The following is a 72,089-nucleotide window of genomic DNA, read 5'->3' as shown; positions in this document are numbered from 1 at the left end:
TAATCTATCCAATGTACTTGAGCCCTCCAAGCTCCAGCTATCAACGGATTTCTCGGAGTCTTGTCTTCACTAGCTTATTAGATCCTGCAATACCGCCCGATTGCATCCGCCAAGCCTTACCAGCTTCTTTTGGCAAATATCAAATGTTTTCCAAGCTCCAAAACACTCTTTACACTCTGAAAATGTATGGATTGTGTTTGGGTATAAATTTCCTCTTAAGGTATAACAATGGGAGAGAGGAAAAAGAAGAGACTACAAAGAGATTCTCACTCAAGGATGAGTAGCTCTCTCTCTAAAAGGTGGGTGCATTGTGTTGTAGAAACCTATCTAAGGTTTTCTCTTTGAACATTCTCCTTTACTTTTGTGGGTAATGAGGATATATATAATATGGGTGAAGGGTAAGAAAATCACACTTAAAATTCTCTAGGCAGAGAGTTTCGCGGGTACCTTGCAAGATGGTTTGTCTCGCAAAGTACTAACGAAATGCAGCTTGACACTTGACTCTTCAGCTTCTAACATGTGCTTCTCACGTGACCTTTTCACAAGAACCTTTACTCACAAGCTTCTGACGAGCTAGTTGCAAAACTGTACCGATCTTCATTTCATGCTCGATTCTTCACCAACTTAATACTAAACCCAATACAATAAAATCTCACAAAATGCAAGAAACAATATTAAAGTAAGTACAACACTTTTTGTTATGGAATAAAGCCAACATAAAATATAGTTGTAAAATATAGTTGTGAGTAATGAGGATATATATAGTATGGGTGAAAGGTAAGAAAATTACACTTAAAATTTTCTAGGCAGAGAGTTTCGCGGGTACCTCGCGAGATAGTTTGTCTTGCAAAGTACTCGCAAAATGCAACTTGGCGCTTGACTCTTCAGCTTCTAGCATATGCTTCTCACTTGGCCTTTTCACATGAACCTTTACTCACGAGCTTCTGACGAGCTAGTTGCAAAATTACACCGATCTTCATTTCATGCTCGATTCTTCACTAGCTTAATACTAAACCTAATACAATAAAATCCCACAAAATACAAGGAACAAAATTAAAGTAATTACAACACTTTTTGTCATGAAATAAAACCAACATAAAATATAGTTGTAAATTACAACTTTACACATCTAAATTTCAATTGGTATGTAGATAAATAATTTTTTTTTTGGTCTAAACACCTCTTTCATTATGATTGTGTATTTTTTTCCCCCTTGTTTGCTTTATTCATATATAACATGTCATTTAATAATGGTATTAATTGTAACCGAAAAACATTAGACCCGAATAAATAAATATAAAAGTTTTCCTTTTGAATGGAACAAAAATTGACTACTTAAAGCCAAGAACCTTATAACTGAGTATCATTATATCATTTTCTTTTTTAATGAAGAGAATCAGAGTTCCAAACCCTCTTTTCCTTAAAAAAGAATAGGGTTCAAAACCCTCCTCCCTTATTATTGTAACCATTAAATTAAAAATAAATTATTATCACTTAGAAAACAAAACAACCTTTGCTGTAAAGCTTCTGAATGATAATACAAGACCCAATATTGGGTCATCACATTATAATGCACTTTAATAAGTTGTAACCACTTGTTTCTTTTTACAGAAATAATTTTTTATCCCAAATATCAATTAATGTAAATAATTAGTATAGTTAGTGGAGCCTCATTAATTAATTAATTAATCTCATTAATATTCTAAGATATTTCCTCATGATGATCAGTAGCTCACTTGTCGTCTTTTACTCTTTTATGATGAATTAATTGCCTCCTTTATCTTATTAAGGTTCTATCAAATTTTTATTGTATTTATTGTTTTCATAACGAGAGATGCTACGTCTACAAATTTTTACAATATTTTCATAACAAATCATAGGTAGTTAATTGGTTCAAATTTGAACCTAATACTAAGATTACTTTTTTACCCTAATAATAACAACCAGTAACAACTTGCCACTTAAGATTTGTTATAAAAATATTGTAAAAATGTTGTGGACATATCATTTCTCATTCATAATATACGCACAAAGACTGCGTTTTAATATTTGTTTACAATTTTTATTTTTTACTGCAATAGGTATATACCTATTTAATTTGTAAATTTTTTTATTTAATTTGCAATAGGTATATACAATTTTTTGTAATTTTTTTATTTACAATTTTTTGAGAAAACTATTAAGTATTTAACTTATGTCACTCAAAGTAGAAAGTTGTAATAACTTGATTATCCCAATTTAAGATAATTTATTTCACTAAGGCTCTCAAAACATATTTCTTCCTCTAAATCAATATTTTAAGAATAATGCTAGAGATATAAAATTTGTAAAAACTTTTTATAAACTACTGATGTAGTAAGTGATTATTGATAAATTAAAAAGTGATGTTAATGGTGGGCCAAGTTGAAAACCAATAAGAAGTTAGTCACATCAATAGTTTGTAAAAATGTTGTAAAATAGTTTATAACTATGACATTACTCATTTTTTAAACTTATCTGAGTGTAATGATTTTTACTTCTTTTTTTTATTTATTTTTTTGTCTATAAACAATTTGTTTGAACACTATAATGTTTTTTTTTTTTTTTTTTTTTATACAAGATAGAATTTCTACTCTAGCCTGATCTAAGTATATATGTGTGTGAAGCTCCCTCCTAGACCACACCAAGGGTGCGCGGTGGTAACACTATAGTGTTATTACAACTTTTATAAAGACTATGATTTTTGCTTGTTGCTGTTAAGCTTAAATAACATATACTTAAAACTAAATATTTGTACATCTAATATAATTGAGGGGCTCTCATAGAGTCATAGGTTGATTTTCCAAAGAACACCTTACTAAATAGTTTAAAACGGAAATAATTTAAAGTACAAAATATGATGCGATTAAAATCGTTAAAGTAATTTTACTTTTTTTGAAAAAAAAGTAAAAATATTTTTAAAAACCCTGAATTTAGGCAAATGGAAGAAAAAATATGGGTGATAAAGGGTTATTTATTTTTTTAAAGCAGATCATATGTAACTTATGTTGATATTTTTTGCTTTTTTGAAAACCAATGACCTCCAGCACTCTTATGACGGCAAAGGTTATCACAAGCCTTCCAAGCTAGATATTTACGTTTGGAATATTTTGTTCCACTAAAGTTTTCTATATAATGCATCCAAATTATTACATATTTTGATAGGACCTTAGGACTATTAAAAGTAGTGGCGGCACCACCTTATTACCAGAGTGGTCCCTGACCTGAAAAAACAAATTTATATATAATAATTTAGAATTTTATATTTATTTACCTTTAAAAAAAATTGGGGATCACCTTGAATTTTTTTATGCCAATAAAATTAAAATTTTGTCCATAATTTGAGCAACTTAACAATATATTGGGGTCTTTCAAGCAAAAAGGAAAAACTCAAAAAAAAAAAATTGAACTAAACTCTAAAAAAAAAATTATAATAAAACTACTACAAGCTGGGCAGTAGCTTGATTCCTTCAACTAAGTACATTGTCCAATATAACACAATTTTCAACCTTTTATTATTTTTTTATTATAGTATTATTTTGCCTCACCAGACATATATTACTTACTTTTCATTTTTAATTATTTTTTCTTGTTTATTCTTAACCACACACGTCTTCTGTCTCCTCGATTTTTATACTTCATATTTTAAAATTTTATCACATCTTCATCTACACTTTTACATCTACATTTTGCCTTCCTCCTTGTTCGTAACTTCTGTGTCTTTTACTAGTACCAGTGCGGCAATGCCTCTTCTCAAGTTTTGAGTCTCAAATTTCTCAATACATTTTTTTTTTTTAGCTATACAGGTACCTTTGTTCATTTCATTTCTTTTCATTTTTTTTCTTTTGAGGTTTTTTGGTTTACAGAATGCAATTTTTTTTTTTTTTAATCTTAAGAACAATTTTTTTTTTAGCACAAACTTCATGCCGACTGAATCTTGAATTTCAGTCGGTATTTACTGAAACACCATGAAACACCTGAAATAGACCGGAATAACTCGAAATTTTTTCCAAGTGGAATAGGGTGGGTTACTGTTTCGATTTTTTTACCGGCACGGTATTTTCTGGCCGGAACGGAATGAAATTAATAGCATTGAATCAAACCTAATTACCTAAAGGCTAAAAAGAAATAAAATTGTGTAATTTATGCTTCCCAAAAAACACTCTAAACAAAATTCCTGGAGCGGTCATTGATTAAAAGTGTCCATAGAGTAAGTTGGAATGGCTTGGACCATAGATCATATGATTATAATAATTAGACAAAATATAGTTTTATTTTTATTAAAAAAAACACACTAAACAATAATTAGACAAAATATAGTTTTTTTTTAATTTTTTTTTAAATACACTCTAAACATGCATATAAATACATGCAAACGAGCTATTAAAATTTATTAAGGTAATAGGTTATGACAGATGGAAAAAAATAAAAAATAAAGCCAAAACTTTAGCTTATTTAGTTTAAGTCTAACTCAAAACTCAAAACCCATAACTCAAAATTCATCACTCAAACTCATATCTCAAAACTCTATCTCTACTATAACTTGAAACTCTATCAATTTCTTGCTTGGTTCCAAAACTTTGCTATGTCTCTTACTCTTTAACTCAACTTTTTGACATATTGGTAGAACCCATAGGCTGCCATGTTCAAAACAATAACATGCCTCTCCCACGTGTGACATTCTCTCTCTTCTAACCATTTTTTATTTCTATGATATGGCTTATCTCACACAAAGTCCGAACCTTTAAATTGTTGAGTTGATTACTGACCTAGCAATTTTTTAATGAAATGGTGAATAAGTGACATTATCCGTTGGACCTTATAATTTCTCCATCTCCTCCCACTTTCACCCTCTCCCACCTTTACACACAAATCGAGTTAGCACAGGTTGCTCCTCCTTCCGCCTTGTGTACTGCACTTGAGTCTACGCGGATTGAACTAAACAGCCAAAGTTATCCCCAATCTCTATCTCTCTCACTTGCTCTATCTCTAAATGTTTTTATCTTCCATTATTAGGTGGCACCATGAATGAAAATCAATTCCAGATTTTTGGGACACTTTCTTTGTTCCATTTTTTTTATTAGGGTATTATTAAATTATGGATTTTTCACATAAAACAAAAAAAAAAAAAAAATCAAAGAAGAAATATGGGTTTTGATTACTATGGATTTTATGTTATCATGAGTTTTGGGTTAGAAGAAATTCGAATTGGTTATGTCTAGCATCTGTGGATAAGGGACATTTGACTGTAGCTGTTGAATACAATTTTTGAAGTTGGCATGCCGAAATTTATGGGTTTTTATTATAGATTATTTGGGCACAGATCTATCATTTGCTTCTCACCTAGGCAAAGTCTTTGGCAGAAAATTCAGGAGCTGAGCAAGGGAGAGATTCGAAGAGTGCCTCAGTTTCGGCTGGACTTCTCGGTGTTTGATGGGTTTCGACTAGGCTGGGGTTCCTCGAACAGGACACATTTTCTTCGGCTGTGAAGAAATGAAACTCCAAACGTACTACTTGAGAGATGATGAGGAAGAGAAAAAGTAAAACAAATTGAGCAAATTTATTTTAGGTTAAGAGAGGTGGGTAGAGGTGGCAATTTTTATCCATATCCATGAACCCGCCCATTATCCACCTTATTTGGATAAGTCTTAACCTAACCCATTTGAATATTTGGGTTAAATGGGTAAAGACCCATTTGGTTATTTAATTAGATGGGTCTAAATGGATAAATCCACTAATACCCATTAAACCCATCTAAAATTTAAAATTAAATAAACCCACAAATACCCACAAAACAATACCCACTAAACAGTATAATATTCAATATTCCGTTACCTTTCCTTTTCCTTAGGTTTCTGGGGAACCAAATATCAAAAAAATTAAACATAATAATATTCAAGATTCTATTTTTTTTTCTTAGTTTTCTTGGGAACCAAACATTGATTGGAAATCCAAAATCAAACAGATCAAACCAAATCCCTCTCTCACTACACATTCACATGCATAAGGAATAATAAAATAAAATAAAAATGTATGAACTTTGAAATTGAATTGCTCATACTATCTGATATATTAACGAGAAAAGCCAAAAGATTGTCAGCGGCGATCTTCGCGGCCGCATTAGAGACCGAAACCTTTGGCTTCTTTGGCTTCACTTTCTTGGCCTCCTCAGCCTTCCCATTCTCCACTACGCACTCGTTCTCCTCATCGCTGCTATCGTACTCGTTCTTCGATCTGGCTGGAGCGTCGAAATCGGCATCCACAACAACGGCGAATCTCTACGCCTCAAGAATTTGGAGGCGGTGGATTGCCGATTGCTGTTCTAGAGACCAAAAAATGTTGTCAGCACTAGGAACAGCTTCGTTGGAAACGATTCTGTTGGAGGCGAAATCAGAAGAATTTGGCTTGGCTTTCCTCTAATGCTTTGCATACGTGACCTTTTGCCAGCCATGGTCATTGCCCGTGGTAACTTCGTTGGTATTGGATTCAAAAGCTCCATGATTGTCTTCCATGGCCGAGAAAGCTTTGGTGACTGTTTGGTGGCTGAGAAAACAAAGTTTCAAATTTGACTCTTTTGTGGAATTAGCTAGCTTGAGTGAGGGAGTGAGGGTATTTTGGTAATTTTTGAAATCAACAGGGTATTTAGCTAGTTTTATAAGTATTTGGGTCACATTGGGTTACATGGGCGGGTTACGAATTAAATGAGTTGAATGGATAATGGATAATTAATTTATATATAAATGGGTCATAAATGGATAAATGGGTAATTACACACTTAACTCCTTTATGACTCAACCTATTTATGACCCAACCCGCCCATTTACTACCCCTAGAGATGGGTGAGAGGAGTAAAAGAGATTGTTGGAAAAATGGCTGAGAAGAGAGAAGAAGCACCGTTGTGAAGAGTTTGAAAGAAAGAAAGAAAGAAACTGTAGAAAGAAGTTGGCAGAAGTGGGGAAGAAAGAAAGCAAAGACAAAGAATGAAGGAGAAAAGGAAAGAGGCATTGATTGGTGTCAGCAGTTGAGTGTGACAATACAATGCAATGGGTCCCATGGGTTTCCTTTAATTACTAGATTTTCATTAAAGTCATAACTTAAGCATCTAAAACATCACAAATGTCTTCTCATTTCTCATTCCTCATTCTCAATATTTTGAGTAATGAGTGATTAGAATTATATTATGAGAATCAAGCCAAACAATATTTGCACGAATGGGGACCACAATTTTAGGGTGATGAGTGATGGAAATTAAGATATGAAAGATGAAAGCAACTAAACTAAATAGGCTATGGAAAAAGTTTGTGAAATAAATTGGTTGACATAGATTTACCAATTTTTTAATTAGGAGACAAAAAATCAATGGATAAATAATTATTTTTTTGGAAAATTTAATAAAAAAGAATAAAGAATTAAAAGGTAAGATACCCATCAACCAATGCAAACATGCAATAGATTACCTGTGTAGAGCTTATGGGAAAAAACCGATCATCCAGTTCTTTAAAAGAGTAAAGCCCAAGCTCACTTTGTGTCTTTAAAGTTAAGCCCAAACCTAACCCATTAGAATTCAGACTAGGCTCTAGATTTTTAAAGCCCAATTTTTGTCAGGATAAATCACTCAAAAGCCCAAAAAATTATTTTTGGTCCAGCCACGTTTCAAGTAAGTTTTTCCCTCTAATTTTCTTAGCAACCAAACAAACAAAATCTCCTCTCCTTCCGTTGACACGTCACACAATACCCAGCAAAGTTGCGACCTCCACGCGCTTTGCTCGGTTTCCCGCGAATATCGCAACGGCCATAATAACTAACTTTTCAACCGCCACCCCCACTCTCTCAAATCTCAAAAAAATTAAAATTAAAATTAAAATTAAAATAAAAAACACCTCCACCACCACCACTACCATCCCCTCCTCCCCCTTCTCTCTCTCTCTCTCTCTCTAGGCCGCGGAATCCGATAACCCCCGGACTCCGCCATGGAAGATGAATAAAATAATCTCCAATTCAACCTCAAAGTTCCGCCATTTCCGGCGCCACTCTGCCGCCGCCGCAGCCGCCACCGCCACAGACGAACCTTCAAACCACTACATCTTATGGCAATACCAAATCCTCGACCCAGACAGCGACATCGTCACCTACTGGAACCAAATCTTCCTCGTCACCTCCCTCATTGCTCTCTTCATCGACCCTCTCTACTTCTACCTCCCCTCCGTCAGCGGCCCCGCCTGCCTCTCCACCGACACCAGCTTGAGCATCGCCGTCACGCTCTTTCGCTCCATCACAGATCTCTTCTACCTCCTCCACATGATCATGAAGTTCAGGACCGCTTTTGTCGCCCCTAGTTCGAGGGTTTTCGGCCGCGGCGAGCTCGTCATGGACGCTCGAGAGATCGCCGTCCGGTACTTGAAGTCCGATTTCATCATCGATCTCGCTGCCACACTCCCTATACCACAGGCACGATATACGTGTGATATCCGAATTTGATTGATCGTGTGTTGTGTGAGTGTGTGTGTGTGATTATTAAGTGTTTACAAATGAGAAAATCAAAGTTTGTTAACTCGGTGAAACCTTATAAATGGATTTTTAGAATAACGAAAATAAATAACGGAGATGAACAGGAGATTCAAATTGAAATTGTTTCATAAGTTTAGGATTTTAAATGACAAAGTTAAAAATTTAAAACATAATCTGAAATATGGGTTAAACTTTTGGATTTATTTTTTTTGGTAATTTGCCCTAGAAAATATGTGACCGACACAGATTTAGTTTGTTAAGAATTTATAACCGATTCAAAAGTTTTGTGACGAATTCTTTGTTGTTGTTGTTGTTAGTGTAGTAGAACTAAGACATTAGTTATGTGCGGAATTTGTTACAGACATTAGACGAATTCATGAAGCTTTACATTCAGCAAATGGTGAAGTAAGGGCTACCATAGGCTGACTTTGTTGACAATTAGTACTATTTATGTGGTTGAAGGCCTTTAGATATGTGACTATTTGATGGTTTCATATGTGTTGTTCAATTAAACCAGACATCTTAGAGGTTCATCTCTTATTTAGGTTTTTAGACATGGCCACTTCACTTATTTCATGTATCGATGTAACAAATGAGCAATTCGAAAGAATCACAGAAACTTGTAATGAATTATGAAAGTATTATAATTGTTACTATTAATTTATTGGGAAATCGGGTGTCGACAACTGATTAGAACTAGGTATGGCTAAGTATAATTTCAGCTTGTCACAGTTTAGTGGAATGATCAAATCATCAATATAGATGTGGAAAGGTGGGATGAATAGCATGTAAATGATGTAAAATATCCATGATGGAGTTGTGCAAAAACATCACTGAAAATCATGTTGCTAATGTGAGAATCCATGATCCAGAACTAAGTAATCAGGGGATGCATACTAGTATGAATTTTTCTTGCATATGTATATAAATAAAAATCTAAATCTCTATCCACTCTTTTGTCATTTGAGCTTTGCTCAAACTGCATGTGATTTTCCTTGCCTAGTGTCCTAGAATATGAATCTTTCTATATCTCATGAGAAATACTATTCTTTTATGAATCTATGTAGATGTTTAATTTGGAGAGGATTTGGTTGCTGTGGCATGTCTTAGATATGATAGAGTTACTAGAGTCTTGTTTCCAATTACATAGTTGTTCCTCTTATCTTTTGCACTTGAGGATTTTCTAACCTTTTGCCTTGCAGATTATCATCTGGATAGTAATTCCAGGAACAAGACACTCCAGAGCTGATCATGCCAACAACACTCTCGCTCTTTTTGTTCTTATACAATATATTCCGAGACTATTTCTCATCTTCCCTTTGAATCGGCGTATTATAAAAACGACAGGGGTTGTTGCCAAGACTGCTTGGGCAGGAGCTGCATACAATCTTCTTCTTTACATGCTAGCCAGTCATGTAAGCAATCCAGGTTACCCATATACATATGTTTCCTATTTTCCTCCACCTTTTAGTCTCTAAAACTCAATGGTTATCATCATTTACTATTGGTGCAGGTATTGGGAGCTGTATGGTATCTATCATCTATAGGGAGGCAGTTCTCCTGCTGGAATGCCGAGTGTGCAAGGGAGTCACGAATTCTGAGTTGTCTCCCTAGTTATTTAGATTGTAATAGTTTGCAACAATCTGAACGACAATACTGGCTGAACATCACTCATGTTCTTTATAATTGTGATCCAAAGAATGAAGACATCAATTTTAAGTTTGGAATGTTTGCAGCTGCTTTTACTAATGATGTTGCTTCCTCACGTTTTATTGAGAAGTACTTATATTGTCTTTGGTGGGGTTTGAGAAATCTAAGGTATGATTTTTATGCGGGAGGTTTAGGTACACCCCTTCATAGGCCCAGTTCATGATATTGTACTACCTCTTTGGATTCTGGTTTTGGCTTCTTGTAGAGGAATTTATGTCACATCTAAATTCACTTGTGAGCATGTTGAAGCACTAAATTGACTTACTCTGTATTGTTAGAACTACCTTGGCTGGGGATTGATGGTAATAATATGCCCTTCAGGCTGTCCTTTCCTTTTTTGGCCAACCATTAGGTTGTCCACTGAGTTTGATAATTAATCAATAGGTGGATTTATGATACTCATTTGTGTTTATAAATATTGGCCAAATATTTTAATTTTTGAGTCTAAATTATTTAGGCGATCATAATTAGTTAATCATATCTCATAGTATATTAGCAGAACTGAGTGGACATTCCTGTGACACTGATAATGGCCGCAAAGCGTCTTTTAATTGTAGTAATAAAAACTCAAGTTCTGCTTTCCCCTTTTTGTGATAACATATTGCAACAATGACATTTTGCCCTTGGGGGAGCTCACTTTAATTATATTTTCAGAAGTACCATGAGATTCAAAAATTGATTTGAATTAAAAAGGGGACTTGAAATTTCTTTATATTTTCCCTCAAATGTAGAAGCTACTTGTTGTGTTGGAAGTTAATTTTAGTTATAGCATCTAGGAAAACAGGCTATGCAGATGATCTTACTGGCTTACTCCCATATACAATTTACACCTTCTGCAATTGTTTTCTTATCCTTGCATCTCATACAGTACAAGATAATAGATGATTTTGTTTAGCATATGTGTTGCAGTGTATGCTGATATCTTCCTCTATGCAGTTCATATGGACAAACTTTGGAGACGACCACATATCTTGGCGAGACACTATTTTGCATTGTTTTATGCATCTTTGGTTTAGTTCTGTTTGCATTTTTTATTGGCAACATGCAGGTATCATATGCAACCTCCTTTCTGCTCTTACTCAATTTTGTTGTGGTTGATGATCTAGAAGCCTCTTTCCTTACCCATATATAAAACATTGAATATTTGCCTACACAAGAGACCTGTATGAACTTATTCAGAAACTTGCATATGCAAAAACAAAAGATAGTCGTAATTTTTTTTTAATTCTAATGATTGCTTCGTGATCTTGTGATAGATTTAAATGTCCAAAAAATTAGTATGCAAAATTTTCAGTGGTAGCAGTTGTGCATACACTACTGCTAATTTAATAAGACTTTTCTTTTTTCTTGTTGAAGACTTATTTGCAATCGATGACAGTACGACTTGAAGAATGGAGGATTAAGAAAAAAGATACAGAGGAGTGGATGAGGCATCGCCAGTTACCTCCAGTTCTGCAAGAACGTGTTCTTCGGTTTGTTGAATACAAATGGTTTGCCACAAGAGGAGTTAATGAAGAATCCATACTGCGTTCATTACCCTTGGACCTCCGTCGTGAAATTCAACGACATTTATGTCTTGCACTCGTTCGTCGTGTATGTCTATCTCAGTATTTTATTCTATGTTCATATGTCATTGTGAATGTTGGTGCATTAAATTTCCAGTGGATGAGCGCATGAAATTGGTATGAATGTTAAAGAGATTTCTTTGGGCCTATAATGCTAAACCCTATCTATATATTAACAGGTCATGCTTTTTGTTCAGCTGGAGTAGCCTCTTAGTACAATAATGTGATGATTCACCCTCCTAAGTACATTATTTGTCCAAAATGTGTTTTTTCCCCCTTTCCAATCACTTCTGCATCCTATGGAGCAAGTGCCATGTTTCATGAATAGCAGTTACATAAGAATTGGCCAATTAGCTTTTCATCAATAGGACAATTCAGCATTCTTGGTTACCATCTTTATGCTAATTAATCGGATCTAGATCGTTGGCAAGCATTTAAATTCTTGCTGTTGGAATTGCTCCTTGGTTGTGAAAATGTCAATTTTCATTGTGCAGGTCCTATTCTTCTCACAAATGGATGACCAGCTTCTTGATGCCATATGTGAACGCCTTGTGTCATCACTAAACACCCAAGGCACCTACATTGTTCGAGAGGGTGATCCAGTAAATGAGATGCTGTTTATCATTAGGGGACAATTGGAGAGCTCCACAACTGATGGAGGAAGGTCCGGGTTCTTCAACTCTATCACCCTTAGACCTGGTGACTTCTGTGGTGAGGAATTACTGACATGGGCCTTAATGCCAAACTCTAGTCTAAACCTGCCTTCTTCAACCCGGACTGTTAGAGCCCTTACTGAAGTTGAAGCTTTTGCACTTCAAGCCGAGGACCTTAAGTTTGTTGCAAGTCAGTTCAAGCGCCTTCACAGCAAGAGAATTCAGCATGCATTCAGGTACTACTCCCACCAATGGAGGACATGGGGTGCTTGCTTAATACAAGCAGCTTGGAGAAGATATTGGAAGAAAAAGGAGGCAAAGGAATTGGCTAGACAGGAGAGCTTCTACTATATGTCAATTTATGACCAAGACGGTAACTACAATGATGAGCTAGCAGATGGGAATTATGAGGATGAGAGTGGACAGAGACCATCAGGGGACAATGCACGTAACGCTCAGCATCTTGGGGTCACACTCCTGGCCTCAAAGTTTGCTGCAAATACAAGAAGAGGGGCTAACCAGAAAGTTCTGGGGGGTGATCCTGCTTCTACTGGCTTAAAGATGCCCCAATTATTTAAGCCTGTTGAACCTGATTTCTCTGTAGATCGAGAGGATGTTTAGTTAGTACAAGAACCAATTAAAAATATTGGACACATGAACTAATGACAGAATAGTTAGGAATTTTTATGAAATTTGTGTGAATCATAGCTGTAGACTAGAGTGATCACATTCTTAAATTCTTCAATGTCACAAATGCACTTGCACATATTGAACACCCACTTTCAATTTTCTCTTTACAAGCATGATAGCTGGGGGAAGAAGCATTTCTGAAGTGCACAAACTTGACCAAGTCCTTAGAAGATTTGTTTGGCTATAATCCTCCCAATTAAATCAATCTACTTTTTATTTATTTTTAATTGAATTAAGATGAGATGTATTGAAATATAATCCGTGGATGTTATTTATGATATAGCAATAACTAAGCTTTTAAAAATATAAATTTTTCTTTAAAAAATTTATAGTATTTTGAAAAGTGCCAATTAACCGGTGAGTCTTTCAATTGAAACTCTTCATTATCTATAAATTAAGGGATGGAATAGATAAAATTCAATTTCATTTTTTTTTCTTTATTTAGTCAAATATGCAATTTTATAAAAGAACTCTAGAAACGAAACTTTAGAATTCTTGTCTACATTCTACTGAATAGACTCTAGCTCTATCGTTTAGGTGAGCAATTATTGTAACCTTAACAACAAAACATTTACAAGTGTGAGCAATTATTATCTTAAAGATAATGTTTTAGAGAGTAGATACATCTCAAAATCACATTAACGATAACGGTAATTCTACCGTACCCTCTTTTTTTGGAGGGTACGGTATCCACTAGTAATTAACTTGCTATATCAGGTTACCAAATCTTCACATTTGATGGTTTCATCCTTCTATTGTGCAGTTCTAACATCAGATGTGACAGTTTTTTTGTCACAATTGGTGGTTCTTTTTTTTTTTTTTCTCACATTTGACGGTTCTATCCTCACATTATGCAGTTCCAACATTACATTTGACAGTACTTTTGTCATATTTGGTATTTCTTTTTTTTTTTTCCCACATTTGATGGTTTCATCCTCACATTGTGTAGCTCTAACATCACATGTGACAGTTGTTTTGTCACATTTAGTGGTTCTTTTATTTTTTCTCACATTTGATGATTTCATCCTCACATTGTGCAGTTCCAATGTCACATTTAACAAAACTTTTGTCACATTTGGTGGTTCACTTTTTTTTTTCTCACATTTGATGGTTCCATTCTCACATTGTACAGTACCAACATCACATATACAAAGTGCTTAGGGGTCTAAGGAGAAAGAGTTCGAGTTGCGGGGTTAGCAGCATGTTGTAATTATTTCTAAAAAAAAAAAAATCACATGTGACTGTACTTTTGTCACATTCAGTGATTTTTTTCTCACTTTTGATAGTTCCATCCTCACATTGTATAGTGTCAATATCACATGTGACTGTTCTTTTGTCACATTTGGTAGTTTCCTTATTTTTTCTCACATTTGATGGTTTCATTGTCACATTCGGCAGTATCAACATAACATTTGACAGTACTTTTGTTACATTTAGTGGTACCCTTTTTTTTTTTCTCACATTTGACGATTTCACCCTCACAGTGTGTAGTACCAACATCACATGTGACTATACTCTTATCACATTCGGTGGTTTCTTTATTTATTTTTTTCTCACATTTGATAATTCCATTGTCACATTTGGTAGTACCAACATAACATTTGACAATACTTTTGTTACATTTGGTGGTTCCTTTTTTTTTTCTCACATTTGACAGTTTCATCATCATATTATGTAGTACCAAGATCACATGTGGGACTATACTCTTGTCACATTTAGTGGTTCCTTTATTTTTTTTCTTACATTTGATGGTTCGATTGTCAAATTAGGCAGTACCAACATCATATCCAACTGTACTTTTGTCACATTCAGTGCTACCCTATTTTTTCTCACATGTAACAGTTTCATTGTTACATTAGACAGTACCGACATCACATATGACAGTACTTTTGTCACATTTAATGGTTCTTTTTTTTTACTCACATTTGACAATTCCATTGTCACATTAAGTCGTACCAACATTACTATGGGTGTAGTCAACCCAACCCCACCGAATTACCTAATAATCGACGAATATATATAACAAAAATACTCCTAAAATCTCTAAAATTTTTGAAATACCCTTAAATATACAAAAATTACCAAAACGCATCTTAACACTTGAAAATTACCAAAATAACCCCGAAACTCTCAAAAATTATTTGGATACCCTTAAAACCTAGAAAATGACCGAAATGACCCTAAAACCTAAAAAATGGCTGAAATACCCTTTAAACTTAAAAAATAATTGAAATACCCTTAGATACTAACAAAATGACCCAAATGACCATGAAACCTACAAATTGGAATGACCTTGTAACTTAAAAAGTGACAGTAATTTCCTTAGAACCTAAAAAATGACCGTGATGCACCTTAAACCTAAAAAATGATCGAAATGACCTTGAAACCTTAGAAAAATTCAAAATACCCTTGAAACCTATAAAATGACCAAAATACCTTATAAATCTTTAAAATGACCAAAATGCCCCCGAAATCCTCAACAATTACCGGAATACCCTTAGGACCTAAAAAATGATCAAAATACCCTTAAAACTTAAAAAATGACCGAATGACCCTAAAATCTAAAAATGACCGAAATTACCCTAAAACAAAAAAAAAAAAGATCGAAATAACCAAGAAACCCAAAACAATGACAAAAAACACCCCATAATGCTTGAAAATGACCAAAATATCTTTAGAACCCTTCAAAATTACCAAAAGACCCTTAGAACCTAAAAAATAATTGAATGACACTAAAACCCAGAAAATGACCAAAATGACCCCAAATCATCACTGGAAACTAGCAAACATATAACCCAAAATACCCAAACCAAATCAAGCTGAAATACCCAAACAAGTTAACCCAAAATCAAGAAAAGAAAAAAAGAAATAAAACACCCAATCTTTACACAAGACCTAGCTCCTCAATTCTAAAATACCTAGATCAGATCTAACCTTAAAAAAGAAAAAAACTAAATCACATAATTAAATAGCTTCTCAAATACTAAAAAATATTATTATCGATGACAGTGGCAGATGATTTGAAGGTTGTGGATGGTGAGCGGTGGCAGTGGCACATTGCTTTTGCCCTCTTTTGTTCTTTATTTTTTTTACCAAATCATTCATACTCTGTCTCTTTCTTTTCTTTTTGGTATTGTTTTGTTTTTTATACATTACCCATTATGCTAGTATTAGGTTTACCACTAAACTTAAATAAATGGTCAAGACTGAAACAATAAAAATATACGGCTAAGATTTGGGTGGGTACGGTATCCACTTAAAAAATAGGTAGGTACTATAGAATGACCCAATGCAAGAGTACCAATCTGTGATTCAAGATATTCATGTTTTAGCCAAAAAGGCGAACATCACTGCATATAATTGAAGAGAAAGAGAAAGAGAAAGAATGGCATTTTTAGTGGACTTGACGCTCACATATAAACATCTGCATTGCTCCTTATACAAGGACATATATAAGAAAAAACATAAAAAGTAAGAGTTTATATCAATAATATCGTTATACTGCATGTAAACCATATGTGAATATGTTTGTCTAGGTCAAAACCAGAAAGTCCAAAGATAGCAACTTCAGTCTCACGACTAAGAGATTTCCTTGTACCGGTCAAGTCTCATTATTAGCTCCATCTACTTGAGCTTCTACATGAAAAAGAATGAAATTCCCTTAGCAACATATCATCCCTTGAAACACCAATGAAGATATATGTCAGCATAGGCTGTAATGTGTTCATTATAGGTTCACTACAGGTTTTTGAAGCTATTACCTCACTGAGGAAAACCAAAGGCACCTTAGAATTCTCATCAGCCAAAGAAATCCATAGAAGATCAATGTTCTAAGTTACCATCTAATTGAAATACATTAGATTTTTACTTCAAGCAAATTTTAGATTAAAATTTTTTTTTACTGAGTTCTAACATGTAACAACAATAAGGAAATAAAATTCAAGACTTGGTATTTACCTCAATTTTTGCTAATATTTTAAATATCTGAGTTCAACATTGAGTGCAAAATATCATAACTTGATACTAACAATTGTTGAACAACCACAATTAAATAACAAGACATGAAAGAGCTAAAGCTATCAATGTTTTGAAAAACTGATTGGCAGTACTCAACATCTTTAGACCACACTGTCTTTTCTCCTAACATAATTCCTTAAACACAAAGACAACTTGATTCTCTCTTCCCTTTAATCTATTGTTGTCGGACTTCTGCTCCAGTGCACTATCTGCAACTCCCTAGTAAGGGGAAAAAAAGGAACTAAGTAAAAACAACCAAATCTGTGAAATAAAAAACATAATCAAAATATGTCAGACCAGAGAATCAAATGAGGGCATAAGCCCAACACACATAGCAGTAGTATTTCCGAAATTTAGACATTACATGATACTACACACAAAATAAAATATTTTTGCTATTGTCCTCAGCCAGTAGTATAATTGAATATCAATAATTAAGTCATATTTTGACAACTTTGAACTTTAATGTTGGAACCCAAAGATCTTGGTGTTGCTCCTAAAGTTTACAAACTCATAAACTAATCAATAAAAATAATCAGATCATTCAAACCCTCAAAAGCTACACCAAGTCAACATTTTTACATTCAAATAGATATTCCTAGAAGTCATTCAATGTCAAGGTTTTATACAAGAGATGGAGTAAAGTTAATTATGTTAGAAAGCATGCAAAAAAGAAAAAAAAGTTCTCCATAACATTAATGTCCAATTGTGACAAACACTTGCAGAACCCTTCCACCACTATAAAATGCATAGGTGAACATTCTAATTCACATTATGTGCCAAATTGTCAATACCAACTTTTCTAAACAATTGAAAATAAAAATAATTGAAGACCCAATTGAATTTAGTAGCTAAAATGATGCCCATGACATTATCAACCATAACATAAAAGTCAAAAGTAATGAACATAAGTTATCACAACTGATTTTCTGCGAGTGTAATCCAAGAAGCAGATTTCCAATTCTCTTTTGCATTGAATGTGCCCTCAGGGCTTGTAAGCACTTCCAAAAAAAACCAGTAAAGCAATGGCAAACACCTAAAGCCTAGTTTATCATCATACACATAAGACCATCTACACTTTCACCAAATTCACAAAGTTTTGAATTCAGAGTACCACTTAACAAATACAGTCCCTAAAGCATTCAAAGTAAATTTCACAAATTAGAGAGAAAAAATACATTAATAAGAGAACCTAGATGGAAACCAACAAACCAAATCCCATCACAAGTGGCTAGAACAAGAAACTCATCATCATTGCAAAGCTCAACCTATTTGAAGGAGAACCAAAGATATCAAAATAGAGCTTGAGAAGAAGAATCTCTTAAGAACATATTCCAATAATTTTATAAACGGCCATACCCAATACCCATATTCAACGATCTCAAAATCAAATAGAGAGAGGAGTGAAATGTAGCCAAATTGATCATTTGGAAATTACCGTTTAGTGAGAGAGAAACAGAAACTTGCTCTATTGGTAATTGATATTCACTAAAATTAGAGGTACGTTGGGATAAAATTTATTGCTGAAACTGAAAATATTGTAGCAAAATAATTTTTTAATGTATAAAAAATACTGTTTAAGCTTAAAATTACTGTTTAGTAGCCTAAAATCACTGTTCATGACCATGACAAGTGCGTGTCCAGGAAGAAAAAAAGAAGAAGCTGAAACGCAGACGTGAAAAACTGAACATAAATCCAAACTTATTCTAAATATACAGTCAGGATGAAAAATATTATAATTGAGGGTTAAGATTTGAGTGGTTCCATACCCCTAAAAAAATTGAGGGTACCATAGAGCAACCCGAAAGATAATGTCTATTGAATATTGTGAATGGCCATCATAGAGTTCGGAAAATCATATAAAATTAGTATGACAGAATTTTGGTTTTGCTTAAAAATATAAAGAGATTGAATAAATTAACATTTGTGGGGACAATTTCTGGTCCAATATGTCCAAGGGAAGCATGAAACGTAGGGAAAAAAAAATCCGATGAAAAATCGACCATTTTTTTTTATAGGATTTATAATTTATTTTTAATAATATTATCACTAATATTAATAATTCAAAATAACAATTACACACAAAAACATAAATATTTAAGTAAAAAATTCTTTCTCTTTAAAAAGAAAAGTTATGAAATAAATTCCTAATCAATTTATTATTATCAAATCAATTATGATAATTTTTAATTCTTTTATGGATGTTTCACCGTTAATGAATTTTTTTTTTTTTTGCTGTTAAATAAATTAATTATTTCTCACTAAAGTGACATTATTTTACACTCTCCTTACTATTCTCTTCTGTACGAACGGCTCTCTTTCTCTCGGCTGTCTTTTCTGGCCCACCAAATGTTCTTCTTCGGTCTCTCTCCTCAGTATTGTTGTAGCCGCCTAAGACTATTTTAACATGGGAATGTTAATCAGCACCGCTTGCTGTTTGTTACGGGTAAAAAGAATAACTCTTGTCACATAAAATGACAAAATAAATGCTATAATTTGCTTATATTACGAGTTGTAATGAGTGCAAGTGTAGTTATAGGTCTATGTAAGGACATTCTTTCATCGACCACAACTCGTTATATATATATAAATAAATTGTGTCATTTATTATATCCCTTACGTGTCACAATACTTACTCGGACAAAAAAGATAAAATTGTAAAAAAAGAAAACACCATAAAATACTTATAAAACTGAAAAAATTGATATGAATAGCAAAAGAAGATAAAAATTTTGTCAGAAAAAGAAAAAAATCGGTGCCAGTAACACATCCCAATAAAAATTCACGTCATGCACAGAGCTACTTGTCGGCCACCTTTTGACAAGCCGAAGCTCTAATCTTGTGTGGGCTGGATCAATGTGTGCGTGATGCACCCAACAGTGTTTCCAAAAAGTGTGTCAGCTTCTATTTAACACGCACGTATTCCATTTCCATGTGGTGTGCTCTGAGAATCTCTGTTCTACATTTGGATGTCAAAAGAGAATGAAAGCCCTTTGAAATATCCCAAAAAAAAAAAGCTAGCAAAGTGAGTGAGTGAGTGAGTTACAGTGACTAGATACCCTTTCAAAGAGTTTGTGCACCTCATGGCCACTCAAAGCCTCTCCTCTTTACTTTCAATTTCTTCCTCTAGTTCTCTACGATCTTTGGGTATTAATGCCACTACCTTTCACATCTCAAACACTCATGTATTTATGCACTTACTGACTCTTTTTTTTTTGACAGAAGATTATTGGATGTTGTTTCATCTTTCATGTTTTGAGTTGAATTGTTGATTTACTCTGTTTTTAATTGAAGAAGGCCTAGCAACCCAAATTTCTAACAATTTGGTTTGCATCTTAATATTGTTTTCATTTATTGTTAAGAGTTACTCAGGTTTCAGTGATCTTATAATTTTCACTGCTAAGAAGTGGTAGAGGCTTTATTCTATCCTTTTTTTGGAGGCAGTATCGGGATATAGATAGTGCACTCATCACTTATTGCAATTAGCATGCAATGGGTGTCTCACATTCACAGTAAGAGGATCCATGGGTCTGTGGATCTCACTTGCAGTGTGACACTGACACATCCATTTTATGCAACTGCAGGTACACTAGATAGTTTCTGCCATTTTTGGTGAACTTGGGTCTGGCCAAGCCACTCTCTATGCTGAGATTGATTAATTATAAGTCTTCACTATTATTGTACCCATTTTGTTTTTTATTTTGTAATCGTAATCTGCTTTAGTCCTTTATTTGTATTTTTTTTTTTACTAATTCAAAGATAGGTATATTCATGTAATAATTTAATTTTTTTTAGATTGATTATTGATTCTCAAGTTCTCTTTTAAATTTAGCAATTTGTGTCATTTGGCTATATATTTTATTATAATTTATATAATGTCATTAATGCGATTTTTGTTTCTAATTTTTAAACCTAAATCACTATTTTAAAAATAAATTTGTTTTAAAAGCATCACTTTTACACATCTTCCATGAAGTCCGTGAGTTCTAGTTAGTTCAATTAACAAAGTTTCTTGTCGTAGAATAAGAGATTTGGAATTCAAACCCCACCTCTTAGCCTAATAATAAAAACAATTATCATGGAGTAAATGAACATTATAGGTTGAAACTTTATTGTATTTTTTTATAATAAAAAAAAATCTTTCACAAACTCCATTTCTTCCATTGATTTTGAAAATGCAAATGCAAATGCCGAAAAAATGAGATTGGGATTTGTTAAATTTTCAATGAAATGCTTATGATTACAGTATTACTTGTACTTTCTAGTATTTTTTCTAGATAATTTTATTTTCTAGTTAATTGTTGCTCAGTGGACCATATATGTTTATATGTATTATATCATCAAGATAGGCTACTAAACAAAAACAAAAAGTTTCAAAACTTGTTAAGGTGACAAGTTGTGATTAGAGTATCATCACTTTCATATGGGTTTATCACTAACATCATTTTTCTTATGTACCAATCAAAACAAATCATGTCAATGGTTGTACAAAGTTTTGTGCCTCTAGATTTATTGCAATATATATTAAGGTAAAACTAATGTAAAGTTTCTTAGGTGTTTTATCTTAGGTTCATCAATTAAATTCAAACTCATGACTACATTAAATTTAATTGTCCTTAGGAAAGATAACATTGTTTGTGTTGTGCTGATCAATACAATCGTGTGTTTGAATTTTTAAAAAACCTAAGGTACATATTATAACGACCCAAGGTACACATATAATAGGTAAGAAATTATACCTAAATTTTGTCTTATATATTAACCTTTGACCTAGAAATCATTTTATATGTCACTAGATTATAATTCAGTAGGAAAGACCATGCAAATGTAAGAGGAAGGTCCAAAATAATGTGGATTGTGGTAAGAGACACCATTGCCTATGATTTGACAGAATTCATAACATCATATCGAAGGAATAAGGGAATTGGGCTTGCATAGGATCAATTTTTGAGTTAAATTTGCCTTAGTTATGCATCTTTTTAAAGATTGAATGAAAACTGGAGTTAGTACCATTCTTGGGGGTTTGGCAAGTCATAGAATAGGGCCAGCTATGAACAGCATAACTAGTTTCAAATTTATTCAATTTGTTATTTTTTTTAGTCAAAGAGTTGGTTCTAATTCATTCAAACTGCATATAAGGCAGAACCCAAACTAGTTTTAACTTGGGTTTATACTAAATACATATAAATAACATCAATTCAAAGTTGATACAATTTTATTTGAGGCTTAATATTGATCTGTTTGCATCTTTTTCAGTCCATGAAATTTCACATCTTTGGAGACATTGTGAATAATTGACTAAAATAATTAAATTCCAGGTCGTTACTTTAGCTGGGGAAGAGCCATTAATAGGTTTAGTACCTCTGTTGCTGTCGAGGAACCAATAAGACCAACTGTTCAAATAGATTATACTCAACTTCTCATCAATGGACAATTTGTTGATGCTGCATCAGGTTAGCCTCGCATTTTGTGATTTTTTTCTTAATGATAAGTAGAAGATACATAAAATTTGCAGTTGTTATATATGTAATGGTATATCATACAACTTCAATACCATATCTTTTACATTTCTTACAGTACTAAGAAATCGTGAGACAAAACTTAATTGGAAGAAATTTTCTGGTTTTAGGAAAAACTTTTCCAACACTGGATCCTAGGACAGGAGAAGTGATAGCCCATGTTGCTGAAGGTGACACCGAAGATGTAAACCGTGCTGTCTCAGCTGCCCGCAAGGCGTTTGATGAGGGACCATGGCCAAAGATGACTCCTTATGTAAAAATTTTGTCCTTTCAATATATAGTTAGATTAGATGTTGTTGGGAAATTCTGTTCTAAGCAATCTTAGTGAAAATAGAGAGGAGAGAAAATCAATTTAGAGATTTACATTATTCGGCAGTATGCCTACATCCCCGGGAATAAGCGGCTGATAATGCTACTCTGTTGCTATTTGATTGCACACGTTTTCATATCCTCTTTTTTGGTGTGTTAATTGGGGGATGTTGCTGCATATAAAAGATTCAACTTATCTTAAATTCTAACTCATTGTTTAATATGTCCAGGAAAGATCATGTATAATATATCGTTTTGCTGATTTACTGGAAAAGCACAGAAATGAAGTTGCAGCACTTGAAACTTGGGATAATGGGAAGCCATATGAACAGGCTGCCAATGTTGAAATACCATTGGTGATACGAACATTTCGATATTATGCTGGTATGTCTGGCAAAAAATGAATATCTTATGAGTTCTCTTTCATACTTGCTTATGTAGATGAGTTGCCATTATATGACTTAATCACTATAATCTTCAGGTTGGGCAGATAAAATTCATGGTCTCACAGTTCCAGCTGACGGACCTTACCACGTCCAGACCCTGCACGAACCCATTGGTGTTGCAGGGCAGCTTGTTCCATGGAATTTTCCTCTTCTAATATATTCTTGGAAGGTTGGGCCTGCTTTAGCATGTGGTAACACAATGGTACTGAAGACTGCAGAGCTAACACCATTGTCTGCTCTTTATGTGTCAAAGCTATTCCTTGAGGTAGAATTATGATGCATACTTCTCCATGGGTGCATGTGTACATATGCACATGCATGTATAAGTTTATTTATTAATTTTATATATCCAAGTTCTTTGATGTACAGCCTAGGTTACTGTATCTCATGTCAGTGTAGTACAAAAGGTGGTTATATTATATATCCTGTTTCTGTTCTCTGTTTGTCAGATTTTAGCATTTCAAATTCACTAAGTTACATATATGATTTTGAGTTCCTATCCAGACATGATACTAATATATATATTAACATCACATTTTTTTAAAAAATTTTTGTATATATACACACCAGGAAAACTTTTGCTTCCAAGTGGAAGTCTTCTAATAATAGGAGTAAACAAAGTGGAACAAATAAACATCCTTATTTGATTAACTCTGTGATGTTCTTAAATATTGCATTTGGCCTGACAGGCTGGACTTCCTCCTGGTGTTCTTAATGTGATCTCTGGCTTTGGTCCAACTGCTGGTGCAGCACTTTGTAGTCATATGGATGTTGACAAGGTAGTTTACGAGCTTTAAATTTATAATTTTCAAAAGTGATCTCTGCATTGATAAATATTGTACATTGAAAATATACATTCGTTCATTTTAAATGTACCTCATTTTTAATGCCCTTTCGTTTTAAATCTTTGTATTCAAATCAAATTCTATCTACACACCTAAAACTGTGAAGTTTTCTTTTTGCAGCTTGATTTCACTGGGTCAACCGACACTGGAAAGATAGTACTTGGACTGGCTTCAAAAAGCAATCTTAAGAAGGTGACTTTAGAGCTTGGAGGAAAATCTCCTATTATTGTGTGTGAGGATGCTGACGTTGATTTGGCTGTTGAGCATGCACATTCTGCTGTGTTCTTTAATCAGGTTTGCCATTCAAAGCTTATTATTAGTTATTCATAATATAAGAAGCACACTTACTTCCTATGTTTTCATACCTGAATGTTGGAAAAAAAAAAAAAAAGGTTGTGCTGAGACTGTTATCTGCAGGGCCAATGTTGCTGTGCTGGATCTCGCACATTTGTACATGAAAGCATATACAATGAGTTCGTAGAGAAAGCAAAAGCACGTGCATTGAAACGTGTAGTTGGAGATCCTTTCAAGAAGGGGGTTGAACAAGGTCCTCAGGTAATACTCTCCCTATCCCTCCAACTAAAATATGACAAACTCAAATCTTTAAATAGCATGTTTATGTGCAACAATGTTATACTGATTAATGGAGGTTTGAATGTTATAGATTAATGGTGAGCAATTCAAAAAGATCCTCAACTACATAAGATCAGGCATTGAAAGTGGTGCTACGCTTGAATATGGAGGTGAAAGAGTTGGCTCCAAGGGCTATTATATTCAACCCACTGTTTTCTCAAATGTTGAGGTATCACTTCTACCAAACCAAAAGAAAAATGAGTCAATGCATAGACATAAAGGGAGGCATGGAACTAATACATTTTAAGCCCTTATTCCTATCAGGACAACATGTTGATAGCAAAGGAAGAGATCTTTGGCCCAGTACAGTCCATCTTAAAATTCAAGTACGCCATTATGCATGCATTAATACATAACTTTGAATTTGTTGTCCATATTTCAATAGCCATCCTTTCTTTAACCTACTTTTTAAATACTTTTACCTATGATAGGACTCTTGATGAAGTGATACGAAGGGCGAATACAACTCAATATGGGTTGGCTGCTGGAGTTTTTACTAAGAACATAAACACTGCCAACACCTTGACTCGTGCTTTGCATGTTGGGACAGTATGGATAAACTGTTATTTCGTTTTTGATGCTGCAATACCTTTTGGTGGGAACAAGATGAGTGGCAATGGGAGAGAAAAAGGGATGAACGGCCTTAGCAACTACTTGCAAGTTAAGGCCGTTGTTACTCCCCTGAAGAATCCAGCGTGGCTGTAATACCTTTTATTTTCCATACCGATGCTGCCAAATATGCATAGGAAACAGCACCAACGGGTGGGATTTCATGAATGGAAAATCTTGTTATTGTCTATACATGAGCAAATAGCTTACTTTGCCTTGTATGAAAAGTTCTTTTACTTGATGGTAATTCAAATCAGTCTCTTCATTGCTATGATTCAATTTGTCTGACACATAAACTTATCTACATCTTACATTTACTCCTTATTTTTGTGACCAATTAGTCGCTTCACTTTCAAAACTGGCATGTGGATCTCTGAAATTTTAAACATTCTTGTTCTTTTCTGCCCATCCCTACATTAGTTACTAAAAAGTCGGTGGCAGACAAGTGGCAAAGCTCTTTTTGAGAAGCTGCCGAGGCTGAGGCCAAGCTGAGACTAGAGTAGCATTCCAGCTTTAATTTTGTACTGAAACCGCATCCACTTAATATGAATAGATTCATATGTGTGCTTTATATAATCTATAAACAAAAGACAAAAGGAAAGAAACATAAGGAATAGGCTATTTTGACAAAAATGTTGGAATAGCTCAGTGTATGGCCGTTAACTACAAGGCTAGCTGGAGGTTCAAGAACTCCTTGACACGTTTATAACATACTATATGCTTCATTATTGTTCCAAAATACAAATTTAAAATTGACCATTCTATTTTCTATTAGATAGGTGATACCAGGAACTTAATGATTTTTGTTTTGGTATTTAGACAAATGGCACCTTAAGTCTCTACAAGAAACATTCTTTGTATGATTAGGAAATCTTATCAGGAATTTCTATCTTATGACGTGAAAGACTGTTCTGGCTTAGTTTGAGGAGCACCGGCTTTTGCCCTTGTTGATATCTTAAGGGCCTCCTTTAATCTTTCAACAACTTGCTCCATAGATGGTCTTTCTTTCTTAAGTGACGTGCATGATAGAGCCAGCTGAAGTGTTAGATCAAAAGCTTCTGTGGAGTACTCCCCATCAAGTTTAGGGTCAGAAAACTCTGCAATACTGCCACTTCTGCTATGCACCCATGCCTGGGAAGCAATAGCATTAACTTAATTAACTTTGTTCAAAGATAAAGCAACAGCGGTAAAAGGAATATGGAGCAATGACTGACCATTTTACTCAATGGCATTGGCTTCTTCAGATTCAAATTAATGACTTTCTTTCCGGAGACAATCTGTTGAAGTACTATACCAAAGCTGTAGACATCAGCAGATGAATTTACTCGTTGGTTGCTTCGGTACTCAGGATCAACATATCCAAAAGTTCCTCTAACTTCTGAACTTACATAGCTCTCACCCATGTCAATGACCTTAGACAATCCAAAGTCTGAGAGCTTGGCTTCAAAGTTTGCCCCCAGAAGAATGTTTGTTGGCAGTAAAAGGAACAAAATTTTATCTAAACTAACATAGATATTGCATGTCTTTTTTTTTCTTTTCTTTTTTAATTATTTTTTTTTATCGATTCTTATAGTTCAGTACTATTATTTTTTGTGAAGGTGGTGCTTTTTCTCAAGGTGCCATTAAAATTTCAGTGCACATGGGGAACTGGCAGGCCTTTTTTTAAGAAAAATAACTTGAGTAGCTTAGTTCAATGGAATCTTTGGAGGTGAAAATAGAGAGTTGTTTTTGTTATGGTCCATATCTAAAGTGTAGGTATCTTCCAAAAGAGAGTATTAGTAACAACTCCAAGGAGAGAGGTTTATCAAAAAAAAAAAAACTCCAAGGAGAGAGATCTCAATAGTATTATGTACAAACCACACCACCATGTAGTTTCTTGGTTTGATATGCATATTGATCTGATTAGGAGGGATGATAGAACTACATTTTTCTGACACACCTTGATATCACGGTGTACAATGCAGCCTTCTGGATATGTGTGGAGAAATCAAAGACCTCTAGCACTATCAATCGCAACCTCAAGCCTTTGGATCCAGGTCAGGACCTTATCTATCCCTGTTGTGCATCACTTTATATTCATCAGCTTTTTTGTGATTGGAAATTGTAAAAAGAAAGTAAAACTTCACGTTAAATCTAATAATACCGAAAGGGAAATGTTAACCAGCCCGTTAACACAACCCATACCGAAAAGCCACTCTGAGAGGTTTCCATTGGGGCAGAACTCATAGACAAGGAAACACTCATCTTCCATTACACAACAGCCCATCAGTGCGACAAGGTTTGGGTGTGTGACATGTGATAAGCTTGTAACTTCCCTGACAAAAGATTGGATGTTCCCATCATCGATGATGTGCTTGATGGCAACATGCTGGTTATTTGATAGTATGCCTTTATACACCTTTCCTAATACAACACAGAAAACATATCAACATCCAAAGTTTTAAATATCCTCAAACTGATCACACCCAGTCTGGCAAATTCAGAGTTAAAAAGTGGGGATTGAACAAGCTAATTTTTTTTTTCTTGAGAAGAAGCTAAAGTAAAACTTGTCAAACAGAAATAACTAGGATATGCCTCTATCTTTCATTCAAAATTTGGTCCTGTTCAGCCATTCTAATAGTTTTTTATTTGAATATCTGCTGAATAACAAAAACTAACCAATAATATGGATAGGAAATCAGAAATTGCATTCAATGAATGCAATATAAACACAACTTTTGCTGTAATTTGAGAAATGTTAGGCTATTTAGATAACATGGTTAGAGCCTATGAAGCACGGGTGCATTTTGGGATTCGGGTGCGGGTGTGGGACTCGGCAATTTTTGAAAAAGTAGGGTGCGGGTGCGGGTGCGGCGATTAAAAAATTATTAAAAATATTTTTAATATATTGCTAAACATACTTTTTTCACATTATATAAATATATACCAAATTTAAGAGCAATAGTAAATAATAACTAGAATACAGAGAATGGGAGAGAGCCTAGCTGAAGAGAAATACTTTTTTTTTTTGAATTTCAGGCAGTATCGGTTTGCGCCCGATACGTACTGATTCGGGCCGAATTGGCGCCGTATCGGCGCGAATTGCGCCGAAAAAAGTATTTTTTTAATGCCCGACGCGGCATGGACAAGCAGGCAGCGGCGTCGCCTGCGCATCCCCGCGTCGGGCCGCGTCGGACACGGGTGCGGCGGCCCAAACGCTGCACCCGTGCTTCCCAGGTTAGAGCATTCTCATTAGCTCTTCTATAAAAAATGTCATTTTGACTCATCAAAAGCCTACTTTATTATTTTACCAAGTCATTTTACAATATCACATTTATCAGATGTTTTATTCTTCAATTGTATATATTAAAATAATATTTACAACACATTAAAATAATATATTAAATTCCTCCCCATCGGCACGTTAAAACAACGGCACAACTCACTGCTGCAACAACCACTGCCGCAACACCGGCACAAACCCAAACCACCAACACCACCTTAAAAAAATAAAAAATAAAACCAGAAAAATTGTTGCGGCCAAAGGACCAAAATCACCAGAAAAAAAGAAAAAAAAAAAAAAGAAAAAGAAAAAACCACAACCACCAAAATCAACCCACAAACCACAGTCTCTTTGAAGCTCTCTCCTCCTCCCCAGTTCAACTTTTTTTCTTATCAAAACCCAATAGATCAAACACAAATCAAATATCAAACACAAACCAAACATCAAACTCAAATTAGCCAAACCAAATCTAGTATCAAACAAAGTTACCAAACATATCAAACACAAATCAATAAAAAATCAGCCCAGCAAAGCCAAGCCATAGCCACCACCCACAACCCATTAATCAAACAAACCCACGACCCAGCTTGCAACCACCAAAAATCAACCCAAAATAAAGAAATTTTGGTTTAATCAATGCGAAAATGAATTTACTTGAGGTGTTTGGCTGAAAATTGAAGAGAAGGAGAGCTCAAAACAGAAAAAAATGAAGGATTTACGGACCCAACCACCGCGATCCACCGCCACAACAGCTAGCACCATCACAATCTGCCACTACCATCTGAATCCTCAGGAATGACAACCACCACCATTGAAGAGAGGGAGGAGAGTGACGAGAGTTGTCTGAGAAGAGAGAAGAGTGCAAAGAGAAAAGAGGAAAAAACAAAAAGGAAAAGGGAGAAGGACAAAAGTCAGATGAGAGAGAAAAGGGGAAAAGAAAAGAAAATAATATTAAATATTATAGCATATTTGGCCGTACTATTCTAAACATAGAACGTTACTGTAGAATGTTTCAAAAATTTGAAACATATAGAATATCTGATGAAGGTAGTATTTTGGCGTTTTGGTGTGCCAAATGTGCCATATTTTGACATTTGGCACATTTGGCATGCCTGATGAGAGTGCTCTTAGGACAAAGAAAAAGTTTTGCTAAAAGTCACAACTTTCATCATAAGATTTGAAGGTGAATTATAGTGGTGGTACCTTGGAATTGGAGAATCAGCAAAGATTTCTAAAGAGGAAACTTTGGATTTGGCCAGTTGGTGATATAATATATGCAGGCAAAATTAGAAGCCTGTGACACTATGTCATTCTGGCAGATGTGGAAGGTTCAGAAAAATGTCTCTAAATAAGATAATAAGGTGGATCAAGATCTCAATCCATAACCAATTTAGTCTAGGCCTGGGAAGATGGTGGTAATGATCACATGACTTGAATGTAATATTTAGGATATGTCACAATGATGTATAACTCATATTTGTGTATATGCTTTTTTGAGAGAGTAATAAGAGCCTTGTTGCCAATATTTATGCTCACCAGCAGTTCCTTCCCCAATGAAATTTAGTTCGCTCAGATTATCTGTTGCTGAATACATCTCCTTGATAGGAACTTTTGGACAAGCAAGCTTTTGTGGAAACATACCTTTAAATGCTGCTACATGAAGAAACTAAATTAGTACATAAATATGTCCCATATGCTATATCCATGTAAAACTCAGACCTTACAAAAGTTTTAAGGCGTACCATCTTTTGTTGGTACTGGGGTTGTTTTGGGACTTCTTTTTGTCAAGATGTTACTAGCAATAGCTACCGTCACCGCAATGCCTACAATGCTTCCAAATCCGACTAGGATCCATACACCTAATTCCATTTAAGTTTGTCAGGATGGAAGGACACACCATCTGATAATTGCAATATTTGAAAATGTAAGTGTTGATACAATGATGGCTGGAGAATTACCTGAGCTAATTTTTTTCTTGCTTTTACCTTCTGATGCTTGAGTCTCTGTCAAGATTAGTTAGAACTGATCATTTTGTAATGTATGTAGTGCTACAAAAATTGTGTGAAAATATTTATTATTTTCATTCAATGTTGCACCAACCTACTTTCCAGTAATCTTTTGTGCCCCAAGGCACCTATAAAGTGCAAGGACATGATTCTCATCTTCAAGTCCACTAGCTGTTGAGGACACTGGCACTGCAAACCTACAGATATCTGTTTCATTCTTGGAGTCAGCATAGGTAGATGTTGAATCACTTCCACTTATGCTTTCCCAAGTCCTCCCACAAGAACTGCATGACTGCGCAAATTCTCCATCAGAGTTCACAAGTTCACAATTCTCATTCAATCTCCTCAAATCATCTCCCATCCTACTAGTGACATCTTCAACAGAGAAGTCAGAGCAGCCACCAGCTCCTCTAGTTAGCTTCTCAATACCACAACCAAAAATATCACCTTGTACACTCTTCATTGAATCCAGACAATTTATTTGTTCGCTGGAATTCATATATATATTTGTCCTGTTTGATTTGCCTGCATTCCCAGTGCATAAAGGTAAGCATCAAATGCTAACCCACAACTATTTCTGTTTAAAAATCCACCCCAATCTCCTCATTCAGGATCTGAATAATTTAAGGCCAGAAATTTTTTTAAGTCAAGGCTGCAGTCTGGCTCAGGAGGCTGAGAAACTGCAATTTTGAGTGTGGTGATCAGAATGAAGATGTAGATAATGGAGACTGGCTTTGAAATCTCACTCCAATGCCATATGTGAGAATCTGAAATTGGTTTATCCATACTTATATGGAGAACAATAATGCACTAAACAAACAAGTAGGCTTTTGTAATGCAGGGAATAAGCAAATACAAGTGGAGAAGAGAAGACTAAAAAGTGAGTGAAAAGTGGATATATCAATGAAATTTGGATCCTTGTCTTGGGGTAGTGGGAAGGGAGGGGTACCTTTCTCACCTCTTGCTAGTAGCTCTCAAGTATGCCAAAACCATTAAGTAATATGACCAAAGTTGAGATGTAGTATAATGAGATAACTTTGGATGCTTAAAGTATATTGAGCTTAGACTTCTTACTTGGCCAAACATGGGTTCTTGAGATTGATCATAATTGTGCAGAATTGAGCAGCAGAGAGGAGCTTGAAAGATAACAACTTGTTGAGAGAGAGAAAGAGAGATGGTTGCTTTGTTTGTTCTACTACATTGTTCTTCTTTGTATAAGAATTTCATGGACAGCAAATGATTGGAAGTTTTTTGTTACTTGTTTAATATCAATTTTTGTATAAACATGATGAGAAAGGTTTGAATGCATCATTGGAATGAAAGCATTAAATAATTAATATTGTATTACTTTCTTGTTAAAAAAATGTCTTGTTGCCGGCTAATGCTTACTGAAATTACAGTTTCCTTTTACAGCTTGAAGTGTTACTATTGCTGCATTATGGCTAATTGCACAGAAGATCTTCAAGAAAAAGAAATGACAGACAATTATTACAGTTTATGAAGGTTACTTGGTTGTAAAAGAATATTCTAGCATAACATTATACGCAAGACAGCTCAATAAGGACTGCGGATTTTGTATTAAAAAAAAGGACAACCTAAGCCGTACCCCATTTCATGACCATGGTTTTGTTTAATTCACACTAACTGCATTTCCAGATACGCTGATAGCTACAAATAAGCTGTATACATCCACAAGGTGTTAAAAGAGTTGATAATGCATAGGATATACTGAATTTAAGGTCAGGCTCGTGGTCTAAATAGTTTAGAGTTTACATGACTCCATGTCAAGGAATGAATTGTTAGATGATTGTTAGAGATTGTGCCTCATATTCTGAATGAGAAAGTAACATTGGTCTCTAGTTTAGAGGTCTAATGGGCAGAGTGGAGCGGGTTAAGCCCTTATGTTTCAGTGTAAATCTGTAACCACTTTATCTCATGATTGTAGGGATGCTATCAAATCATGTAACTCTCTTTTTTCTATGTGTTCTCTCTATTTTCACCAACGTTGCTCAGTTCTGATATATATATATATATATATATATGTTTTAATCAACTGAGATATAAAATCTTCAACAATGATTGATGATCATTATCAACATGCTGTTTATATTGCTCATTTTGCCAATGATACTACCAATGTAACCACAAAAAACAAAAACTCTAGGATGGCAGGTAAAAAAATAGGTTTTATAACAACAAAGTGAACAAGTTATAATCTCATTAAAAAAAAGGTGAACAAGCTCTAAATTTTCCTCCTAAGGCCTCTTCTTGTATAGGCATTAGAGCTATTCCATTGTATTTAACTAAGGAATGCAACTAATTGGTCCTTTTGTTATTTTATTTTGCATCTCTCTCTCTCTCTCTCTCTCTCTCTCTCACATCAATCTACGATTGATTAGATGCATAAATAAAGCTTAAAGAAAAGAGGGTTTTATTTATTTATTTTTATTTGTCCAGTGGGAGCCCCATTTCTTATCTTTGTTGTTGTTTTTCATTTTTGCTATGTTAGCTTGGGTGAAAAGGAAGAGGATGGAAATTACACACATTCTTTCTATCTCTCCACTTTGTCATCCTCCCAATCAAATGGAGCCCTTTTCTTTTGGTCTATTACAAACTTAGACATAAACGTGTAATTAGCAAATATAATATCTCCAGCATCTCATATCAAAAAAAAAAAAAAAAATCTCCAGCATCTAGAGGAATGTAATATGGGACAAATTGGATATCTAGGAATGTAATTAATACTTTTGGCTTTATTATAATGTTGGTAAGCCATGAGAATGTATATATCCACTCTTAACACGTGAACACTCAAAAGTCGCATTGGTAGGTGAAGAAATGATACCAATTGCAACTTACCATCTCAATAAGCTATGAAAAAATTGTTGTAAAACATGTGTCATTAGCATTATTTTGGTGAGAATTTAAATAATATTCTATTTATTAAAATAATTAAACCTCACAAAAATACAAATCCAATATATTCTATGCTTATTTTTAGGATTATTATCCTTTTGTGATAGTTTCTATTTTTTCTATTTTATTTATAGTTTAGACAGTTTTTACTAATAAATATAATACGTTAAGAATAAAACTTTCAATTGAGTTCCTTAATTGACTTCTAAGGGATTGAACATATGGAAAGTAAAAAAAATGTCAGTTGAGCTAGAAAACTCTCAACAGCAAAATAGTTATATTTACTTATTAATCGAAAACATAACATTATTTATATTGTATTGGCTAATATAATTACATAATTGAATTTTATTAAAAATTTTAAACTATAATACATATGTAACTGTCCAAAGTTTTTTTTTTTCATATAAGTTTCATTTCAGTATTTTTATTTTCATTTGTTTTCAATATTATCCTTTTTTTTCTTCTCCATCCAATTCGCAAGATTAAATTCACCTTAAAAATGAAAAAAAAAAATTGTTTTAGAAAATAAAAAAATACTGAAATTAACGAAATTAGATGGCTAAATTTTTTTTTTAAAAAAATTATTAAAATTAAATGATTGAAATGAAAAAAAAAAATTTAATAGACGGAATGAAAAACAATCAAATTCAAAACAAAATAAAGTTTTTATGAGAAAAAAAAAATTAAATGAATGAATTGAAAACAGAAAAAAAATTGTAAAAAATTAAATTAAATAATTGAAATAAAAATTAACAATTAAGAGTCTGCTCTGTAATTGAGATGAATCAAAATTAGAAGTTGTAATTTATAATTTAATCTTAATAAATTGTTTAAAATATTATCAGAATAATATTATCAAAACAAAAAACAAAATAAAATTAGAAAAAAAAGTCGCCACGTCAGAAAAGGAACATCGAATATGAATATAGTCACTTGGTTGAAGCAGCAAGAAACCCCTCAACACTACTCTCTCTCTCTCTCTCTCTCTGCGATTTAGGGTTTACGATTTTCTTTCTTTCTGTACGGTATACTAATTTCAAATCAATCTCTTATTACTTATTCCATTAAATGATTCAATTTTACTTTAATTCAAAAATTCGAGTGCGTTGTTTGTCTAACAAAGCAAAATCCTATAATTTCTTATGCTTTTTGTTGTTGTTGTTGTTGTCGTAATTGCAGGTTTCAGTGAGGTCGCGTAATGGAGAAGGATGCCAAAGTAGCTGCTGAAGATCCAAAGGTTGATTTGTTCGAAGACGATGATGAGTTCGAAGAATTCGAGATCAACGAAGGTTTTTATTTTTTTTATTTTTTATTCTTAATTGTTGTTTAATTACTTTAGTCTTTATAAACAACCTCGTTTTATGTACCGTGTTGTTTTAGCCTAGTTCTAGTTTATTTATTTATTTTTTATTTTTTTGTTCAGATTATAATATGCATTACCAACATTGATGGTTTTTATTTTTTTTAATTTTTTTTAAATCATTATTTTTAATTAATGATGAATGTGACTAAGGTGGTTTTGGTTGAGATGGGTACATTAGTTCTTTAGGTTTTTTGAATTGTGTTTATTGATAGGATAAAAAAGGGTAATATCCTGTGCACAAAGCTTATGCTTTTGCTGGGTTTGGGAGAGTTGGTTGGAAGGTAGTTTTATTTGCAACTTTTGAGATGGGTGTTATTGCTATAGGATGAAATTGACTATTGAGAAATATGTTGGTTCGATAAGATAATGAGCGCTATTTCAAATGACACTTCCTCTCTTTGGAAGAGCAAGAGGGAGGGTCTAAGATTCATTCAATACATGTGTAACTCACTGGTTAGAGAGAGAGAGAGAGAGGGGGGGGGGGGAGAGAAAGAAACAAATTTGTTGGTTTAAGGAATTAGAGATGTAGAAGGACCAATGAAAAATGTCCACTTCAATTGATTTCAAATATAACTATCTTACGAGGTTTGTTGGTGGTAGGAGTTTAAAGATGGAATTTAACATGAGGGATCTTTGGGGTGTAAGTGATTTTTTCCCCCAGAAAGGCTAGGAGGGTTGTTATTATAACCTTTAGATGACAGTGTATGAGCCTTGCAAAAGAGTCTGTTTATTAGGGTACTGGGAATCAATGGGAGGGGATTTGTAGGGTAACTGCTGTTGCAGATAGGATATTAGCTGGTGTTTGGACTATAGGTTCGGCCATACCTTTTGTCAGTATATCTAGGAATGGAAAATTGTATAGAATGTGTTCTGTTTTGTGCTTCTTGTGGTTGGAGTTAGAAGATCTTGGATTGTATTTGAAGGTGCAACATGATTCCTGCAATCTTTGTTTTGTGTGTGCTTATGCGAAGGTGCAACATGATTCCTGCAATTTTTTATTCTGTATGTGCCTATGTGGTGACTTTTAGGAAAAATAATTTTCATAGTGTGTAGGATGGATTCAAGTGTAATACTGTTTCCTGATTAACAATAATTTACTCAATGACTTACCTTTTGGGAATTGTTTCACTTGGATTCACACCTATGAATTGCTTCCCTTTACTGAACCATTTCTCCATACCTACTTGCAGGATAAAGGTTTTTTGAGTGTGGTATAGCTTGTTATGCCAATTACTCTGGCCAGCCATGGCCTGATATCTTTGTGGAGTCAATTTGATTAGCCAGTTTGGTCTATTTTGCATTGAAAATTTGAAATGTATTCTTTTGAGGGTCCTACATTTGCAGAAGTATTTAGGAGTTCTTGGATAATAGTGGTTGTTTGGAAGTGTCCCTTAAAGTTTGAAGGGTATGGAAAAGCTGTAGGAGATCTTTTTATTATGATTATTTTTAATGGTAGTTTCAGCTTCCACTGCAATATTGGAGATGTTAGAAACTTAGAATCCTTTTTGTTTAAGCCCTAAATCCTTGAGGTGGTGGAATGGGATAATAGTGGTGGGGATTCAAGTGATAACCCAGTGGTGCTAGCACCCTTTGTGGTGCCTGGCTAGGGTTTGAACTCCAACTCCACCTCCCCCACTCCCCCCCTCCCCTGCTATTTACCTAGCCAAAAAAAATCGTCATTGTGGATGACATCAGTCATTTCCAAATGCCTTATTTATTAATTTGAAAATATATATTGTGCATTAGTAATTATTTCTTTAATTTGTACCAAGATGATTGAGCCATCATTCTTTTTACTTTTAAGTATGACCTGGTTGGTTTATTTATGGCGGCAGAGTGGGAGGACAAGGAAGAAGGAAAAGATACAACACAGCAATGGGAGGATGATTGGGATGATGACGATGTCAATGATGACTTCTCTCTACAGCTGAAGAAGGAGTTAGAGAGCAACACCGAGAAGAGCTAAGTTCATACCCCAGTTTCTTCGCTTCCTCAGTACTTCATAACCACCACCTTGCTATATGGATTGTTATAACAACTTTATGTCAGTAATTCCTGTTATGCCTCTTTGGTTGGTGGAAAGTGGGCTTGCTTTTAATTAGAAACTAATATATCCTGTTAAGTAATTCCTGTTATGCCTCTTTGATTGGTGGAAAGTGGGCTCGCTTTTAATTAGAGACTAATAGATGCTATTAATTATGGACATGTTAGGGTGGTTAAATTTTTGGACAAAGAAGTTTCAGATGGTTGTCCTTGAATGCACGTCTGTAGAATAATTTGTTGGATATGATTACCGAGTTTTATTTTTATTTTTTTTCAGGAAAAATAATAAAATCATTCACAAATAAAAAAGTTCTTCCCCAACTAATTTTTGTGCCACACCTTTCATCACAACTCCAATATTGTGTTCACTACACTCTTAAAATAAAAGGGTGTAACTTTAGCATACCGAAAGCATATATGAGATACGCAAGAGAAAAAAACAAAACACACACTTATATGATCTAAGATTACAAAGGCCCAAAATTTTAAAATGAAAAAAAAAAAAAAATTGTAAATTAGTGTGGACCAGGATCAGAGCAATGAGAAAGAAAATGGAAATTGGATAAAATGGTGTAAACGATACCTCTCACTGGATTATTCTACAGAACCTCTGTATTTGTACCAGAAGCTTTGACATGATATAGTCTTTAAGTATTTATGAATGTGTTAAAACTAGTCTAAAAAGAAATAACCAACTCAAACTCGAATATGACAACTTAAAACTGTTAACCTATAAACACTACTTGGCGGAAATAGCTAAATATCACGTTTTGGCAAAATTTATGGCAAATTAGCACTGTTTCAAAGATATTTAGTAATGTACTACTTTTTTTAGTACTTGAGCTTTACAAAACCGAGTTCTAAATAGTATTCGAGTTTTGTAAACTCGAGTACTTAGGTGGCACCACTATATGGTACTCGATAGTATGAAAATTGAGTAACAGTAATTGAGCTTCACAAAGTCGGGTATTTTGTTTTTCTTTTCTTTTTTCCTACTTTTTGTATCTTACTGACTTCCTAACAAGGTTTAAGGCCGGCACTGCTGCAGAATTTCTTGGCTGGCACTGCTATAGAATTTCCATCATAGACCCATATATATATATATATATTTTTTTTCCTGCCACCTGTTACCATTAATTTCCTTTTGAGAGGAGGACAACACCACATGTGATATTTGAGAACTTGTCAGGCCTCAAGCCTAGTTTATTTGACTTTTCCTATTCACCCAAAGAATAAGTCTGGTACTACACATTTTGACACAATAAATGCTACAACTTATCACATGGTGAGTTGTGATTGTTGGAGGGATGATGGTAGTGGGTCTATGTAGAGACACCCTTCTACTAACCACAACTCACCATATGGTGAATTGTGACATTTATTGTGCCAAAATGTGTGGCACTAGACTTACTCTTCACCCAAACCCACACTTTGATAACTTGTGCAGAAACCGAACCCAAAAGCCTAAAAATCTGCAACTTCTTTTTACACTTCACCCACTGGATTAACTTCTTTGTTTAAATTTCATGTTAATGTTAATGTTAGCGTTTTTTAGTTTAGCTGTTTAGGGTTTTTTTTTTCTTATAAAAAAATTAATATTTTATTTCTATTTTGGGAAATTTAAATATTGGGTTTTTTTAAAAGAAGAAGAAGAAGAAGAAGAACTGGGTTTAGATATTCACATTGTGTGGAAAAAAAGAAAGTCATGAGCTAGTACGGTGGATAGCTTTCATGGGTCAAAATCAAGCTTTTTTTTGTCTCTCTCTCTAACTGTATGTAATTTTTGGGTTCAAAATTGAATTTGGTCTGGCATTCCCATGTTAGATACTGGTGGAGTAACACACCGTTGTTGTTGTTGATGATGATGATGAGAATAAGTCTTGTGCCACATAAAGTGGTATAAGTTAGTGGAGGGGTGGTGGTGGATTCATGTGGGGACACTCCTCCACCAATCACAACTTGCCACATGAACGAGTTGTGACATTTGTTGTGCTATTTTATGTGTTGTAAATATTATTTTACTGTATAAAATTGAAGAATAAAACATTTGATGAATGAAATATTATAAAATAATGTAGTAAAATAATAAAGTAGATGTTTGGTGTGTCAAAATGACATTTTTTATAAAAGACTCGATAAAAATGCTCTAATAAAGGTGGAAAATGTTAATAAGCGCTTGATGGTGTTTGTTAATGTTTCCTTTTATGATTTTACTTAAAAAAAAAAAAAAAAAAAGCTGCCAAAACGTTGAAGTTTGAGAACTGAGAGGACTGAGCATGAATGTGTATATAATGAGTCCACAGTACTGCTTTCTATGCTACTACTATTGCTTTGCTGGCTTGCTGAGCCAATCTGCATGCGCGAAGATAATGCTTTGACTCTGATTGATTTTCCCTTACTCTACTTTACATCTCAAGCTGCTTGATTTTTTTAGGCTTTTGGGTTCGGTTTTGCACAAGTTCTCAAATATGTGGATTTGGGCGAATAGGAAAGGTCAAATAGACTAGGCTTGAGGCCTAACAAGTTCTCAAATATCACATGTGGTATTGTCCTCCTCTCAAAAGAAAATTAATGGTAGCAGGTGGTAGAAAAAGGAAAAAAAAAAAGGAAAAAAAGAAAAGAAAAGAAAAGAAGACCGTACAGAAGAAGATAGGTCTAGGAAATTCTGTAGCAGTGTCAGCCTTAAACCTTGTTAGGAAGTCCATAAGATACGAAAAGGAGGGAAAAAAAGAAAAACTACTCGATTTTGTGATGGTAGAGTACTATAAAGACAATTTTCACCCCATTGACTACCATATTACACATATTACATCATCGGTTCATGAAATTCGACTACTATTTAGAACTCAATTTTGTAAAATTCGAGTACTAAAAAAGTAATAAATTATTAAATATTTTCAAAACAGTGCTAATTTGTCACAAATTTTACCAAAACCTAATATTTGGCTATTTTCACCGACACTGCTTAATGCTTAGTTTTCTGGTCTTGTCATTCTATCTTTGTTTGTGCTTGAGACTGCAGGTCATTTATCACGCATCTGGTTTGGTAGTGAGCCCAAAGTCTTTTCAACGTTGTTCGTTGTGCGGGCTAACACACACACACAAACACGAAAAGAAGAAGAAAGATATAAAAGTGAAAGCGTGTATGGTTCTCATCCAATTGAGAAGGAAATTACGAAATTAAAGGCTTCGATTCTATTCATTTGAGCTCATTTCCTTAAAAATACAAGGTCTGCTCAGCTCTCCTTTCAAATTAATGCACAACATAGCACGAGACATAGCGTTATTGCATTCCAAATAATGCTGACCAAATACTTTTACAAACCATCGTAGCATTGGCTGTCGCATAACCTAAGAAAGGGTAATGCTAGTACTACATAAAATGACACAACTTGTATCATAATTCGTTTACATGGCAAATTGCCAAATTACCACTTACCACAACTCACCACGTGGACAAATTTATGTGGTCCTAGCATTACTCCTAAAGTATCTCGAAAAGGAAGCTCTCTCCCTAATCTTTCGAGTCCTAGGGTCAAAATATCATAATAACAAACACTTGAGCCCACCAGAACTTATAATAATAATAATAATAATATAAATAGATTTTACAAAAATAAATAATAACACTTCTACCCACCATAAGAGCACTCTCATCAGGTATCTTAAATGTGTTAAATGTTATAATATAACATATTTGACACACCAAACAGAAAAAAGGAAGCTTCATCAGTTGTGTCAAATGTCTCAAAAATTTGAGACATGCTACAGTACCGTTCCATCTTTAGAACGGTACGGACTAGTATGTTAAAAAAAATACTTTTTTATTCCTTTCTCTCTCTTCTTTTATTACTTTTCTTTCTTCTCTCTTCCTTTTTCCTTCTTTCTTCCTCCGCCTATTCCTCGTTTCAGTCACTCCCTCTTCTTCTTCTTTCTTCTCCAACATCTTCACTGGCTTCGGGTTCTTTTTTTTTTTTTTCCCGTTCCCTTTCTCTGCGTTTCTTTCTCTATTTTTTTTTCCTGTCACGAAGAAGAAGACGATTCTGATTGAAGGGACTCGCCAATTTGAAGGGACTCGTTGGAGGGACTTGCCGATTTGAAGCAGAGCTCGTCGATCTGAAACTCAGCTCATCGATTGAAGCTTGCTGACCCAACCCAGAGCTCGCCGATCTGAAACTCTTGTCGTATGTCTCGGTGTATGTCCGATCTTTGCTCATTGTAATTAATTTTATAATTGATTTGGGGATTTGGGATGTGGGTTTGTTTGATGTGGTGGAAGTGGGTTTGTGCCGGTGGTGGATGTGGGTTTGTGCCAGTGGTGGCTGTGGTTGTTGGTGGCCATTGTTGCGGCAGTGGTGGTTGTGCTGCCGTTGTTGTTGTTGTTGTTGTTGTTGGTGTTGATGATGATGATGATGATTGGAGGAGGAAATATATTATTTTAATGTGTAGTAAATATTATTTTAATGTATAAAAGTGAAGGATAAAACGTCTGATAAATGAGATATTGTAAAATGATGTGGTAAAATGATAAAGTAGGTGTTTGATGTGTCAAAATGAGATTTTTTTTGAAACATCTAATGAGAATGCTCTGATTCAAAACAAGCCACCTCAATAAGTGGTGAAATATTGTGGCCTAGCAACAATTTAATATATGCTTGATGTAGGACTCAACACACACCAATACAACACACTTAACTAATTCAATCAATCTAGAAATCAATGATATCCTGGATGTTACTTGAAGTGTTTGTAGATGTAGTTGGCACTTTTCCTCTGTCATCACACTGCTGTTGAAAAGTTTTCCAAATTATTTGTCTGTGGAATTCCACATAGCATATTATAAGTCACAGATTTTGGATTGGCTCCATCTCCTTAAATTGCAATGCTCTTCAGAATGTAGGACAATAATGCATGGCAATTTTCCCCAGATAATCTGCAATTGTTGCGCTCATATAAAATTGCAATGGTTAATAAATAAGGGGTCTTTCAAAGCAACTCTTCATATCCTGAATCATTTAGAAAATGAGTGCAATTTCCACCTCCAACTTAAAATCTGATTTAGATAAGTCCTCCCAACCACTCCTATTATGCTAACAGAGGCTCTCTCGAAAAAGTCACCTCACTACTGGAACTCTAGAATCAAGACCAATCACAACGCCATTCCTCTTCATATATCATATATTATTATATAATAAAAATTAGGCTTAAAAGCCGTGGTTGTGCCAAGTGGTTGCGCCAAGTTGCAGAAATTTTTTTAGAACTTAAAAAAAATAAATATAATTTTTTTCTGTACTTATCTTCTTCTCCTATAATTTCTAAATTGATAAAAATCTTAATTTGATTACAATCCAAACTCTTCATTTAATCCTTATATTATTAAAATTTATAAGTTGATAAAAATTTTTAATTTGATTACAACTCAAACTCTTATCTAATCCTTTTTTTATTACTACGTGTAAAAAAAAAAAAAAACGCAATATATGTAAAAAAAAAAAAAAACAACAATCTCTGTCTATTCCTTTTTTTTTTTTAAATTTAAATTATATTACTTTGTGTTAAAAAAAAAACATATTACCCGTAAAAAAAAAAAAAAGCAACGTATTCAATAGCAAAATCTTTCTCTTCACACGTGATTTTTTTTTTTTATATAATTATTGTTTATACAGATTTACCAAAAATGTGTTTGGATAAAGTTTAAAAAAAATTGTAAATAAGGTAATGAGTATTTAAGTTTAAACTAAACACCTTCCCTTTTTTCTCCAAAAAAAAAGTATTTATATATAATAAACGTTTGTTCTTCTAAAAACAAAAATGTTTGTTTGTTTTTTTCTTTTTTAATTATAAAAGAAAAGTTTCTTTTTTCCATGAAAAAATGTTTTCTTTCTTCTTTCTATTCATATGACCTTTTTTTTTTATTCCACTTCTTATGGGATTTATGAGATAGCAACAAACAAATTGATTAGAAATCTTAATTCCAATTGGATTTAAATTCTATATCAAATGAAACTCTCTCTCTCTCTCTCTCTCTCTCTCTCTCTCTATATATATATATATATGTATCCTCTACAATAATTGGTTCAAGTTTTAATTACATATTCACACTTCATCTCTCAAAGTGATAGAGAAAACAAACAAGTTTATTTTTTGTTCTTTTTAAATTTATATCTTAATTTATAATTTGCTTTAATTTCTTAATTTTAAATTATGAATACGTTTGATTATATTCTTTATATTGAATGTAAATTGTTGTTTATAGGTTTTTGGTTGTGATATTTTCTTCAAAAAAAAGAAATAAAATAAAATAAAAGAGTTTATATAAATTTGGCAACAAAGCTAAATAGATAAGCCTAAGAAATGTTTACTAATAATAGTTTTATTAGTAACTTTTTTATTAACATGATTTGAAAACAAAATTGAATAGAGAGATAATTTATTAACATGATTTAAACTCTACTAAAACTTTTTTAAGGGATTTTTTGAAAAAAAATTTCAAAGTAATTTTCTAATTATTAACTACTTTGATCTAATTTCTAACTACCAAAACCTACCATTGAAATACTAATCTGTATGAGATACCACTTCCAAATATTAATATCTTAGCTATTATATATTATATGCTGACTTTTTTTTTTTTTTTTCAAAAGAAGCGTTTTTCTCTCTCCCCGCAAAACAAAGGGATTATAATAAGAATTAACTAGACAGAGTTAAAACTACACCACCTCTTTTCTACAATAGATGTTAAATTCAAATAATTTTTCATGCATATACACACGCTACACAAAAGGATTATAACAAGACTTAGCTAAATAGGGGTAAGACTATACCACCTATTTTCTACAATAGATGTTAAATTCAGATAATTTTTCATGCATATACATACACATGTAGCATGCAACGCATAAGACTTAAACTTTAAGTTTAAACTTAAACTTGGTAGGGTGAAACTCACTCAAGTTTCAATATATTCTTCCATGCTTTCAATGACAAAAATTAAATTCTCATGTGAGTCTCTCTACTTCAAATTTTTAAATGTTAAATAATTTAGATTTTTCTTAATTATTAAATTGAGGTTTCTACTTAAATATGATTTCAATTATTGTTTTGAATAGTTTTCAACTATTAAATTCAAGTGTTTTCCATTTAAATATACGCGATTAATTGAGCCTTAAAGTTCAATGTATTATTGAAAATCATTTTATATATATTTTTTAGGTACCTCTATCATCTTCCATTTAATTATATATATATTTATGATATCTTAGTCTTACAGAACATGCATTCATTATATATGTAACTTAAAAATAAAATATTCATTTATTTTTATTATTTATTTTAAGTAAATTAATAAAATAATTATTTACATATGAATTTTGAATAAGCCGTGCATCGCATGGGCATAATGCTAGTAAAATTTAAAGTTTGGCTATGAGGAAATAAGTAATAAAAAAAATAAGGAGCCTCTCTTGAGGTTGTTTAGTTAAATATGTGGTAGGCTGCTAGATCACCCAGATCCCAACCTTTTCTAGAATTTATGTTTGGCAGACCATGTTGATCAAAACAGAATATCTAAGTTCACACTGCTTGTTTCTCAAAAAAAAAAAAAAAAGTTCACACTGCTTTGGATAGTAGATGATTATTATGGCATACTGTAATAGATATCATTGATTATAGTTCATTTTGCAACAGCTTATTCACGTAGCATTTATTAAAAGATATAATTTTGGGCAATTTTATATTAATTGTGTGACGGTGTGACCAAAAACTAAAGCTTTTGCATGTATATGGATGATTGAAAATTGAAATTGAACTATGTTATATCATACGGGTCTGCAGCACAGTAGTTGTCAAATGCGAACTTTAAGCATTCATAGACAAACAAATAATTCTTAAAGAAACATTAGAATATTAGAATGTTCAGGAACACTAATATAATATAAATCTTTTACTTGAATTCATACTTGAAATTTGATATTCCAAGCTAGATTAATCTGTGACCTGCATGTAATGAATTTATAATGCTTAATAATGCCTATGATTTTGTGTAAAAAAAAAAAATGATGTCTATGATGTGCCGAGTCTATACTAAGGTAGTTAATACCGTACTATTACCGGCCGTACCAGTATGTATACTGGCATCGAAATGTCAACGTTTCGTACCAGTTTAAATACCGACCGTACTGGTCATACCGGCTAATTTCAGACAATACCGGCTGAAACTGGGCTTATTGGTCGGTACAGAAAAAAGTTTTTATTTTTATTTTTTTTAAGTTTTGTAATTTTTGAATTTTTGTTAGAGCAGAATAGTAACTTATTAATATAATTTGTTTTCTTAGTATGCAATGAACAATTAAGTTTTTTTTATATATTTTTTATATATATTTTTTCTTTTAATTGATGCTAAAGTCTAAAACCATGAATAATTTGTTCTGAATTGAGGAAATGTTTTATGGTAAAATTTTATATTTATAATAATACACACACACACACACACACACACATATATATATATATATATATATATTTATTCATAAATATAAAAATAACAATAAACTCGAAATGATATACCGGTATTAACTAGTACCAAAATATATCGTTTTACTGGTTGAACCAGTACAACTTTCGGTACGAGATTGACTCCCTTGTCTATACTCTACACTGCATTTTGCACGCAATACGCAAATGGTTGGTGCGCAAACTTTCAATTTCAGGCCCATTTCTTACTTAAATGTGATGTAAGATAAGTTAAATGTTATTTTGTTTTAATATTATTAAATTGTTTAAATATTAACAATCGTGATAATTAATTGGAAAAAAATGTTTGACAAAAAATTTTTACTTTTAGATTCATTAATATTATTTTACTTTTATGTTAGAATTAATAATAATGGCTTTCTAAAGCCAAATAATAATGTTCTTTAATTCATGAATTTGCTAGAACACAAAGTGGTAGACTGGTAGTTAATTTGTGATAGGTATCCGAAGATAATACATGCAATGTGGTACTCCATATTAATAAAAACAATCACCTAATCTTCGGTTGAAATAAAGAAAAACTCCATTCACTTCTCTATGGAAACGAAATAATTTTGTGAATCCTCCTCAGCACTGTAAGATCATTTAAAAAATATAACATAAGCTCAAAAAATCAAGTGAAAATATATACTTTCCTACTAGATAACCTGTTTTTATTGTCATGATTATATTTTACGAATACATAATAATTTTTAGGCTAAAATACAAAATTTGCCCTCTAAGTTTTACCATTTTTCATTTTAGTCCTCTAAATTTGTATTTTGTCATTTCAGTCCTCTAAGTTTCAATCTTTCTCAATTCAATCCTCTGTTAACAGTCCTTCTATTGGTACCGTTAAACTGCTCAAAATGATGTCCTTTTGGCCTTAATTTAATATTTAATATTTATTTATGATGGGGTACTGATTTTGCCTATCTCCAAGTCGTCCATAAAGGTCGTCCGTGGCCCGTTTGGAATTGTAAACACCCTTCGAAACCTACTTGCAGTTACCTCGTCCAGGTAGGAAGAGCTCTGGACGAGGTAGGCACCACCAGAAAATAGACACTTGTCCAAAGTGCGGATAACCTCGTCCTGAAGGAGTGACTGTTAGACGAGGCAGCCTCTGCGCCTGTGCCGAAACATACTCGACTAAGGAATTCTAGGACGAGAGTATCATACTTAGAAAAATCTCCAAATATAACGCGGTAATTCCTTATCCCACGCATAACTGCCAGGTATTCGTTGTGGAGACAAAAGCATAACTTCTAAACGGTTATGCAAGTTACGTTTGATTTCTACCTCTCCTTGAATCCAGGAGAAGTTCCAATTTTGGTAACCGCCTATAAGAACACTATATAAAGGCTGTTTCAGACAAGGCCAAGGTATGTTCATATTTTACTCCAAAAAAGTTGGAACTCAGATAACATAGAGAGAAAAACTAACTTTGCCATCGGAGGGTTTTTGGCCGGCAGCCCCGGTCGCCTTTGATTCGCTTTTCTTTGCATCATCAGTTGGTGCCGTCTGTGGGGAAAACACTACTCAGTCATTTTTGGTTCAATCGTGTTTTGTTGTAAAAAGTTGTTCTATCCCAGACAAAAGGCTGAATGGTTCGAACAAGATCAAGGGCTACCAGCCCAGGCCACCAAGAGAGTAGGGATGCATCCAGCAATCCCCTTTGCGATCGCAGATCAGCACCTGTAATGCAACCGCCTTCTATTCAGCACATACAATCTATGGCTGCTGCTATGGCAGAACTGACACGTCAGAACCAGGAGTTGAATAGGGAGATCAACCTCAGGAGGCAGCGTCAAGAAGGGCACATGGAGGGAAGGGCCCCAAGTCAGGAAGGAGGAGGGGAAAATGTAGAGTCCGAAGATCAAACAAGGGGTACCGCTTCAAGAAGGGTGCCGCACTTGGAGAAAGAGATGAACCAGATGAGAAAGGCCATGGATGAAATGAGGGAAATCATGAGGCGAGCGAACCCAGTGGATGATATGGTTCACCGAACGGACTCCCCCTTCACAGCCTCCATCAACAGTCACCCTTTACCCCCGAAATTCAAAATGCCTTCTTTAGACTCATATGATGGAAATCGCGACCCTTGCGATCACATTGCAACTTTCAAGACGACCATGCACCTGCAGGGGGTCCCAGACGAGATCATATGCAGAGCTTTTCCCACCACACTCAAGGGACCAGCGCGAGTATGGTTCAGTAAGATTCCCCCAAACTCGGTGGGATCATTTGAAGAACTGAGTAAGCTATTTGTCAACAACTTCATTGGAGGACAGCGTCACAAACGTTCCTCCTCTAGCCTGCTGACTATAGAGCAAGGGGACAATGAGAGTTTGCGATCTTTTATCACCCGGTTTAACAGAGAAGCCTTTACGGTGGACGAGATGGATGACAAGCTATTGCTGGCCGCTTTCCACAATGGGGTCAATTCTGACTTGTTCATTCATAAGCTCTACGAGCAGGAGCCACAGACTATGGCCGAGCTTGTCCATTCGGCCCAGAATTTTATGAATGCTGAAGGCGCTATCATAGCCAAGAAAAGAAAAAGGGCAGAGCACTCGGAAGTAGGCCACCATCGCTATCCGGACCAAGGACCTCGTCCAAAGAAAGTTCGGGTAGATGAGAGAAAAGATAAGGATGGTAAGAAGGCCAGTTCCTCCACGAGGAATCAGCAATACACGCCCCTGACTATGCCATTAGAGCAGGTTCTTATGCAGATCAAGGATGATCCGTCCTTGAAGTGGCCGGACAAAATGAAGGGAGACCCCAACAAGCGTAATAGGAGCAAGTACTGCCGTTTTCACAGGGACCATGGGCATGATACGGACGAGTGCTTTGACTTGAAGCAGCAGATAGAAAATCTCATTAGACAGGGAAAATCGAGGAACTTCCTTGGACGAGACTAGAGAGATGAGAAAATGAAGGCCAAGGTGGAGGAATCATCATGCCCCCCACTAGGAGAGATAAGGGTAATTGTAGGAGGAAACTCGACGGCGCAGTCGTCCAAGTCAAGGAGGACATACCTGAAGGTGGTGCAGAACATCCAACTGTCTGGACAACCTCCTAGGACGAGGGAGGTAGACCAACAGGCTGTTACGTTCACGGACGAGGAGGCAGGACGAGTTCACCACCCACATGATGACGCGATAGTCATCACCCTACTCATCTCTGACTATACGACCAGGAGGGTATTGATAGACAATGGCAGCTCTGCAGACATTCTCTACTACCCAGCATTCCAACAAATGAGGCTAGGACGAGATCAACTTCGACCAGTGAACTCGCCGTTGGTAGGATTCGAAGGAATGAAGGTGCAACCTGTGGGCACCATCACGTTGCCAGTGGTCGTCGGAACGTATCCGCAGCAGATAACCAAGAAGGTAAATTTCCTCGTTGTTGATTGTGCATCGTCATATAATGCAATTATTGGAAGGCCAACTTTGAATAGCTGGAAAGCGGTAACCTCTACCTACCACCTGTCCATCAAATTCCCAACCGAGCACGGAGTAGGCCAGGTACAAGGAGACCAGCTGGCCGCCAAAGAATGCTACTTAGCTTTGCTGGCCATGGACGAGCACATGCAGGCGATGAGTATAGACGGAAGAAGGGTTGTGGCCGAGCCCACTGAAGCATTAGAGGACGTCCCTCTAAACGATAACCAGCCTGAGAAGTCTACTAGAGTTGGGGCGAGCATGGAAGAGGGGGCAAAGCACGCTTTGATTCGGTTTCTGAAGAAAAACCTCGATGTCTTTGCATGGAGTCATGAGGACATGCCTGGCATTGATCCGAGCGTCATTACCCATAGCCTGAACGTGTGTCCCTATTCGAAACCAGTGCGTCAGAAGAGAAGAGTTTTTGCTCCCGAGCGAGACAATGCCATTAAGGAAGAGGTGCAGAAGTTGGTTGCCGCGAAGTTCATCCGAGAAGTTCACTACCCAGACTGGTTGGCGAATGTAGTCATGGTCAAGAAAGCCAGTGGCAAGTGGCGGATGTGCGTGGACTTCACTGATCTAAACAAAGCTTGCCCCAAGGATAGCTACCCATTGCCGCGCATTGACCAGTTAGTGGACTCAACGACAGGTCACAGGATACTTAGCTTCATGGACGCTTTCTCAGGGTATAACCAGATTCAGAATGAAGCAGATCAGGAGAAGACCTCATTTGTCACGAGCCAAGGGTTGTATTGCTACAAGGTAATGCCCTTCGGTTTGAAGAACGCAGGGGCGACCTACCAAAGGCTGGTTAACCATATGTTCCGTCCTCAAATCGGGCGAAATGTGGAGGTTTATGTGGACAACATGCTGGTGAAGAGCCAGGACGAGGATAAACATCTGGACGACCTTCAAGAGACTTTTGATACGTTGCGATGGTACCACATGAAATTAAATCCGAGCAAGTGTGCTTTCGGGGTTTCATCAGGTAAGTTCTTGGGATTTATGGTATCGTACAGGGGAATTGAGGCGAATTCGGATAAAATCCAGGCGATACTGAACATGGAACCACCGAAAAATATCAAGGAAGTCCAGTCTCTTACTGAACGAGTCGCCGCCCTCAACAGGTTTGTATCAAAAGCTACTGACAAATGTATACCATTCTTTAAAGTCCTTAGGAAGGCTTTTGAATGGACGGACGAGTGTCAAAAGGCCTTCCAGGACTTGAAGACGTATCTAATGACGGCACCACTGTTGAGTCCGTCTGTACCTGGGGAAGAGTTGTACTTGTACTTGGCAATATCCCCACACGCAGTAAGCTCAGCGTTAGTCAGAGAAGAGGGAAAAGTCCAGAAGCCGGTCTATTACACAAGTCACGCGATGAGAGGGGCAGAAGGACGATATCCGATGATGGAGAAACTAGCCTTCGCATTAATCACGGCTTCCAGGAAGTTGAGACATTATTTTCAGGCACACGTCATCAACGTCCTAACAGACCATCCCATAAAAAAGGCGATGAGCAAGTTGGAAGTTGCTGGACGGCTAGTACAGTGGGCCGTTGAGCTCAGCGAGTTTGATGTCAGGTACCTCCCAAGGAGCACGATAAAGGCGCAGGCGTTGGTAGATTTCATTGCAGAATTCACCCCCAGTCAGGACGACCTGAACAAGGACGAAGGAAATGAAATGTGGGTGGTTAATGTAGACGGATCGTCCACACTGTATGCAGGAGGGATTGGAATTGTACTGAAGTCCCCTGAGGGTGACAAGCTGGAGTATGCGGCCCGTTTGCAGTATCCAACTACCAACAACGAGGCTGAGTACGAGGCTTTACTCAAGGGATTGGAATTGGCCAAGTCCTTAGGGGCGGAGTCGTTAACAATCAGAGGAGACTCTCAACTGGTCATTAACCAAGTAAATGGGATGTGTGATGTCAAGGAAGATCGAATGAAGAAGTACCTCAACAAAGTGAAACGCCTTGCCCGGAAATTTTCAACCATAAGTTTTATTTAACTTCCTAGGGAGGAGAATGCGGAAGCAGACGCCTTGGCAAAAGCCGCCTCGGTAGGAGTCATAGACAAGTTCGGCGACATCCAGTACATGCCGAGCATAGACATCCCTGACATACAGTAGATAGGAGGAGGAGAAAATTGGATAAGTCCGATAATAATTTACCTCAAAAATGGGAGGCTTCCAGAAGATAAGGATGAAGTGAGAAAGTTAAGGGTCAGGTCGGCCAAGTATGTCCTCATAAATGAGGTGTTGTACAAACGAGGCTTTTTCCAACCCTACTTAAGATGCCTGGCTCCTGACGAGTCAAACTATGTTCTGAGGGAAGTTCATGAAGGATCGTGTGGAAATCATTCAAGGGCAAGGTCCCTTGTCCATAAGATCGTCCGTGTCGGCTACTATTGGCCAACAATGCAGGCTGATGCTAAAGCCTATGTCAAGGTATGTGACCAATGCCAGCGTTATAGCAATGTGCCTAGACAGCCGTCAGAATATCAGACCCCAATGACAGCCCCATGGCCCTTCGCACAGTAGGGACTGGATATCTTGGGTCCTTTTCCCATAAGAATCCGGCAAATGAAGTTTTTGGTGGTAGGAATAGATTACTTTACTAAGTGGGTAGAAGCCGAGCCTCTTGCAGCAATCACTCAGCAAAACGTGAAGAATTTTGTATGGAAGAATATCCTATGCAGGTTCGGAGTACCCAGGGTATTAGTATCTGACAACGGACGTCAATTTGACAACGCACCCTTCAGGGACTTTTGCAATCATTTTGGGATCAAGAATCACTATTCTTCACCCTCCCATCCACAGGCAAATGGGCAAGCAGAAGTAGCAAACCGATCCCTGCTGAAAATCATCAAGACTCGGCTTGAGGGGGCAAAAGGGATATGGCCAGACGAGCTGCCAGGTGTTCTTTGGGCCTATAGGACGACTGCACGAACTCCGACAGGAGAGACTCCTTTTAAACTAGCCTATGGGAGTGAAGCTGTTATACCAACGGAGGTCCATATGGCAAGTCACCGAGTGATGGAGTACCAGGAGAAAGACAACGGGGAACAACTTCGCCTTGACCTCGATCTTATTGATGAGGTAAGAATGGATGCGGAGCAAAGGACGGCAAGGTACAAAAATCTCATGGCCAGACAGCATGATGCCATGGTAAAACCCAGATGGTTCGGTGTCGGGGACCTTGTCCTCAAAAGGGTCTCCTTGGCGACCAAGAACCCAGCTCATGGAAAACTGGGACCCAATTGGGAAGGACCCTACATGGTAATCAACTGCAAAAGGCAGGGGTCCTACTACCTGGAAACCCTGGACGGACGGAAGTTAGAGCATCCTTGGAACGTGGAACATCTGCGAAGGTACTATCAGTGATGAGCAGGGACGAGGGAAGTCAGTGGCAAAATTACAGTTGTGATTTGCGTGTTTGCTTATATTTACTTTTGCTTTTACTACTGTTATGGTGTGTTATGAATAAAAGTGCACTAGTTCTTAAACTTTTGCACTACTTACAGACTAGCTTATGAAAGACGATGTTATGTACTTGAGTATCTTAATAAGGCACTAGCTTGTAAGCATGTGCTAAGTTTGTGAACAATGTTCATGTAATAATAATATGGTTTGGATTTCTTATGTATTTGAATTCCAGTTTCCCTGATAATACCCACGGACGAGGCAAAAGCCTTAGACAAGTAAAATCTCTGGACGAAGACAAACTCGTCTAAGATTTCCTTTAAATGAGGATAAAGCAAAGAAAAAAAATGTTAAGGCATGCTCGTCCAAGCTTTCCTTAAAAAAGAACGAGGATAAAGCAAAAAAAAAATGCTAAGGCATGCTCATCCAAGCTTTCCTTAAAAAAGAATGAGGATAAAGCAAAGAAAAAATGATAAGGCATGCTCGTCCAAGTTTTCCTTAAAAAAAAAAAAAAGAGGATAAAGCAAAGGGAAAAATGCTAAGGCATGCTCGTCCAAGTTTCCTTAGCTAGGGCCTACTCGTCTAAGAAGGAGAGTAGGCATTAACACATGCATCCCAACGACGAGCATATGGTCGAGACGATTGTGAACTCGCGAAAATACTAGTAATCGCCTAAAGAGCAGGCAAAATGATCATCATCATCCTAAGCTAGTCGTCCATAAGGGCATCATGTAAACAATCACCCAACACTTGGGAACATTGCTTAAAAGGCAATTGAATAAGAAAATAATACACAAACTCGTCCATGGAACAACAATAATGATAAGCGAAGATAAACATTCATTAGACAATAAAGGGTGAACGACCACCGTCCAAAAACCCTTAAGAAATAAGCCTTGAAAGGCATTGTTTATAAACTCGTCAAAAGTACTCCAGACGAGACAAATGTACTCTTATACATTTTTTTTAAAAAAAAAAAAGAAAGAAAAAAAGAGACAGGAAGAAAACACTTGAACAAATAATGAAAATCTTCAAATAACAGGCATCAGGCATCAGGGTCGTCTTCAGCGGGCTTGGTCGAGGCATTGCCTTCAACATTGACATCTTCAGAGCTAGTCTGAAGAGAAGAACTGGTAGCACCTCCTAGTTGAAGGACGATGGGGCTGAAATCAACTTCTGGAAACTTTTCTTTCGCCTCCATGTGAAAATCTTCAAATCCAGCTGCATAGTTGGCGTCCAGAAGGTCCGTGAATTGCTTCGAAGCCTTAAACTCCTCCACAGCTTCGTCCTTAGCCCCCACAAGGGAGTTGCTCAGCTCGTCGATCTTCCTCTAAAAGTGGTCAAGACGGGAGTCTTTTTCCACTATGTCAGCCTTTAGCTCCTCGACGAGGTTGAGCAAACCCTTGGCCTCGTCCTTAGCCTTAGCAGCAGTCTCAGCCCAGCCCTTGCAATCGTCTTTGACCTCCTGGATCCTCCTCTCCAGTAGTAGCCTCGTCCTGTCCAGCTCAGTAGTCTGCCTGGACGCAGCTATAAACTTGGACATGGCCTGCACAAACAAATAAGAGTTTTCGTATTAAGCAAAGTCAACAATCATAAGAGTAAAACCAGTGACGAGAATAAATACATATCACTTACCTTGAAAGGATCGTGGACACCTGAGTGTTCAAAATCTTTCAAGGACATGTTGTAGCATGCAGCCACGTCCTCGTTAGACACTACTTGTTGAAACCTCTCCCAGGCCAAGCCTTCACTCTCAAGAAGGTTGGGCGCAACGTCAACAGGAGGCTGGGACGAGGTAGGAACGCTGGTTTTGGACGGAGGAGGGTGAACAGGCTCAGACGACTCCACATCGAAAATCTGGACGGACGGTGACTGAGGAGGAGGAACAGGGACAGCAGGAGAGACGACCCCAGGCTTGGACGACCTCCTGTGCTTGGCTCTCCGGCTGGGGAGGTTTTCAAGATTAATGGCCTTTGACAGGCTCCTCTTGTCGCCAGCAGCAGGACTAGCCCTAGTCTCGGTGTCTTGCTTAGGACGCTCGTCTGTGACTCCCTTGCCTTTGTTTTCCTTCATTGTAGCCATCCCTAAAATAAATAATAATAATAAGTGTAAAAAAAAAAAGAAAAAAAAAGAGAGGAAGTGCAAGACGAGAACTCACGTCGACGGACTGTAATTTCGTGGGCTAAGGCTTCTGGAGAGGGCTCGGGGCCAAGTCCCCAAGTCGCAAGACACTGGAGAGTGACCAAGGTATGGAAGTCCCTCTCTGGGTGAAGACGAGCCTTCTGAACGCGTCCTAGATAGAACTTGCTCAGCGACGGCCTTTTAACACCTGCAACAAGGACGAAGAGATTAGTCCAGAAAGATATGTAATAAAGGTGATGCTACGGTAGTGGTGAGCATACCTTCAGGACGAAGGTTCCCTAACTCTCTTGTATATGGGGGAAATGAATCCCTGCTCACATCGACAGGGCGTCCTGCCCAAAAACCTGAGATGAAGAAGAACTCCGTCTTCCAACTCCTATCTGAGGTAACCAAAGATTTTATTATCCTACAGTCTTTTCTCCTGGCCATGAATTGATAAAAGCCACGAGATTGACTAATTTCAGAGGGTTTATAGCAAAAAGGGAATTCGTCCACGGTAAGAGGACAATCCTCTTCGAAAACCTCTCTCCACAAAACTTGCATAGAAACAACTAGTCTCCATGCATTAGGATTTAGCTGACATAAACCTATACCTAACCTAGTAAGTAACTCCCTAGCAAAAGCGTTAAGAGGAAGCCTAAGACCCCCAAGGAGATAGGCTTCGTAAACCCCAATGCCAAAATGAGGTTGGCAACACCACTCATCACGGACGGCCAATCTAGGATTTAGCTTGTCTGGAATTTGGTACCAGCTTCGAAGAGATGCTAATTTTCTCTCGTCCGTCCTGGCCGGGACCCCTACAGCACAGCTGTAAACAGTCTCAACCTCGTCCTTCTGAGTGGACGAGGGCGCACTAGAGGGGCCAGCCTTAGACCCTGACATCACTCTCGTCCTAAACTCCTCCTGGAAAACTTCTAAGGGAACCCCAGAAACATACTCGTCCGTAGTATTGCCACCGCTACTACTACTATCACTACTAGAACCACTATAGCTAGTTGTGTTGCGATACTCGTCTATCTCCCTATTAACACTATTGCTAGACGAAGAAAAAACCTCGGACATTGTGGAAATGTAAGGGAAGCCTAAAGACGAGCGTAGAGAAAATACCTGGCTCTAGACGACGGAAACTAGGGACGCTGGAATACTCTTAGACGAGGCAACGGACGAGAGATGTCAAACAAGGAAATTTGAAAAATGGAGAGGGTATGGGAGGAAATCCACTATTTATAGGCGTTGAAAAGTAAGGCCTGAAACGAAATATCCAATCAGGGAGAACCACGTGGCAACTTCCTCAAAAACTCAAATCGACATGACGGTTAACCAAGTAAGTGATGACACGTGGCACAATTTGGTGGCCGTTAAAGCCCCACCTTCTACCTTGAGGCACATGGGATAATATGTTGAAGCGTGTCCAAAAACCGAAGAGCTTTGGACGACCCTTAAACAAGGGGGCAACTGATGGGGTACTGATTTTGCCTATCTCCAAGTCGTCCATAAAGGTCGTCCGTGACCCGTTTAGAATTGTAAACACCCTTCGAAACCTACTTGCAGCTACCTCGTCCAGGTAGGAAGAGCTCTGGACGAGGTAGGCACCACCAGAAAATAGACACTCGTCCAAAGCGCGGATAACCTCGTCCTGCAGGAGTGACTATTAGACGAGGCAGCCTCTGCGCCTGTGCCGAAACATACTCGACTAAGGAATTCTAGGACGAGAGTATCATACTTAGAAAAATCTCTGAATATAACGCGGTAATTCCTTATCCCACGCATAACTGCCAGGTATCCGTTGTAGAGACAAAAGCATAACTTCTAAACGATTATGCAAGTTACGTTTGATTTCTACCTCTCCTTGAATCCAGGAGAAGTTCAAATTTTGGTAACCGCCTATAAGAACACTATATAAAGGCTGTTTCAGACAAGGCCAAGGTATGTTCATATTTTACTCCAAAAAAGTTGGAACTCAAATAACATAGAGAGAAAAACTAACTTTGCCATCGGAGGGTTTTTGGCCGGCAGCCCTGGTTGCCTTTGATTCGCTTTTCTTTCTTTTTCAGGCCCCAGAGAGAACTAGTAGTCCTTTGAAGTCCGAAACATCCAGCCTACTGATCTTCTTTGCATCATCAATTTATTTCTTAATTTAAAAAAAAACCCAGAAATTAGAGAGAGATGAGACACAGATCAAAGGACCAAAAGAGGATGTTGCTGCCTCAGACTCCTGTTATACAGATCAACACGTATCTTTCTACACCATCAATCAAAACAAACAAATAAACAAAAATAGATTGATCAAACTAAATCACCAAATTTTAACTCACAAAAAAATAAAAAAAAATTCGAAAATGTCTCTGGAGGTTGATCTTCTAGAAAATGGCAGTGACCCCTCGTCCTTAATCTTTGTCATTGAGATTATTGATAGTACTGTACGATCTCCTCTAGCTACAAAGTAATATAATCTTTCCCATCAAAGTCTTCAACAATCTTTGCATTCCAACACAAAATTTTTTTTTTTTCCTTTCAAAGGTCATTTAGTCGTTTTTTTAATTTATTTTTAAGCTTTAAGAGATGGACGACAAGATGCAAATCATTTCGGTCTCTCGATCTCTATTTCTCTTTCTCCATCTCAGTTATTGGGTTAGGCTACGGGTGGGTGGGATTTGTATCGTGTTCTTTAGATGGGGGAGGGATGACACGTTTGCTTAATTTAATTTTTGTTTTTTTTTTTTCAAATTAGTGTTTTTTTAAAATTAAGAAATAAATAATAAAACAAATATTAAATATTAAATAATGGCCAAAACGACGTCGTTTTGGGCAGCTTAATGGCAGATGTGGATGTTGAGTTAACGGAAGATTGAATTGAGAAGATTTGAAACTTAGAGGACTAAAATGATAAAATGCTAACTTAGAGGACTGAAATGAAAAATTGTGAAACTTAAAGAGTGAGTTTTACATTTTAGCATAATTTTTATTGGAAAGCCTATCATTATTGCACCATGGATTTTAACTTTCTTGAAGTCCTTAAGCCATTGCTGAATTCCAGATGGTTGTTTCTAATTATTTTTAAGGGTTAAAAACATACGGAGGAAACATCTCTATTGCTCTATAATGAAACAGGGCAATAGTTCGAACCCACAAAATACCAAAAATGTGTTTTTATCTAAAATATTTTTTCTCCTACCCTGTACCTAAAATAATTTTTCCCTCTCTTTCGGTCTTTCCCATACACAATTCTCATTTATGCGCCTCCACTCCCTCACAAATCACAATCCTGTTTATATCAAACACAACAATATATCTATTATTTAGAATATATTTTTCTCCTACCAAAACAAAAGAGGTGCTATCTATTAATTTCATGATAATACAAATGATTTCTTTTAAATAAAAAAATCACGTTCATTTTGGTTTTAGTCTCTCCAACAAATACTTTTTAAGTTTTAGATAATCACCTCTTCTATGCTACCATACTATGGCAGATCATTGATTTGAAATATATACTTTAATTCAAATACTAAATAAGATTAAGAATCGGAGTGAATATACAATGAGTAGTCTTCTGTGCTACATATTACTGAAGACCATTGATTTGAAACAAACACACTGATACAAATACTAAATAAGATTAACAATCAAAGTGAGTAGACAAAGAGTAGTACTACAGGTATTAAAAATTTTACTACATCAAACTTATGAACTGATGTGTCACCATTTACATAGAGAGACAATTTAAATATTTAGTTATGAGGTAGTTAAAGCTTCTACTAATTATATTCATTGTCACATTAGTATGTATTTATAGTATTTTTAGCATTTTTCATAGATAAAATGCTGCAAATATTTACCCCTAAAAAAAATTATTTTGAACTTAAAAAAAAAAAAATGTTACCAAACAAATTTTTTGGTTTTTGTTTTTGGAAATTCCTTTTTTTTTTTTTTTTTTTTCAACTAACCAAATATGTTTTTCTCTTTGAAAATATGAGAAAATGATTTTTTGTTTTTTCAAAAACAAGTTAAAAAAAGTTACCAAATATGACCTAACCCTCTCAAAGTAGATGTAAAAAAAAAAAAAAAAAAAATCATAAAACAACAATAAACTGATTTCCAAAAGAGGAAAATCATAAATAACAAAATATTGCTCTAACTTCGTATGACATTGATGAATCCAAATCTTTCATCTCACTTTTCCTATTTCACTCTATGCTCCACAAAAAAAAAAAATTGTGACAAGTGTCTAATTATTTAAGTAAAACCTAATTTTATGCCTTAAACTTATTTCAGTTATCTAAATAAAATAAATAAATAAAACAAAAAGAAACCCAACACATTCCTACATCCACCGGTCCACCACTTCAACTTTTTCCAGCACCTCTACAAGAGATTGCCAGTGACATCAACCCCACCAATTACACCCATCCACCTCCACCGGGTCCACACCACGTCCTCCTTGTTTTCAAATCCATGAATGAGTTTTATTATTTGTGATCCATGAAATCGCTTGCCAGAACTCCATAAAATAAAAAAAAATTCACCACGGCTTATACCCATTGTCCATAAATTGTTCATATGGGATAGTGGACGTTCCACTCGCAGACAATGAAAGTTGAACTTGGAAACAAATTCTTAGGCCATTGTTTTGTTTGTTTGAGACCAGATTGGCGAGAAAATAAGCAAAATGAGAGAGTTTTTTTTCTAGATCACTTTGATTTTTAAGGGTAACAGTTTTGGATTTGAAAACAAGGAGGTGTTCGTGTGGACCCAGCGAAGGTGGATGGCCGTGACTGGTCGGGTTGATGTTGCCGGAAATTCCTGACGACGTCGGTGATCTATTGCTCCTACTGCTAGTGAAGGTGGTGGTGGAGGATTAGTTGTGGGGAGGCATTGGTGGTTTGTTTATTTTATTTATTGTTATTTATTTTAGGTAACAAATAATAAAGTTTCTCAAAAAAAAAAAAAAATAACAAATAATAAAGGCATAAAATTATAATTTATTAGGTGGAATATATGACAAATTTTTATTGATGTAGTATAAGGTGAAGTAGGCAAAACGGAATAGAAAATTTGGACTCTAAAATGATTGACTTCCCTTAACTTTCTTTAAATCCTTTAATTAGCACGCCATTGTGGAATACTAATAGCTCTAAATAACCAATCTTATTATATAAATTCATTGGTATTTGGAGTTGTGAATTCATTTAAATGTTGATGATTGGTTACTACAGTTTTTTTTCTTTCTAAAAAAAAAAAAAGTTTGTATTTTGTAGTTTTCTTTTTTCCTTTTTCTTTCCGATAAATTTTAAGGGGTATACTTGGGATTCGACCTCGATTTTTTTTTTCCCACGGGGAGAGGTCAACAGTACACATTGACACTCCTTGGTTTTGGGTATGTAAATAAGTATAATAATAAGTATAATAAACTATTGCATGAAGAAATTGAAAAAAAAAAAATCAAATACAGATCGGGCCGTTTGTAATTTGTTACTAGTGTAGAATGTTTCTGCAGTATTCAGTTGTAAAATACAAACTCAAACAGTGAGAGCCTGAGCGTCCATACTCTCAGGAAAAAAAAGAAAGAAAGTTATTCCTTCCCTCACGAGATTCCTCTATATATATATATATATATATATATATATATTCAGGTCCTAGCTTCACGGTGTAGCCTACACCAAACATGAAATAACATACCATTATTAAGTCAAACCTATTTAGCCAACTCCCAAGCTCTGTAGAAAGCGAGAATTGTGTGTAGAAACAAGAAGAAGCTAAGGACTTTAATTAAATGGCTTCTATCACTGGTGATTCACAACCACACCATGTGGTTCTCTTTCCCGTTATGTCAAAAGGCCACACCATCCCAATCCTCCACCTTGCACGCTTACTCCTCCATCGCAGCCTCACTGTCACCATCTTCACCACCCCAGCCAACCGTCCCTTCATCTTTGAGTCCCTCAATGACACCACAGTCACCATTCTTGACCTACCATTCTTGCACAATGTGCCAGATATACCTGTTGGCATTGAGAGCACAGACAAGCTGCCCTCTATGTCCATGTTCCATGCATTTGGAAACGCCACAAAGCTCATGCAGCCAGACTTCGAACGAGCAATTCAAACTCTTCCACGTATCAGCTTCATTGTCTCTGATGGGTTCCTTTGGTGGACCTTGGAGTCTGCTTCCAAGTTCAACATCCCAAGGTTTGTATTCTGTGGTATGAACTATTACTCTACGTCCGTGGTCAGAGCTGTGGATCAGGATAGGCTTCTCTTTGGACCCGAGTCAGACAACGAGTTAATAACAGTCACTCATTTCCCATGGATTAAAGTCAGTAGAAATGACTTTGTGCCCCCATTTACTGAGTCGGAGCCAAAGGGTCTGATATATGAGTTCATCATGAATGTGATCGTAGCAGAAACGAATAGCTATGGCATTATAGTCAACAGCTTCTATGAGCTTGAGTCTGTGTTTGCTGAGTATTGGAATCGTGAGTGTCAACCCAAGCCCTGGTCTGTGGGACCTCTTTGCCAGGCTGAGCCACCAAAGGCAAGAAATGAACCCCGCAATAATAAGCCCAAATGGGTTTAGTGGCTGGACAAGAAGTTTGACCAAGGGAACTCAGTTCTGTATATAGCCTTTGGGTCACAGGTAGAGATTTCGCTTGCACAACTCAAAGAAATAGCTATTGGATTAGAAGAATCTAAAGTGAATTTCTTGTGGGTGATAAGAAAGAGTGAGTCAGAGATTTCAGATGGATTTGAGGAGAGAGTGAAAGATAGAGGAATTGTAGTGAGAGAATGGGTTGACCAAAGGGAGATTTTGATGCATGAGAGTGTGCAAGGGTTTCTTAGTCACTGTGGATGGAATTCTGCGTTGGAGAGTATATGTGCTGGGGTTCCAATCCTTGCATGGCCTATGATGGCAGAGCAACCTTTGAATGCAAGAATGGTTGTGGAGGAGATAAAGGTGGGACTGAGGGTTGAGACATGTGATGGGTCAGTGAGAGGGTTTGTGAAGTGGGAGGGTTTAGAGAAAATGGTGAAGGAGTTGATGGAGGGAGAGAAAGGTAAGGAGGTGAGGAAGAAGTGCATGGAGGTGACAGAGAAAGCCAAGAAAGCTATGGAGGAGAGTGGATCATCCAAGTGCACATTGGACTTGCTCATTGACGAGACATGTGGTAAGACGACATGATCACATATATGTAATGTAAGTGGTTCTAATTTTCCTTTGTAAGGAAAAAAATTATGTTTGCATATAACGTAAACATATAAAGGTCTTTTTTTGTTTTTGTTTTTTTGTTTGTCTCATTAGCTAATAAAATCGGTCTCTTTTGTGTTTTATGTTTACTCTGGCATGTTATTTGCAATCACTAAATAATCAATGTCTAACTATATCTGTTGGCTGTTGCAAAACAAAAAATTAACCAACTCTAACTGTTGAACTACACAAATTTATTTTGTTTTGGATTCCATAACAGAAATGACTCATAGCACAGCAGACCAATATAGCTCAGGACAGATACGACAACGACAAGTAATCTGTTTAGGGTTTCACGGTATTCATCAATGCTTTGAGTAGAACAGCGTCTTGTCGTTTCTGGTCTTCTTGTTCTATCTTTGTTTGCACTTGAGGCTGCAGGTTGTATATCACATATCTGGTCCAGAAGAGAGAGCCTCTCCCCCATTGTGGCTATCAAATTATTAAGAAAAAAAAAAAAAAATCAAGTCACAATTAGCTGTACCCCTCATTTTATACTTATTTATAAAGTCCATGTCAAGGGCAAACCTGGCGAGTGAGTTGGAGGCAGTGGTACTTAGGTGTATGGGATTTTCAATGGGAATTGATTTTTTTTAGGGTAATTAGTCAGTTCGCGAAAATAAATAATTATTTTGTATTGTAATATAATGTATAATTTTTTTTTAAATTTGTTGGAGATAATTTGTTCTCCCCATAATTAAATTGTTTCTATTCGGTCTACTTTGGTCCACTCAATTAATTTGGGTACCTGTAAGTCCATTTTAGGCTAATTGCACCATAAATTGATTCTTTTTAATTGTTATAGACTGTCATTCAAGTTTAACAAAAATTTAATTATTTTCCTTAATTTTGGGTTGAAAAGCATGATTTATTATATTTGGGCTAAACTCTTTAGTTTTGAGTTAAAAAATACAAAGAAAATAGATATTAGAAATTAGATATATGAGCAAAAATGCAATAAAAATGAAATATAAAAAAGTCTGATTCAGTCCACATTGATCCTATTCGGTCCAATTTGGTTCTATTCAGGTTATTCAGTTCTATTTAGTCCATTCTGTCCACTAAAGTTCTATTCAGTCCATTCGGTCTTATTTGGTTTACTTTAGTCCACATTAGCTCTATTCGGTCCATATTGGTACTATTTAGTCTATTCTGTCCACTTTGGTCATATTTAGTCTACTTTGGTCCTATTCGGTCAATTCATTCTACTTTGGTTCTATTTAGTCCGATTCAGTCCTATTTGGGCCATTTGGTTCAATTTGGTCCTTCTTAATCGGTCCATTTAGTCTCCTTTGGTTCTATTCGGTCCACATTGCTTCTGTTCGGTCCATTAGGTCCACTTTGGTTCTATTTAGTTCATATTGGTTCTATTCGGTCTAATTTCGTCCTTTTCAGTCTATTCTGTCCCCTTTGGTCCTAATCTATCCATTGGTTCTTATTCGGTCCACTTTGCTACTATTTAGCTCACTTTGATCTTATTCTGTCCACTTTGGTCTTATTTCATCCATTCGGTCCACCTTGTTCTCTCTGCTATATTTGGTCCTATTTTTTCATTTGGTCCACTTTGTTTTATTTGGTCCAATTCGGTTCACTCGGACCACTTTGGTCCAATTTTGTCCACTTTAATATATTTTTGAGCATTTACATAATGGGAAAAAACATCTTTAGGTTGAAAACACCTATTGAAAATCCAAATTTATTATATATATTTATATATGCATATATATATATATATAAATAAATTTCAATCTCGTAATATCTAAAATCTTAAATATAACATTTGTTATTGCTGCATTTTTGTTGAGTGACATTAACATAATAATTCAGTCCACTTCGGTACCACTACAAAAAACGCGCGCTATAGCCGCGTTTTTTAGCCGCGTTTATAAAAAAACACGGCTATAGCTGATCTATAGCCGCGTTTTTAAGAAACGCAGCTATAGACATAATCTATAGCCGCGTTTTCCAAAAACGCGGCTATAGGTCCCCCTCTGGCTGCGTTTTCAAATGCAGCTCTAGCCGAATAAATTTTTTTTAAAAGTGGGGCCTGGAGCTGCGTTTGAAAACGCAGCCAGAGGGGGACCTATAGCCGAATAAGTTTCTTAAAAGAAAGACCTGGAGTTTGCAGCCAGTGGGGGCCTATAGCCGTGTTTTACAAAAACGCGGCTATAGGCCCCCCTCTGGCTGTATTTTTAGAAACGCGGCTCACAAAAAAAAAAAAAAAAAACTTCCCACGTGCCCCTCCCTTTCCCACCTGCATCCTCACCTACCCCACTCTCAATATAAGTTCTTCTTTTTTTTTTTTTTTTTTTTTTTTTTTTTTTTCTTACTTCATTCTTCACTCAGCTTCAGAGGTTCTTCTCTCTTTCCTTTTTTTTTTTTTTTTTTTTTTCCCTTTCTTCACTAAATCTTCAGGTTTTTTTTTTTCCTTCTTCACTAACTCTTCAGGTTCTTCTTCTTCTTCTTCTTTTTTTTTTTTTCCTTTTTCTTTCTTCCTTCATTTTTCCAACGTAACTCTTTTTTTTTTTTTTTTCTTTGTTTCTTTGGAGTTCCTGCATCTTTTTTTCTTCTTCACTCCAGCACAACTCTTTTTTGTTTGTTTTTTTTGTTTGTTTCTTTGCAGCTACTTCTTTTTTTCTTCATCTCAGGCACTAATTTTTCTATAGATCTAGTTTTTTTTATTTTTTTATTTTATGTTTAGTTAGTAAGAAAATGGAGAAAATGCTGAAAATTTTAAATTTGTGCTACTATGTCCCTGATATTGTGCTTATGTTTAAATGGGTTTGTGTTCCTGAGCTTGTTCTTTTGTGTTTTTGAGCTTGTACTTGTGTTCCTTGAATGGATTTAGTGTTAGATTTGGGTTGGCTTTGTTGAAGGAGAGGAGATTTATGGGTTTGTGCTCTTATATTTTAGAGCAAGTTGTGGTTGTATTGTTAGTATGTTTGTGTTTGATTTTGAATTTTTTAGGTGTGTTTGTATTGTGAGTATGTTGTGTTTGATTTTGAAATTTTTGGGTTTGTATTTGATTTTGAATTTTCTGGGTTTGCGTTTAATTTTGATTTTTTTTTGTTTGAATTTTGAATTTTTTGGGGCGCAGCAACACCCAGAAATTTTGTTTTTTTTGTTTTTTTTGTTTTTTAAAAAACCTATAGCCGCGTTTTTAAAAAACGCGGCTTCAGGTCTGGTCTGTAGCTGTGTTTTTAAAAACGCGGCTATAGACCCGCAGGGTCTGTTGCTGCGCCGCTTAGGCCGGAGTTGTAAACGCGGCCATAGAAAACGCGGCTTCAGGTCTATAGCCGCGTTTTCGGGGTCTATAGCCGCGTTTTTGAAACGCGGCTATAGACCCCTTTTTTGTAGTGTACAGCTAAATTTAAAATAAAATCTTTCTAAATATACATATTATGATTATACAAATGTAATCTTTAGGGTAGTTATTCATATGTTATAACGTCATTACTTTTAAATGAATTGCACGAGGTTGGTTGTATATTTAAGAAAAATAAATAAATAAAAAACACACACACACACGTGTGTGTGTGTGTGTGTGTGTGTGTGTTTGTGTATAATTTTTATTTTAATAAATCATTCTACTTATTCATCTTCTTAAAAAAGATTATCATGATAATCAAAACTCATATAAAACTTATTCTAAATATGTAGAATTTATTCTCTATATTTTATTGTAGAGAGAAAGAGACTACTTGTGATGAAGAACTAAAAAATACAATACCAAAATGTATGAACCAAAAATAGAGTTTTAAAAATCACAATGATTCATTAATATAAAGTAGAGAGAGAGAGAGAGAGAGAGAGAGAGAGAGAAAATAATAAGAAATTTATAGAAAATCATATGAGAAGAAAAAAAAAGTAAAACTAAAAAAGAGTTAAGAAAAAGATAAGTTGGGAAATCAATAATAAAAAAAAAGAGTTAAAAAAAAGATAGAGAATATATGTTGAAAATGGGTGAATGATGTGGTTATTAATGTGACTCAACGGAGTGTAGCAACACTCAATTGTGAAATGCTGATGCATTTTGCTGTCGTTAGAGGGTGTAAGCGTGTAAACTTATTTGTTTGGCTGGCTGCTTGATGAACCCAGATTCCAGCATTTTCTAGAACTAGTGTTTGGCAGACCACGTCGATCGAATCAGATTATTTATGTTCAGATTGCTTCGTATGAGGGCAATTGATTAGGATATACTTTAATTTAATGTATAGCATTTACAGTGTGGACTATATTAAAAATTAAAAATTGGACTTATTTTATGTCGTATGGATCTGCAATGCAGTGTCAAGTTGTCAAATGCGGACCTCAAGCATTAAGAGATTAAGAAACATTAAAATGTTGAGGAACACTAATATTAAATCTTTTACTTGCATTCATACTTGATACTTCGATAGACCTGCATGTTATGAATTCATGATGCTTAATAATGTCTATGATTTATCAGCAAAAAAAGAAAGAAGAAATGTCTATGATTTTGTATTAAAAAAAAAAAAAAAAAACCTGATATCCATGATGTGCCTCTATACTGCATTTTGCACGAAATACACAAATGGAATGTAATAATTTTCCCTTAAAAAAGAAAAAAAAAGGTAGTTATTAGGGCACAACGTTTTTTTTTTTTTTTGAGAAACAAACACACACATACACACATATGGGAAGAGGGATGAGATAAATGAATACACTCATACGCTAACACCAAAACTACATGCGGCGGTTAGTGTCGCGGAGCAAGTGATAAACCCCTTCTCAATATCACACCTTACCGATGTGAGATAACTCAACCTTATTTTGAGTTTTAATATTATTAAAATTTTTAAATATTAACTATTATGATAATTGGAAGACAAAATATTAGAGAAAACATTTGATCTAATGATAATAAGAGTTTTGAGATTCAATCATTGCCTACACAAAAAGCTAATAGGTGTTTTGATCTGATGATAATAAGTAATTATTGAAGCTTTTTACTTTTAAATTATTTATGATAGCTATTTTTTTTAGATCTGTGATTTAATTATAGCCTACACAAAAAGCTAATAGACGTTTTGGTCTAATGATAATGAGTAATCATTGAAGCTGTTTACTTTTAAATTTATTAATGTTAGTTATTTTTTTGGAGTAATTCTTAAGTATTCCCGAAATAAGAAATATGGTGTTCTCTCCTTTCATATTTATAATGAGGTCCACTCATTATATTCATGGTAGGTTTCACCATGAATGTGAAAGGAGGAAGTATCATTTCTTTGTATTTTGGAAGTACCTAAGAATTTTAAATCTTTTTAAAAACAAATGATAATGGCCTTTACACCATGGTCCATGGAAATGATACAACAAAATGTTAGTTAATTTGTTTTAGGTATTACTTGAGGGACAAAGTTTAGATACAAAATTGATTGTAACCTTAGTTTACAACCTTACTCAATATCTTTTTATAAGCTTGAAGTTAGTCATTTGTTAATGTGTGAATAAGATAGTGGTTTATTGTTAATGTTGTGTAAGAAACTTGTAATAGGTGCTAAGATTGAGTAACTCTTGCCCACTTGATAAAATTTGTAATGTAATGAAATTATGAAACTAGTGTTGTAAGTCTGGGTTGATCATTTTTTTTTCATTGTTTTTGTGAGGTTTTCCTGAAGTATGTTTTTTTTTTTTGGGTACTTTGGATAATAGTAGATAACCTTGGAATTAAGAGCCAAAGTTAACAGTTTAAATAATAATGAAGTTTAAGAATAGCAAAGGATATCATTTCGAAAATTTGTTATAAATGGGTCATATCCAATGCACAAAGTTTCCACTTTTGTGGAGTTTGAGAGAGGTGATTCATAGGCAGCTTTGCTTTCAATTTATTATAAATTTGAGAAGAAAAAGTTCCAGAATTTGCATATACCCTCAATTTGCATATACCCTCAATTTGCTTTCAATTTTTGCAAAACCTAAAGAATTTTCAGGTTTCAGTGATGCAATTAAACTGATATTTCTTGTTGACATTTGGTGTACGCTTTCACTTTTGAAAAGAAGAGGACAAATAACTGTTGCTTGCTAAAGTTTATAAATTCAATGTGCAGATCCCTGACCATCTACTTCCAAGGGTTGCAATTGTTGGAAGACCAAACGTTCGTAAATTAGTGCTGTTTAATTGTCTTGTTAGGGTATTTGATCAATAATTCTGGCTCTTGATTAACTGATTAGTATTGATGCTTATCTGTACTGTGGGAAAAAAAATTGAAACTTTCACACATGTTTTCACATGGTGAAAGTTGACTTTCTTTTTTGATCAATATACGGGAAACAGGGCAATTGTGATCGATGAACCGGGAGTTACAAGGGACTGCTTCTATGAGTTACAGGGCAAATGTACTGTCTGTCTTCTTTCCATTTTTTTTTCCAAACTTTTGAACTTTCTCTTTCGAATTCCCATGCTTGTTAGTGCTGGAAAAAGAATAGTACATTCATCCTTTGTGTGCTTGGAACTTAAAGGTGTTCTCAAGAATGAACAAATCATATCGTTGGGGTCTTCTGGCCTCTAGGAACTTGGTAGTACTGTTATGCATAAATTCAAGATTTTCTCAGAAGTTATCTCTATGTTGAAGATCATTTATCAGCCGTTATTTTGCATCCAATGTAAGATGGAACCTTGACTCACCAGTGGCCTTAAGGTAAGACCTACATCATGAGAACTAGTTTTTGCTTGTTCTTCCCACTAATTTAATTTCATAAATCTTTGCTTTCTAGGAAAGTCACTTGTTGGTATGGCTGAGGTTGAAGCAGCCATTCAAGAAATGTTCCAGGCTCCTCATATATTCAGGTGAGTTTGAAAGTTAGTTTACATGTTAACATTGAATTATGATTAAACTGTTGTTGACACTTTTTACTCCATTTGTTTGAATGATAACATGTTGGAAGAAGATATCAAAATTGAAATGAGGCATATAATGTTGTGATTGTTATATTAACCTGCTACAATACAAATTATATGTGGATAGACAGACTATCTAAACAGTAGTATGCTGAGAGAAGAAGCTATTGAGATAACAGAATTTGATTTGGTGAGCTGGCTCTTTTGTTCTGAAACATGATGTCACTTGGAGTTTTTAAGAACTATTATAAGGGCTATCGTATTTAAGATCGGTAACTCACAACAAAACAACTACTCTTATCCGACTAAATTACCACACTGCACAAATATGATTCCATGCTTTTTCTTCCACATCTGCGAACAAACAAGATTCAGTGTCGTCACTAGCTTCAGAAATTATCATTCTAATAGGTGTGACATGAATATCTGTTCACTTATATTGTACATCTTGCACAATCACAACAATATTTTTATGATCTTGGAATGAATATGTCTCCATAATCTTCTTTTTCTTCCAGGTAATGAAAAGTTTTTCCAAAGTACGTAGAATCTTCTTGACGGCTGTGGTGCATGAGCTATATAAAACAGGAATGGGTGAAACCACGTTTGAAAAGGTCAGCTTCTTAAGCTTCTCTCTTAATCTCTGTGTTCTTTCTTGGTGGTTTGGTGATATTTAGATTTCTTTGCATTTTTTACATTTGACAAACATGTTGTCAATTTCAAACTGAGAAACCTTTTGACTCATAAGATCATCCACAGCAGATGTGCCAAATGTGTCAAATGCCATATATTTGGCACATTTGGCATATCAAACACAAAAAACCCTTTTATCAGATGTGCTTAATGTTGCAAATTTTTGCAACATTGAACAGTACTGTGGCAATTTGCCACGATACGGACAAGCCATGACAAAAATATATAATCTTATTTTATTCTGTTTTCTCTTTTTTCATCACAGATATCTCTCTCTCCGTCTTCTCATCTCTGTCTTTTCTCTCATTTCTATCTTCTCTCTTCGTCTTCCACAGCACGCCGATCACCAAAGCCCACCACTCGATGCCGCTGATCTCAGCAAAGACCACCACTCGACGCCGCCGACCATCTGTCTTCTTTATTCTGCTTTGGGTTCTTTTTTTTTTCCTTTTTTTTTTTTTTTTTCGTTCACGTTTTTTGGCTATGGTTTGATGGGTGGGTTGGGCAATGGGTGGGTTCGGATGGCAGATCGATGGTGGGTGGGTTCGGGTTGTGGGTTATGGTAGTGGGTAGGTTGAGATGGTGATGGGCAGATCAGTGGTGGTGGGTGGGTCGGCTGGTGATGGGCGAATCGGTGGTGTCTCTATTCTGATTTGTTTTTGTTTTTGTTTTGGTGGTTGTGATTTGATGGTGGATTCGGTGACGGTTGTGGGTTGATTTTGGTGGTTGTGTGTGTGTGTGTGTGTTTTTTTTTTTTTGTTGGTGATTGTAGCCACAACAATTTTTCTGGTTGTTGTTGTAGTTGCTATTGTTGGTGTTGTTGATGATGATGATGGGGGAGGAATTTAATATATTATTTTAATGTGATGTAAATATTATTTTAATGTATAGAATTGAAGAATAAAACATCTGATAAATAAGATATTGTAAAATGATGTGGTAAAATAATAAAGTAGGGTTTTGGTGTTGCAAAATGACACTTTTTTTGCAACATCTGCTACGGATGCTCTAAAACATGCCCACTAGTGGAAATCTTGAAGAAATGTTTTTGTTTTTTTAATTCTTTTGGGGCCAATAGCACAGTGAGCACCCACAAATGATTCCTCCATGGAAGATGGCAAGGACTGAACCCAGAATCTTTCACATTAAGTGTGGGTAGGATTTTATTGCTAAATACTTCAAGCTTTCTTTGTACCTTTTTTGCTTCTTTTTGCATAATAGCTCAGCTAGAGGACCCTGCAAACATGATAATATTAAGTGAAAATTTCAGCTGGTAATAACTGGATAGCACTAGTAGTAACTTAAGGAGGACGATTTTAGTTCACCATTCCCCTTTGAAGCCTTCAGCCAGCCAGAACTACAAAAACTTCTTATTGGTGCAGTAAATTTAATGTTAAGACTACTTGTGTATAGATATTTATTATTGAGCTTTTATTTTGTTGTAGTGGGAATGATGGTCTCATGTCTCTGTACAAGTAATGGAGAATCATTTCCTGGATTGACACTATTGAAAGTTGGGCAAGAATTTTTCTATTATTCTTTTTATAGACATCAATGGGAGACATGCTCTCAGTTTGACATATACTTCAGATGCCTTTCTTAGATGTTGTCATAGGCATGGGTTGCGCTTAGGACCAAAAACAAAATCCTACTTAGTTTTGCGCCCAATCTAAGCCCTATTTGCAGCCATGGAATCTCAAAACCATGTTGAAAATAATCTCTCTCTCCTTATGTTTGAAATGTTCTGCTATCTGCTTTATTTTAAGATAGCTTGTGTAACCATAATCCTCTTTTTCCTCTTTGCATTTCAGGATAATTTTCTGACCATATTAGTGATGACCCTTTCTATTATTTTAGGTTTTATTGTTGTTATTTATTTGCTGAGTTGCATCTGTATGTAATGACATGCATCTTTATAATATACCATTTTGCTTATATGCTATAAAATGAAATTATTGTATTTCAATATTGTCTGCAAATGGCCTTTGGAAAATGTCAAATGATATGAAGCTCATTTTAGTTGAATTGATGCTAATTAATTCCACGTTAAGGTGAAAAACTGAAATTCATTATTGATTATTCTTTTTTTTTTTTTCCTGGCGGCTGTAAGCTTGGTGAATGCAGAATTCTTTTATGTGAGCCAGGCTCCAAACACAGGTTGCAAAAGTTGTAGCTCAATTTTCCAAGGTTAGTTATTTAACAAGCCAACCGCCATAGTTGATTGGACCCAGCTGGACTTTTTCATTTGATCTCAATTATAGTAATCTAATCATAGAAGACTTGAAAGTGTTGCATTTGAACTCAATGCCAAGCATGACTCTTGTTCTGAATAGATTTGCACATGCAAGAGCCACTAGTATATGGGACTGTTGAAAAGCAAATATAGCCTATTCAGATGGTCCACAGTGATTTGCTGAAGTCTATCCTAAATGTTTCATTTAAATTGTGTCTCAATTAGATATTATTAGGACAAGAAGGAGGGTACTTGTTGAATCATTTCATTATGCTTTGTGGCAGCGAAAATGTGTCATTTGCAATGAAAGACAGCAAGGAGGTTCCTTGTTTGGTTTGATTAGGGTTTTGTGCAATATGGACAACATCCTGAAGTTCTAGACTCACTATATCCAATGGCTTAGGAGTCCCAGTGTTAG

At 35.4% G+C, this 72,089-nt stretch overlaps 3 protein-coding genes and 1 pseudogene across 3 annotated transcripts; 3 read left to right on the top strand and 1 right to left on the bottom strand.

The window, feature by feature from the left end:
- The first annotated feature begins 7,844 nt into the window (after positions 1-7,844).
- LOC142622002 (cyclic nucleotide-gated ion channel 18-like) lies at positions 7,845-13,298 on the top strand. Its single transcript, XM_075795402.1, has 6 exons — positions 7,845-8,466; positions 9,729-9,941; positions 10,040-10,344; positions 11,173-11,284; positions 11,593-11,829; positions 12,296-13,298. The coding sequence occupies exons 1-6, from the start codon at positions 7,996-7,998 to the stop codon at positions 13,073-13,075; spliced, it is 2,118 nt and encodes a 705-aa protein (XP_075651517.1). The 5' UTR covers positions 7,845-7,995; the 3' UTR covers positions 13,076-13,298.
- A 6,782-nt stretch (positions 13,299-20,080) lies between these two features.
- On the top strand, positions 20,081-25,801 carry LOC142616478 (benzaldehyde dehydrogenase, mitochondrial-like). Its single transcript, XM_075789329.1, has 11 exons — positions 20,081-20,308; positions 22,480-22,614; positions 22,791-22,933; positions 23,220-23,373; positions 23,471-23,700; positions 24,125-24,214; positions 24,401-24,574; positions 24,698-24,835; positions 24,945-25,082; positions 25,178-25,239; positions 25,345-25,801. The coding sequence occupies exons 1-11, from the start codon at positions 20,245-20,247 to the stop codon at positions 25,616-25,618; spliced, it is 1,602 nt and encodes a 533-aa protein (XP_075645444.1). The 5' UTR covers positions 20,081-20,244; the 3' UTR covers positions 25,619-25,801.
- A 569-nt stretch (positions 25,802-26,370) lies between these two features.
- Positions 26,371-27,060, bottom strand: LOC142605878 (nodulation receptor kinase-like). Its single transcript, XM_075777308.1, has 2 exons — positions 26,737-27,060; positions 26,371-26,653 (listed from the first exon to the last, which is right to left on the bottom strand). Exons 1-2 carry the CDS (start codon positions 26,923-26,925, stop codon positions 26,414-26,416), a joined length of 429 nt encoding a protein of 142 aa, XP_075633423.1. The 5' UTR covers positions 26,926-27,060; the 3' UTR covers positions 26,371-26,413.
- Positions 27,061-60,410: 33,350 nt separating this feature from the next.
- On the top strand, positions 60,411-61,817 carry LOC142639457 (UDP-glycosyltransferase 90A1-like; annotated as a pseudogene).
- The last annotated feature ends 10,272 nt before the right edge of the window (positions 61,818-72,089 follow it).

This window comes from Castanea sativa, chromosome 1, assembly GCF_040712315.1.
Source record: "Castanea sativa cultivar Marrone di Chiusa Pesio chromosome 1, ASM4071231v1".
Taxonomy (NCBI): domain Eukaryota; kingdom Viridiplantae; phylum Streptophyta; class Magnoliopsida; order Fagales; family Fagaceae; genus Castanea; species Castanea sativa.
The sequence above is the reverse complement of the archived record's forward strand: the minus strand, read 5'-3'. Positions and strand labels throughout refer to the sequence as shown.

What these genes read in the sequence shown, in the direction of transcription:
- LOC142622002 (XM_075795402.1), top strand. Translation starts at nt 7,996, where the DNA reads ATGAATAAAATAATCTCCAATTCAACCTCAAAGTTCCGCCATTTCCGG. An exon ending in CCACACTCCCTATACCACAG is followed by an intron (nt 8,467 to 9,728) that starts GCACGATATACG and finishes TTTGCCTTGCAG; the next exon opens with ATTATCATCTGGATAGTAAT. An exon ending in TGGGGTTTGAGAAATCTAAG is followed by an intron (nt 10,345 to 11,172) that starts GTATGATTTTTA and finishes TCCTCTATGCAG; the next exon opens with TTCATATGGACAAACTTTGG.
- LOC142616478 (XM_075789329.1), top strand. Translation starts at nt 20,245, where the DNA reads ATGGCCACTCAAAGCCTCTCCTCTTTACTTTCAATTTCTTCCTCTAGT. An exon ending in GGCCAAAGATGACTCCTTAT is followed by an intron (nt 22,934 to 23,219) that starts GTAAAAATTTTG and finishes TAATATGTCCAG; the next exon opens with GAAAGATCATGTATAATATA. An exon ending in TGTCAAAGCTATTCCTTGAG is followed by an intron (nt 23,701 to 24,124) that starts GTAGAATTATGA and finishes TTGGCCTGACAG; the next exon opens with GCTGGACTTCCTCCTGGTGT.
- LOC142605878 (XM_075777308.1), bottom strand. Translation starts at nt 26,925, where the DNA reads ATGGGTGAGAGCTATGTAAGTTCAGAAGTTAGAGGAACTTTTGGATAT. An exon ending in CAATGCCATTGAGTAAAATG is followed by an intron (nt 26,654 to 26,736) that starts GTCAGTCATTGC and finishes ATTGCTTCCCAG; the next exon opens with GCATGGGTGCATAGCAGAAG.